We start from the raw sequence: 72,089 nt of genomic DNA on the forward strand, positions 1-72,089 counted from the left end.
CATTTAATTAATTTATATCATTTATAAGACGATAATAAAACAAATAAACTAATAATTTGTTCTCTCTCTAATATCCATTGTCGGAAAACGATAGATGCTAACAGTAGGTGAGAGAGTGGAATCATCAGCATAAATAATAAATAAAAAAAATAAAAAATAAAAAAAAAGGGGAGGAGGCAGAAGAAGACAACGAAGAGCCCTCGTGCAACGCAGAGGACCATTTTAATTGATTGATTGATGAGAGCCCCACGTACATTCCTTTTTCTATAAAAAAAAAAATTAAATTAATTTTAATTAATTAAGGGGGTTGTTTGAATGAATGCCATCACGTGGGGGTTGGCCTGCACCTCACTGCGCTGGACATTCTCCTCCTCGCCCGCTCGTGTTCATTATTTATTTTGAGTGGTCAAATGCCCAATAAGACCCTGGAATGTTGGAAAATTCCTACTTTTTTTTTTCTCTCCTTCTTTCTGAAATAATACTAATTTAAAATTTCTAAAAAGTATTATTCCTAAAATCTGGTAATTAATAATTTATATTACTTTCATAGTTAAATCTTCACCAAGCTGTCTATTTCATTGCATGATTAGAACGGACAACAAATTAAATAATTACAATTTTTTTTTATAATAAGAATATGATATTTATGAGCCACCAAAAAAGTAGCTTATCACTTTGCCAATTTCCTCATTGCTTATCCATTTCTCACACGTCTGTGCGATTCCGAAAGATCCAAACTATCATTTTCCAATCATCTTTACACTGTTGGAGATCGTATGAGAGATATGATAAAACTGCAAACCGAGGAAAGGAGGGGGAAAAAAAACTAAAACGAGCTTGAAAGAGTTTCTGTAAAATTTGAATAAATTGTGAATCAAATGAATCCAATCTAGCTAGCTATATATATTTTGGCACATACTTTACTGATTCATTAATGGTTTGCATATGAATGAAGAAAAGTGACACTGAGATGAGATCAAAACCCATTAATTAGTGAAAGAAACAAGTGGAAAGAGGGGTTGTGGTTGAGCATTCATGCCTCTTCTCTACAGCTCATGCTTCAATTATTCCAACCACTTTTTCTTCCTCATACCATCTCGTCTCATGCACACAACCCACAGAATCAGTATCAGTCTTCCTGCGCCTTCATCCATGGAAGAAACTAGAGAGAGATGAGATCAAATCATATATGAATCAAATTAGCACATAAATACTAGGAAAATAAAAACAAATATGCCAATTCATTTATTTGTCGACTTCTTTACATGTCTTCTCATTTTATCTCTGCCGACTGAGTCACCACCTCATGACAATTAAAGAGATTGTGCCATTATCCTATGAAGATTTCAGAAGGAAGAAAGGAAGAAAGCAAGAAAGAAGGGCAAAGGGGCAACTCCATCTTTGCTGTCAAATCAACATCCAAGGATCTTGTTGGGACCATGCCCTTTGTTCAGTACACTGTCCTACTCTTTTTTTTTTTTTAATCCCAACTTCACGACGAGCAATCCAAAGTCAAAAAGACACGAGATTTACCAGGCAATCTACGGTCTCTCCATCTCTCTCTCTCCCTCTGTCCCTGTGCTTATGTTTCACCACGAAGCAATTTGAGTTTGGTAGTCACTGCTCACCTCGTCTGTTTTATCTAGTGTGGTATTTCGATTTTAGAGATTAATTCGTACGATTTGTAGATTCACGTTGAGTTCTTGGGTGAGCTCGTCGTCGGTTGTAAGTTAATTCTCCAATGTGAAACACAATGAAGATGGCAAGTTCTCTCAAGCTTTATTGCCGTCCAAACGAGAACTATGTCAGCCTTATTTTACTGGGCATTTACTGCATGCCTCTCCCTCTCTGTCCGAGCATCCAAAGCTCAAAAAAGAAAGACGAAACTTAAACAAAGTAGCATCAGTATTGTTTACTGAAGCCAATTTTTGACAGCATACAGATTAAACAACAAAATCTGGAGAGGTTTAAAGCTTTTAAAATTTTGTTTTCTTGTGGTGCTGGAATATTTTGTAATGGCGCTATAAGCTTAGCAGATCTACTCCTTCAATTCACAGGCATGTGAGGACCTGGTTTTTTAGTTGTTCCAGTCGTGACTAGTGAATACCATGAGCTACCTTTTCCACCTTTGGTCCAATCTTGGTGGCCACCATGTGGCACCTAAATTGCTGGTAATTGCTGACAACATTTCTTTTTCCTCCCACATCTCAATGCCCCAACTCATAATTGCAATCCTGTGCCCATAAGTTTCCAAAATTCACCAAGTTTTTAGATCACAAACATTTGCAGATTCTCCCTCTACCTTCTCTGTTCGCCTTTAAGTTTTGTCGCACGAGTCTTTGATTTGGACAGATAAAGGTTGTGTTTTTTTTTTTTTTGATTTCTTTTTTTTTTCGAGAGCAGATGGGGTCTTGGCTTGGTCAAAGACTAGTAACCTTTAACCAGCTGTTTCGAGTTTTAACCTTGGAAGGCCTATATAAGGCCATGCAAGCAGGGGATGTGAGCTGCAGGGGCAGTGTCTTCTCCAGATATTTGCTTGCTTGTTTGCAAAGATGGTGGTGTTGGTCATGCTGCCACTGCTTTGCTTTCTGTTCATTTGTGGTGCCTTGTTGAGGTGGAATGAGGTGAGGTACAGGAAGAAGGGTCTTCCTCCAGGGACCATGGGGTGGCCTTTGTTTGGGGAGACCACTGAGTTCCTCAAGCAAGGCCCAAGCTTCATGAAGAACCAAAGGGTTAGGTGAGATGAGAGCTCCCTGGATATAAGATTTCTTCTTAGATGAAGAAAAGATAAATTTTTGGAAGCAAAGTTGACTCTTTTGCTGCCTTTTCTTTTGTGATTTTGCATGGGAAGATGATTTTTTCCCTCCTTAAACATGAACCACTTTAGGGAGTAAAAAGCTGGATTGTTTTTCTTGATTCAGTGTTGTTTTTTTTTTTTTTTACTGAAAGGCATCTCGGAGGAGGAAAAAAGCTGCAACTTGAGCCCCTTTTCTTTCTGTTTGTCTGCTAAACACTGGCTCCTCGAGTACTTGATATGTGATGTCACATTTTCTCTCCTGTTTTCTCTTCTCCTCGTTTCCTTTTTAAGCATCCATGCCCATAAGCTTGAAAAATCTTTTAAAAAAAAAATACTTCTTCCAAGAGTTTGATGTTTTTTTCCTCATTTTTTTAAGGTACGGGAGTGTGTTCAAGTCACACATTTTGGGGTGCCCTACGATGGTGTGCATGGATGCAGAGCTCAACAGGTTCATACTGATGAACGAAGGGAAAGGCTTTGTTCCTGGGTACCCACAGTCCATGCTTGATATCTTAGGGAGATCCAACATTGCGTCCGTTCACGGCGAGCTGCACAAGACGATGAGGAGTGCCATGCTTGGCCTTGTGAGCCCCCCAATGATCAGGGACCAGCTCTTGCCCAAGATCGATGAGTTCATGAGATCATACATTCATAATTGGGGTGGAAGAGTCATTGACATCCAAGAGAAAACCAAGGAGGTTAGCTAAAATTCTTAATTAATTTAACATCAAATTTCTGGCTCGATCTATTAGCCAAACATCTAACAGTAGTCGTAATCTTCATCCTGTTTAGATGGCATTGCTGTCTTCATTAAAGCAAATTGCTAGCATTGAGACAGGGCCTGTTTCTGAAGCCCTGAAATCAGAGATCTTCAAGCTTGTTCTTGGTACTCTTTCGTTGCCCATCAATATTCCTGGCACAAATTATCATCAGGGATTCAAGGTAGCTACCAAAAAACTTATTAATATATGTTATATATATATTTTAAGCAGTGCCATCAACACATGTGAATTCAACTACAGGCAAGGAAAAGACTTGTGGGTATGTTGAGGTGCCTAATAGAGGAAAGAAGAACCTCCTCATGCTCCTACAATGACATGCTCGATTCCCTCCTGAGAATGGACGGCAGTTCCAAAGTTAAACTCGACGACGATCAGATTGTTGACTTGATCATAGCCCTCGTCTATTCGGGCTATGAAACTGTTTCGACCACTTCGATGATGGCTGTGAAATACCTCCATGACCATCCTAGAGTTCTCGAAGAGCTCCGAGTAGGCATCACAGTTGATGTTTTGGTGATATCTTCTTTGTTCATATGTTTTGGTCACTCGTGATTCTTTTACCCTTCGCATGCAGAATGAACATTTCGAGATCCGAAAAGGAAAATCGCGGGAGGATGCAATTGATTGGAACGACTACAAGTCGATGAAATTTACGCGTGCGGTAAGAAGAAGTATTTCTAGCTAGTTGTATAACTGCATACTGAAAACAGTTGTGATGGTGCAGGTCATACTGGAGACACTAAGAATGGCCACAGTCGTAAATGGGGTGCTTAGGAAAACAACTCGAGATGTGTCGTTGAAAGGTGAGATAAATCTAATACAATTTTGTCAATTTCCTAATCATGCTCAGTCGAAGTAACTTTCTTATGTATGCATCAGGATTCACAATACCAAAAGGGTGGAGAATTTATGTGTACACTAGAGAGATTAACTATGATCCAGATGTGTATCAAGAGCCTTTAGCATTCAACCCATGGAGATGGTTGGTGAGTGATCTCGAATGAATTCTGTTTGTTAAGATCCGAGAGCTAAGTTTGTGTAACTTGATCAAACCCTCCCAGGATAAAAACTTAGAATCCAACCATCACTTCATGCTATTTGGAGGAGGAGGACGGATGTGCCCTGGGAAAGAACTGGGCACTGCTGAAATTGCCACATTCCTTCACTACTTTGTAACTAGATACAGGTTAATTCCAAGTTTAAGTACTTCACTTTGCAAGAAAGAAAGCAGGATTTGACTACAAACTAAAAGCTGACAGATTGTTGTTTCTAATTGCAGATGGGAAGAGGTTGGAGGAGATGAAATAGTAAAATTTCCTAGAGTTGAAGCTCCAAACGGCCTGCGCATCCACGTATGGGATGACTAGCTAGGAAGGAGTTAGAGTTGTACAGTTGAATAGGTAGACTAGTTCTCCAGCCAAAAGATGAGCCATGTTTTGTTGTGGAGTTAGAGCTTAGCATTACCTTTGACATCTTGATAGGAAGAATTTATCTGTTTATAGAAGACGTGTATCTGCTATTAGATGAATGAATAGAAATGTTTAAATATCGAATCGAGCTAACTGACGTAGAAATGTTTCTGGACCCAGCAGATTATCAAAACTATAAGGGTCAGATGTCAGCATGCTTATTTATCGACCACAAGCCACATGTTTGTTGTGGAATCAAGAAACACAAGGAATCTCAAATGAAGGATGATGTAAAAACGTGTACTGAACTAGAGCAAAACAATAGTAGTTCATTTTTTTTTTTTGATAATTTAATTTTTTAAACCAGTTAATTAATTTTAAAGGAGATTGATTTGGATCTCATAAAAATTTTTCACCGACCAATAAAGTAAATGGAAAAGCTTTTACGGAGGTCTATCAAAATGGTCAGCGTTCGAGTAAAATCCTTTTAGTATATCACAGAATTCAAATCATTTGGCAATTCTCGATAAATACAAGCATGACATCCTTCTTAATTGTCGCAATCCACGATAATCTGAAAACTAATCAAACTGAAAAATTAGTTGCAGTGAGCTGCCACTTATTTTATCTTAAATGGTGATGGTAAGAATCCTAGGAAAATACCACTGTGTTTATTCTCCTTGTTTGATCGATATATACACCGGTTGTCTCAATGCTCCATGCATGATGCAAGATTTTTGCGGTAGTGGTCAATTCCAGCAACCATGGAGCATCTGTTTCCATGTTTTAAGTGATTGAACTTTATGCTAATTGACTTCTCTTCTGACTAATTGATGAATTCCTGGATTCCCTGCTCCTGAATAGCAAGCAGGCCAATGTAATCAGTCATATTTAGAATTGATTCATATGTATATTTTCTCCTACCTCGGTGGTGCTGATGAACCAAAGGGAATTCGATGAAAATCTTAACAGATGATCTCTCGGCTTCTCTAAGATGTTGTACATTGCCATTCATGATTTTTAGGAGTTTTTGGCTGATGAAGAGACCAAGGCCTTCCCTGGAGACATCTTGGCTGCGATGGAACATCTCCTGCAGCAGAGCCTCTGGAATTCCAGGTGCAGGGTGGATGATCCTGCAAATAGAGCTAATATTTTGTTTGTTCACTGTTTGGTGATTTGATTCAAGTATGTGTTAAATCAAGCAAAGTTTATCCAAACGATCAACGTGCACATAATAGAGGGGGGAAAAAATACAACTTGATTTCCTTGATGACTATTAGAAACAAGTTTACCTGAATTCAAGATGGACAACATGCACTCTAGTACCTATACGTTCCTTTCTTGGAATGACTTTGAGTATGATTGATCCTTCAGCCTGTAGTGCAAACTGAAGGGCACTCAACAAGAAGTCTGCTAGAACTCACTGAAGCCTCAAATTATCCCCATACAAATACATAGATGTTACTTCTGCAGGCCAATCTTGAACAACTGCCAACTGACGGTCTCTGCTTAGAATCATTCCTTGGCTTACTACCGCATCCACAGCATCACCAAGGTTAAATTCGACTGAGTTCAGCTCCATATAACTGTTTGAAGTCATGTTAACACATGATTAGGCATCTTAAAGGTAAAAGAATTCTGGAATCTCATGTTGTATAACAAATAAAATGTGGGATTCTATGATAGTATTTTGGTGAGCATCCGTAGCTTGATACAACCATCAACATTCCACAAAGATAATAAACATTGGATCAAGAAGTCTTCATAAGGAATGAATGCAAACCTTGAATACAATTAGTAATTTTGTGTTTTGCCTTTTTTTGCTAGTTTTCAGTGGCAATAAAATTTTCAGATTATATTTGGAGTATTGTTTGTGCAGTATTATGCATCCATGCATGTTTATTTGGCCAAAAGTAGGCAACTTCTAGATGACTTGTGTCATGCAAATTATTGAGAAATTATTAATATGCTTATTAGTGGGATCTTGCAAACATGCATATACTAATTTTGTTTAGGCAATTCATCCTCACTAGATGCATAAGACTGTCTAGATTTCGAATTTCCAAATTTGTGTAAATTGGCAATCTAATTTTCTCAAGCATAATGACAGATGACAAAATAACCAAAAAAACAAAACAAAGAATGAGACCCATACCATGGTTCTATTCTTTCTAAATCCATGTCATCTAAGATATTTGCCAGTTGTCTTGACAGAGAGCCTTTCTCCTAGGCATTTGCTTCTGTTCCTCACTTAGTCAGTCCCATTTAGAGAAGTTCTTATTTCTTGATGGATGTAGGCTAGTTCTTACTGTTACCTGCAGCTTGTTCAGACATTTTCTGTACATGCAAAAGTATGTTGTAGCTCTAGACTGGTGACATGCAGAAAGCATAATGCCCCAGTGGGTTTCCCCTCAGAATTCCTCCTATTGTTTGCTGAAAGAAATGCTTCTGTATACTTTCTATTCATGTCCAAAAATCCAAATATAAATTTGTCAGCATCTTCACCTGCAATTAGCCCATTCAACACTATCCTTAGCTTTGTTAATGTATCATGGTCCTTGACTCGGCAACCAAGACCATTGAGGCAATTGCATCTTCCTTCTTTATGCCCGACAGATTTTCCATTGCTGAATTCCATTCACAACAGCAACCAGATTCGTTGACTATGACGATACGAGGGATCAGCTCACTGGGATTTCGCATTATTGCAACATAGTCACCCTGAATGCGACTGTACTTATCCATCAACATTTTCTTGCCTGTGTCACATCTTGTGCAACCAAGCAGACACCGACTATGTCATCCTTCACATAGACTACAGCAAGAATTGAAAACTAATTAGATTATAGGTCATTACTCTCTTGATGTTTGAATGACTTTAGTTTAATCTCAATATTTTTCTCTTCTTTACCTATAATTGAAGTAACAAGATATCACAAACATCAAATGTAAATGCAATTTGATTTTGGTGATTCAAAAGAGAGGCAACCTGTGAAAAAGAAATAGGAAATACCAGCCGAAACAAGGCAAAGCTTAGCACATTTCTTACCATGTCTATCAAAACATCCTCCACAAGATCAATTAGAGGCATCCCAATAACTTCTGCCACCGGTAATCCAGTCAAATCAGCTGCTTAGCTATTCCAGCCATTTATGTTAGCGAATGCATCAATAGCCCAAATTGTCACACTAGCTGTTTCAATAAGCCGAACCATCTCATTTGTAACAGCACGTAGTCCATCCACCCACTTGATCTCTTTCGTTGTGTGCAAACAGAACCAAAATATAAAGTCCCTGGAAGTAATTTTAACCACAGTCATGCCACAGACATCTTCCCCTAGTTCAGCGGCTCCTGGATAGCCTGCCTCTGTCAGACTGTCCATGATTAAGCCAGTGAAACCATCGTGGCACTCCTGAAGCCATGATACAATATCCCTTATCTATGCCTCAGTAGGTGTCATTCCAAGCACCCTAGCCTGGTTCTGATAGCACAGAGCTGCTCCATCGCACTCGACGAGATCCATTACATTTGGTGATTGGGTGAAGATACTAACTGGTGCATCACGGAGAAGCACATCACAAGAAGTGGTTGCGTTTGGAGAATATGCCTCTCCTTTGCTTGGGCTTCCAGCTCAACCTGCTTGTTTAGCTGAACCCCAAATACTTGCATAAGAAATTCAAGCATATCTGAGCGAGAACGGCACAAACCTTGGAATGGTGTGATGGCAGACAACTAAACACCAGAGAATATTCCTCCCTTTCTGTTGCTGAATACCACCAGTTTCATCTTCATTTTCACTTATAGTTACCGATATAGCGAGAGAAGCAATGGAACCTGCTCCCAGCGGTAGTCGGTGAAGATGGACCGCCGATGAGGTTGCTTGTTTGTTGACTGCAAGCAGACTTCGGGAGGGAGTTCGAAGCCGTGATGAGCCTACCAGGGAAGAAGGGACAAACAAGGCTAGTTCGGATCCTCTGTCCTGAATCCTCTCTGTCCCCATGTCCCACTGCCGATCGGACGGTTCAGATTACATCTCAAGACATCATGACATCTTTAAGATGTGTGCAGTATCCTTGTGATGTGCAAGACATCCTTGAGATGTAATCTGGACCGTCCGATCGGCAGTGGGACATGGGGACAGAGAGGGTTCGGGACAGAGGATCCGAACTAAAACAAGGCAGGGAAGGGTCCAATACAGTCCGCTCAAGTCAAATGAAGAGGGTCAACGATGATAAAAAAACAATGATGAAAAATAGCGAGGAGCAATAACAGAATTTACCTATGTGAAAAAAAGGGACCACAAATATATATGGTATTCTGTTCCCTTAGCACAAATAACGAGACATGTTATTAAAATAAGGTCAATCATACAAATAGTCTGTCGTCTTTCTCTAATTGTGCCAACTAATTCTTTGTTTGGAGGATGGGAACCTCCGCTATATAAGTTGCACAAAGCCTTTCCCAATGATTGTCTGGCGATGATTACACATAGCGTTAAAAAATTATTTGGTTGATGGGTTGTTGATTATTATTCCATAATGATGGACCTTCCGAGATTTACAGACCTTGATGCTCTAGTGATATCTCTGTGACAATCTTAACGATATTCGACTGGATCTTAGTCCCAAGCAGGTCCGATCGAACATACAAAGAGGGTGCTAAGTATTTGAGCGATTGAGTTAACCTTTGTTGCTTTAATCCATCTTCCTAACTATGAAGTCTAGTCAGACCTTGAAAAAGGATGTCAAATATATCAAACCTCTGAGCTAGCCAATGGAGCCAATTTACTCGGAACCATGCATGGGAAATGTCCGTCCAGAGTCTCTCAGGAGAACCAACCTGAGAGTCTTCGAATGACTTCTTACAATTGTGCTCAACTAGGATCCTAAGAATCTGCCCAACCGCTCAAGTTAACCACCTCGGGACCTTGATCGCCATGACTCTTGGGAGTCTGAGCGCCACGTCCCTTGGGACTTTGACTGCCACGTTCCTTGGGACTTTGATACATGTGTTGAGGGTCCCATCTTATCTGTTATATCACATGTCTCCCTTTCAAATCTAGTCGAAGAAGGATGCAAGTACGAATGACTAGACTGTGATGTATCAACGCCTTTCTTGCAACTCCGATCGGATGTTTTGCTCGGCCAATGACTTTTTATTATTTAGGTCATTAATCGTCACTGGTGTCTCAGTAGTAAGTGTGTCATATGCCTTAAATGTGCACAAATGGGTAGTGATATGCATATTATTTTTAACCTTGATGATGATTATCCTATCACATTCCTAATAAATGTCACTCATACTTTTTGTCACGTGGCAAACACCTTTGAAAAATATTTGGAATGATAAGTCATTATCATGGTTCGACATGACAGAAAACTATTGGACTTCAACAGTGACAATTTGATCTCTCTCTCTCTCCTTCTTTAAATGGTATGACTGGGACTCAAGGGTCCTAGGTTTTTAAGGTTTCAAACATTGGAAAAACCCCTTCATTGCTCCTCTTCCTTGACTCTCTAGTCTTTTTGACATCGACGGTTTCCTCTTTTTCTTTCGTTTATCCTCATAAGTCCTAGCCACCTCTCTTCCTTAACTCACTAGCACGTTTGCTTCTTCTTTTTCTTCATCTCCTATGGCACAAGAGACCCCTTCTCATGTCCTTGACCTCTAGTACACCTCCATAATCTCCGACATCAATGGCGGCAACCTAGATCAAATTAGATTAACCTTCGAAGTTCCTAAAAATCATAGGATAATCATCCCCAATAACCATGATCACCCCCATTTGCCTCCCCCTGTCTTTCTTTCCATTGTTCAAGGATCATTTTCTAGGTGGGCTTCGTTTTCCTCTTCACCCTTTCTTCTCTGAGATTTTCCATTACTTTAGGATTCCCTTTCAATAATTAGTGTCTAACTCCATTTGACTACTTTTTGGGGGTGATGATCCTCTTTTCGCTTATTTTGCCTCCCTCTTAATCAACGTGTTTTCCGCTACTTTTATTATCCTAAGAAAACAAAGTTGGGGGTTTTTATTTATCAGGCCCGAATGAATGTTGCTTTCTTCGATTAAATGTCTTCTTCAAACAAGGGTTGGAAATCTCATTACATCTTCATCATGCTAATTCCTCTGGTTTCTTGACGGACCGACTGGTTGATGGACTTGCCACCACTACAAGCGCTTAGAGATTTCCAAGTGGAGCCTACATTCGTAATGGCAGCTCGGACCCAGGCTGGTTTGACATTTAACATAAATATTTTACTTCAAGAGGGTGTTTTGTATCTATTCAGCTTGAGTTTGATTGAGACTAGCCTACTCCTTCGGTAAAAAATTTTCTATTTAAATTCATATTTTTTTTCTAACTTAGGTATCTGTACTTTCTTTACAGTCGAAACCATGTGGAAAGCCTCGCTCGTTGCTTCTATCAAGCTCACAGAAGAGGAGCTAAACGAACGGGTGGACATCGATCAAGAATTGTGCGGCTCGCATTCGACCGGTTCATCAACTGTGGTTGAGGGCTGTGACGTTGCCACCAACACTGAGAAATTGTCTCCTCCCCAACATTCTATGGTATCGGTACTCATGCTGTAGGATCGAAAGAGTGTGATAAAGGGGGGGGGAGAGGGGGTGAATATCGCACTTTAAAAAACTTTTCTTTTCGTGTTTTAAAGACAATCAGAATATGCAGCGAAAAGTAAAAGGCTCGTTTGGTTACTTGGTTCGGAGCTTAGGTCGACTCCTACTCTAAGACCCACGATTCTTGATCGTACCGATGGACAATTCACTAAAACTCTTCTTTCCGAAAACCTCGGAAAGAAGCAATGCGTACAAGTAGATGAATAAGATAGTAACAACCTACTATCTTACTTGAATTAAGTACTATTCAAGCAATATAAAATTATACCGATAGTATATAAAAGTTGAAGCTCGATCAACACTTCTTAAAGCAGTTGCTTGCTTATGAAGATGAGTAGTCGTAAAATGAACAGCAGCTTGAACAGAGATGAACTTTGAACAGATTTCTTGCTTCATTTTTGAGCCTCGGACCTCGAGCTCTTTTTATAAGATTTGCCAATGTTCAGTTGACCGATCCACGGGTTTGGTCGACTGAACTTGCTCTCTTTCTTCTTCGTTGAGATCCGATCCTCAGCATTAATGATGTTTAATGGTTCGGTCGACCAATCCCTTTGTTCGGTCGACAGATCAGAGAACTTCCCTGTTCGTCGAGATTCACACTTAATGCCCATTAATGTGATGATCTTTTGGTCGACCTATCCTCTAGTTCAGTCGACCGATCAGCTTGGCTTCCTTCTTTGCTTTAGCTCGATCTAATCTATGTTGAGTCATCAAGGTTCGATCGACCGATCAAACTTAGATCGGAACGTGCTTTACTTTGATCTGAACTGATCTCTAATCTGAGTCAAGCTAGTTCGGTCGACCGATCAGGCCGGATCTACAAAATAGAGTTAAACAGAATATTCCTGCAACACAAAGATTAGCACAGTAATATATATAATGCATAAGTAATATTAGACAGTAGAACTGTCTTGATCTCAACTTGGAAACTTTTTTGGTTTCTTCAGTTGGATCAGTGACCTTAGGTTGATCTTTTTAGGAACACGACCTCACTGTCACTCCTCCAATTATATACCTCAACTTACCTGCCAAACATTGCTCCTCGAAACTTGTTTGGACTTTCCCTGCTTAGTGTCTGATCGTCTGATCCACTAAGACTTTTCCTGCAATACTATATTAGCCAACAACAATAATAGTAATACAAAAATATTATGGTAAACCTAAACTTAGATTTATGAGATCTGCTAGTCCGATCGACCATCCGATCAACCTTGCTTGGAGTTCACTCCTCCAAGACTTCTCGTTACCTAAGGTTATCTCCCCCTATGATTTTTTCCATCTGGCTTCACTCACTAGAACCTAAGGTTATCACCCCTAGGGTTTTCTCCATCTGACTTCACTCACCAAGACTTAGTATCATATCCTCCAGACCTATCAAATCCACCTAGCTTCCATGATCTACCAAGATTTCCCTTACCTAACCTGCAACTAGGACTTCCTTTGCCTAGCCGCAGTTAGGACTAGTCACTCGGTTGACTTCCTACCATTGCCTAGCCACGACTAGGACTTCCCATGATCAAACTCCATTAAACTTACTTAAACATATTTATTAGATATTAAAATCTTGGAGGTCGATTACACCAACACATACCCTCGGGGTCACTAGAGGACATCGAGCCTCTCTCCATAAGAAAAAGGCATCATTTAGTGAGGCTTGGGGATCATGCTCCTTCATCTTCTTCAGGCCAATGCCCTCCTTCCATTCGTGAGGGCCCTTCCCTTCAAATACTTGACCCCTCACCGCTGACAGCAGACGAGACTACCAGCGAGCTTCCAACCGGTCAGTCACCGGCTCGTCTCTCACCCGCTGCCTTGACATCCCAACCATCTCCGTTCAGAGCTATGGCACATGACCACCTAGTCCCACCCCTCGAAACTTCCAAAGGACCTCTTTTAAGCACCCCTGGAGCCACCATAGTGTTTCTATCCAAGAGAGGAGCCACTTCCTCCAAAGTAGAATCTTCTGAAGCCCTACGTCTTTTGAAACTAAGGGGGTTCTATCGGGCAATCTTATTAGAGCGACATGAATCTCATGCACAAACAAACACCCCTTGGAGTAGTGGATTGTTTCTCTCAAGAGCTCACCAAGGTATATTGTTGATTTTGTTAGAAACTTATAACCACCTCTCTTAACTATTTCCTGGCCAGTGTTGAGTAGCTGGAATGGGCCTAAGTTACCACTTTGTCGAGATGACCTACGCCTGTAGCAAAGTCGAGGTGCAATTGGCGGCGTTGGAGGTGGCACAAGCAAACCCTCCTCCGGGCTTGGAGGAAAGCTGAGAAGAGGTGGCGTCCTTGAATTCCAACTTAGTGAAACAGAGCGAGCTCCTTGAACGTACTGCCCAACTTGTAGAGGAGAAGAAGAAAAAACATGCTGTTAACTCAACCACTTTAGAGAAGCTCCAACACCAGCTTGGTGTGGTAGAGTCCAAACTAAAATTTGAGAGTGCTCGGATGCAACGAACATTGTTTGATCTGGACAAGAAGACCGTGGAAGCCAAGGCACTGCTCGCTTAACTTAAAGAGCTCACATTGGCCCATGAGGCGGAGCTAGTAGGAAAAACATCCGAGCTGATCTCGAAGGACGCCGAGCTGTAAAATTATAAACCTGGGGAGGTAGACCGCTGCGAAGAAAAGAGAGTGGAATATCTCCGATCTCAGATCTTTGATGACCTCCTAAACCAGAGGACTATAAAGATGTTTAAGTTTGGGGTCGATGGTGCCCTTAAGCAACTGAGAGAGGTCGGCCACCTCACCACTGAACTCCATCCTAGGTTCATCAACCTTTAGAAGATCTTCGATGACATCCCCAACAACGTTTTCCCAAAATTTACATAATAGTGATATTTCCTTCGCTTTGTTCTTGGATCCTTAACTTTTGTAAGGATTGTAAATGAACCAAGCAAATATGATAGTTGTTTGTCTATGCTATAAATTTCAACTTCCTTTATGTTTTCCCCTTGACTTTCTTCCATTCTATATATTTGTTGGGTTGTGGTACCCACATGGAAAAACCCTTGGGTGCTCGCCAGGAGGAGCTACACCAGTGTTCCCCATTGTGTTCATCGAGCCCCCGAGAGCATAGGTTAAATAGATAGGCGACTTCTGCTACCGCCTTGGTAGGGGTTGTGAGTATCTGAGGACCAGGCTTACACTCCTGTGTTCTGAGGCCCCACTAGAGGCAAAACAACCATGTGTTGAATGGGAGATACTAGGAATCGAGCAAATAGTATTGTATGCTAGCGTTAAGAGTTTTCCTTTGAATGTTTTAGAAATGGTGTGAATATTGATCAAGCATCTTGGTACCTTTGGGCTTAGACAAGCAATTGCAAGGATACGCGTGATCTAGCCTGCCACTTAGCGGCCTTTGAGACTGACCTGACCATATTCGACCTTCCGTCCGCCAGTTTTATGATCTCTCGGGGCGCAGGCGCACCATGCTTATAACTTTAGCCATGCAACATAAGTGCCTGGGATGTATCATCTGATCGGACAAACAAGAAAGTCAAGCAAGTGGCGTAACAACCTTTTTATGAGTGTGCGGGGGACCCCATTTATAACCTAGTGTTAAGGCATAAGACTCTGGAGATTTACCTCTGACCAGATGATCGAAGGGCATGGAAAATCCTGCTTATAACTTGGTCGATGAGGGCACAAGAGTCTGGAAATTTACCTCCAATCGGACGATCGAAGGGCACGGGGAACCTTGCTTATAACTTGACATTAAGGCATAAGAGTATGGAAATTTACTTCTGACCGGATGATCGACGGGCAAGGGAAACCCCACTTAGAATTTAGCCACTAAGGGTTCAAGAGTTTGAAAATTTACCTTCGACCAGATGATCGAAAGACATGAGGTGTTAGGTTTTTAGGGATGTTCTAAGACTTTATGATTTTACTATTTATTTTATAAATATATATTCACTATTTGAGTACATATTATATGTTTAAATAGTCTTAAACTCATTTACTAAATGCCCGCGATATAATTTATAACATGAGAGAATTTGTGATTGGATCATAATTTGTGATTATCTCTACATGTACAATTATGAACATATTGAAATTTTCCTAGTCATCAAATTGATGCATTCAGACATTATCAATTATGTAAGACTAGTACCGGTTATACTCCTTGATTTAGCTAAATAGTTGTTTCTCATTAGCTGGAGACATTGGGATGTCAAGAGTTTCGTGGATGCTTGAGTCTGGAAATTTACCTCTGACCGGATAATCAAAGGGCACGGGTAACCCCGCATATAACTTGGTCGTTGATGGCTCAAGAGTATAGAAATTTGCTTCCCATTGGACGGTCGAAGGGCACAAAGAACTCCACTTATAACTTGGTGCTAAGGCACAAGAGTCTGAAACTTTACCTCTGATTGGGCGGTATGAGAGTATGGGAAACTCAGCTTATAACTTGGACCCGAGAGCACAAGAGTATGAAAATTTACCTCTAACCGAACGATCGAAGGACACAGGGAACCTCATTTATAACTTAGCACTAATGCACAAGAGTTTGGAGATTTACCTCCGACCAGACAGATGAAGGGAACGTGAAACCCTGCTTATAACTTGGTGGCTGAGGGCACAAGACTTTGGACATTTACCTCTGACCGGATGGTCGAAGGGCACAGGGAACCTCATTTATAACTTAGCACTAAGGCACAAGAGTCTGAAAATTTACCTCCGATTGGGTGATCGAAGGGTACGGGGAACCTACCTTATAATTTGGTCGTTGAGAGCTTAAGAGTTTGAAAATTTACTGTAGATCTCGTGCGACCGACAAGAGAAGATGAATTGTCCTGAAAATAAAAATACTTTTTCTCGATCTTTGGATTAAGTCAGACAAACACTTGTTAAGCAACAAAAAATTAAATGCATAAAATAAAGAAAGAGTTCAAAATATTTACTTGGTTTGTAATCAAAAGATTGCTAATCCAAGACAAATGTAGCTTATTAAAATCTCCTTCTCACAAAAACGGAGTAGTCTCTTACAAGATTGAAAGCTCAGAAATGTGAAGAACAGAACTCATTTACAAGTGTTATTTTAAACTACTTAGACCAAAGCTCTATTTATAACCTACTAGTTAAATTTAACCGTTTATTGACATGGCACGATCTGGGCGCCCAGATCCTATCCGAGCGCCCCTAGCTGGTTGTCCAGCTAGCCATCTCAGTCCGCTTCGCAACAGTAAAGAGATCAAAATTTATCCACTCCTAGGCGCCCAGACCTACTCCGGGCGCCTAAATTGCCGCCAAAGTTGATCCACTGCATCGAGGCACCCTTTCAGTACCAAAGTGGTCCGGGCGCCTAGATCGGTCAGCCATGTGCTGACCGTTTGGCGCCTTCTCCGGTCGTTTGGGTGATTTTATCTATCCAGAATTGAGCTCACCCGAACCTATCTTCCGGCCTTCTCCTTGAGCAATTTTCTGGTCCGACTTCTCATCTCTCAGAAACGTCGTATGCTTCCTTCTCGTCCGCCAGCGTAGTCTTCCATAGCATCTAGTTCCTCGGACGCACCGATCCCGTCGACTCTTTTTCGTGCCATCCTTTTAGCTGGCTATGTCTTTCGCTCGACTTCTTGTGCACCTAAGTTCTTACATACTTAGAAACAAGGATTAAATACATAGGACCTAACTTGACTTAGTTGATCATATCAAAGCTACCAAGGGTATTTACAATCTCCTCTCTTTTGATGTGAATATACCCAAGTTAAATTAGGGTAAAGAAAAAATAATAAAGTAAATGAATATGCAAATTAATACATTAAATATGTAAATTAAAATAATAAAAAAAATTATGCCTGCCCCTAGTCTTAAATTTTATTTCTCCCCATTTGATGTTATTAAAAATAGGGGTAAAATATCAAAAATAAATTTAAAAAATTTCTAAGGGTTACATCAACCGTGATTAATACTTAAATTATGAGATTTATTTTTTGAAAATCTAAATTTTTATAATTTAAACACTCATTTTTTGAAGAAAAAAAATAATTTTAATTTTAAAAAAAAATTATTTTTTTTGTCACTATTAAACATAATAATATACAATTGTGATAAAATTTTTACAAATAAATAAAATTAAAATAAGTAGTAATTAATTATTCTATATAGAGATATATATTTTTTTAAAATATTTTAAAATAGATTTGAGTTCGAAAATTTTATAAAATTTTTTGAGTATGTAAAATAAAAAGTATATTTAAAAAAAAAAAATTTAAAATTTGAATGTTTGAGAATTTTTAATATTAAAAATTAATATTTTGACAAAAAATTTATAGAAAATTAAATAATGGTAAAAAAATTTAAAAATATTTTCTTTGACAGAGATCAATATTTTATCATAAAAAAATAAATTTTTTTAAAAAACTTTACGATATAATTTTAATTTTAAAGATAATATTTTTATTTAAAAATCCATAACAAAAATATTACAATAAAAGAAATTAAAAATTTTCCTACATATAAGTAATAAATTTTTTTTACAAAACAATTGAGATGTAATTAATTTTGAATAGAATGGATTTGAAAAACTTTATTTAAAAAAGTTAGACAATTTTAAGCCTACAATAAAAATTGTAAAGCGAATAAAAATTAGAACATATGCATGAAAATATAACCTAAGAATAATTTTGAAACCCAATATATAGGTTTTACCTATTGGGTTAATCAGAAATTTTTTTATATATATTTTCTTATTACTTTTCTGATTTGATTTTTGTGAAATCTATAATACTAATTTAACCCTGAATAATTTCTTAAATTTGAAGTAATAAAATTTAACACGTAGAATTTTTTTTAAATTTTCTATTTGTTCTTTTAGCTTAGCATTTTGAATTTTTAATTTGTAAATCAATAAACAAAATTTTGTTAAGATTATTTTTATTTCTTAATTTTTTATTTTTTATTTTGAGTTTAGACATTGATTTTCAAATCACAAAAAGATCATTTTTTTTAATCAAGCGAACCAAAGGGAGAAAGAAAACAAAGCAAGAAATGAGAAAGAGGCCAAAGCAGGCAAGGAGAGGTTCCAGATTCTGATTGAAGCATCCAAGGCGGAACTAATTTTTCCCCTCAAATTATTCTTCAATTTGGTCATTAATTCCCCTAAAACCCCATCAAATCTGAGAAAGAGCGACGAAATCCAAACGCCACAAGGTCGATTATTAATAGAATGACAAGACAAGACCGAATTTTTATTTACTGGAATCAGTGAGGAACAAGTTGATTTGATCCATATATAAACTCAATTCACATCAAATAACTGTAAAATTTTCTTCCTCGCCAAATCCACTCTCCTAACTACGGCTGTACACGATCTTTAAATAAAAGAATTACAGAAAAGAACAGGAACAAGTTAAAGAGGAAGAAGAGATCGAGGGAACTGAAAGAAGAGCAAGATGAAGAGAAGAAAACAGAGTCAATGCATAAGGAAATCCCTAGAAGAAGAATGCTGCTCTTTGGCATGACTTAATATTAGTGAATTACTGCTCTCCGGTAGATCAGATAGAATACAGTTGGTTGCTCTTAGCTTTATGTGAGTATCTATTGAATATAGAGCTTCGCACGCATTCGAAATTCGTTCGAAATCAAAAGTCGTGCAACGGAAAAGTAAAGATAGAATAGACAGAGGCAAGGTAATTTTACTTGATTCGCAGTCCTATAACTATTATTCCAAGGCTCGCTGTTATTTTGACCGTTTTCGATTAACAATCACTATTAATTTTCTTCTTGAAAGAGAAGAAGGTTTGTTTCTTTTTGGATGATAGGGTTCTGTACCAATGATACTGACCTTTTGAACAATTCAGTAATAAAATAACCTATTGCACAAAAAGATATGCAACCAACGGAGCGTTATCAAATGCTAGGTTCGTTTGAGCTCATAATAGCGTCGCGGCGTTGTTACGTCATTGAAGCTTGAGAGCAGCTTTTCAGAGTCTAGAAAGCATAGAAGAGTTCTTAAATATCTGTGCTTGCGGCTATGGTTGAAGTCTCCTTTTATAGGTGACCTTGGGTATCTGGATCAACTTCAGGTGCCTCTAACTTGGCTCATCTGATCCGACCCCGTCGGTGAATTAGTTATCTCCAGGCCCCTGACCTATTGACATGCAATAACTGGACGAAGTTCTACCCGACCTCTTCCGCGTCGAATTTATCCCTTCTCGGGCGCTTGGTCGGCATGCCACCTCATCTAGACGGGGGTTCCAGTTTCGAGCTATCAGGGCGCTGGACCCACTCGAGACGCCTGGACCTTCGATCGATTGGAACGTCTCTGGGCGCCTGGAGTCTTTGATTTCGGCTATCTTCTTATTATTGATCCCTGCATCACAGTGTTAACACAAGCAAGTACAATTATTATGATTTTGGTTGGAAATTATTGGAGGTTGTTTGGTATTGATGGTGCATTGTTCTTAAGCCCGCTGGTTTATCTCAATTTCTGTTTATGGTATTCTCTTATGTTCCATGGGCTTTCATATTGTGTGGAACATTTGCTCGGATTCTCTTTATGTTACATGGGTTTTCTTTTGGAGTTGAAGACAAAGCTTGGCACGCTGAGGTCTTCTCAGATTTCAGGTTTTTCTTGGGAGGTTTGCTTTGTGTTTATAATGGCATTTTCTGCATGATTCAGGGGAAAAGCTTGAAGAGGGGAGGTTTTATGCTTGCTGGTGTGTTGATTTTGTTGGGGTTGGGTTTTCGGCAGAATTCTGTGCAACCGCAGTGTGCGTTTGAATGAGTGCTTACGTGCTATAATCAGTTCTTTGATTTTAGGTTTTCGAGAGTGTATCCTCACAACTCCACTAGGAAGAGTTTATCTGGTGCCAAACATTAGTTCACCTGATCTATTTGGACTTTTGCTCAACTTAATCTTGACCCTCAGGACTTTCTGCTAGACATTAGGTCCTCGATCCGTCTAGACTTCCTGCTTGATGTTTTCAACCTTTGGGTTTTCTTGCCGGGTGTCCTCGACCCGGGGCTTCATGCCCGATGTCATCGAAACAGCTAAGACTTCCTGCCCCGTCCCTCCGACTAGAGCTTTCTGCTCAACTAAAACTTTCCTACAAATTCGATAAACACATCAAAACTCAAAAGGACTTTAACTTTTAACCCTTTGTATCAAAATCTAGATTCGATATCTCCACACATTCACTTTGAGATGGAAAGACTCTGCCCTTTTTGCTTCACTAGAAATTATATTAAGAAGATGGCAGTAATTTCCATAATGTCTGTCTTCTGAATGTTGAGAATTCAGAGGTTCACAAAACTGGTAATTGTATTAGATAACTCGCTTCCTTGACATGGCAATGAAATAAGGAAACATTGGTGTATCAATTTACTAGGGAATATTAATGAAGATAATCTAAAATTTCCTTCATTCACATCTAAAACTAGTCTGCTATTGTTATGAACTCAAATAGCATTAAATGTCATCATTCTGAGAGAAATAGCATAAAATATCAACCCACGCGAAATTCCTTCTGTCAAACAACCAAACAACATTAAGATGCAATATTAAATGAACCAGGTTTGTATAACTTTGTACCAAATTCTAACTCAAATGTATGAAATTGAACTCACAGTAACTTGCAGCACACAACTTACCTGCATTTAATATCTGAGCTTGACAATAAATAGATTAATCGCATTCAGCTGAAAGACGTTGCAACATATCAAGTTTCTTTTGTGGAAAATGTTGAATAAGGATGCAATATGTTGAACTGATGCCAATTTACGAGTTATGTCCTTTTTATAAAAAGAAAAAGAAAAAAAAAAAGAAGGAAAATATTCAACTGAACCTCATTGAGTTGGCTAGTAGACATGCCTTCACAAGGATATGAACATTGCACTGCATTCCAGTTGAATGATATATTAATTGGCATTTTAAAGGATAACGGCATACCAAATGAACCAAACTTTGCAGACCAGAAGTGGAATAATATGCAATCTTCGCTGTTCTCTCATCTCATCTAGTGATGGAATTGAATATCAATACACCGAGTTTTCATAGATACCAGAACCAAAATACCATAGCCAGTGATAGAAACCTATCATCATATTCTATCCTCAATATTTATTATTTAGCCAAATACAAGCCTTAAATACCCATTTACTCTTAACAAAAAATTTGGAAACATCTAAAGTACAATAATACTGCATTTTCTAAATAAACTTGCTCAAGAAACAAATAATCCGTTTCAGCTAAAGATATGCATTAAAAATTTTCAATGGTACAGACAACAGTGTGTTGTACCTCATATACCGTGTACAAAAATCCGACAAGTAGGAAGACGACGTGATGCAGCTCTAACAACTTAGAAAATATCATGATGTTTGCACGAGATGATACATATAAGAAAAACTCAGACAAAGTTCTCGGTCCCTCTCATCACCCCAACCTCCCCAACCTTTAAAACCAGCTTGGTAACCTGTCTGCTTCTTGAAAGCATGCACTGGCCAATTGGACTTTATATTCAAAATTTTATCAATTTCATCAAACTGTATACTTGCTTCCCCGTTGTCAATGCATGCACTGCTCTTCCCTTGTCCCTGATGCAATCCGCATTTTCCAAAATGAGCTGCACTTCTCCTAGGACCTCTAAGAGTGTAAACAGGGGTCCCAAATGAAGGATAGACAGTAGCCCACATAGTTATGTCCCAGTTATATTCATCAAATGAGCAAAACTCCTTTGCTTTTGAGTGGATCTTCCTCCAAACTGTCCGGTTAAAGGCGTACCCTACATTGCCCATCTTCTCAGCAATCAACATATCCAAGCCTTCTCCTTTAGAATTCACATCTGATGGCGCCAGGTTGGCAGCATAACACTCTGGGCATTTCGAGGGTTTCAATCCTATGAGAAGTTGGAGGTTCCGGTAGGCATTTGGATATATATAATGATCCTCTTCAATGAAAAGAAGGTGACCAGAGAATCCCTTGGTCTCATCCATCCCATCCCACACAGTATTCATCATCCACCACCAATGATGCTTCAAAGACACAATGTTGGGTGACCGGTGGTTGCCATATTGGTCCGCTGTCCCATTACACTTCTTCATAACAGGGTCCTCCTTATTGCGGCAATCACCTGGTGAGATGCCCGGAAAGCTATCACGGAACAAGTGTGGAGAATATGGTGCAAAGATCTGCTTGACCTGGCAGTACCGGATGCTCTGGACAATGCTATCCATCTCAGGGAAGTATCCATCGTGGCTTACAATTAGCAATGTCTCCCCAATCCCCTCCACAGCCGCGAGGCTCTGGACGACCACCTTGAGGTATTTGGGGCGGTTATGAACATAAAGGACGATCTTAATGTGGTCTTTGGGCAGCTTAGGAAAGAGATTCAGATTCCTAGGGGGCAATTTGTTCCTCTGATCCAGAGAAATGGATAGCGAATTCTGATATGGTAACCTGAGCTCAGATTTGAGATGCCTCACTGCGGGGTGGTCAGTTTCCCAAGCATCGTCCTTTTCCAATTTTGCAAAGGAAGCATATGAAGTTACCGCTCCATGTTTCAGCACAAAGATTAGAAACATAACGGCGACTAGGATTGAGAGAAGGAGCGGAAGCACGCGCCGCCACGGGAGAGCCTCTTTCATAGCGCGTGACTTCCTGTTAAAGGCCATCGAACTTTTGATCCTAGGAACCCTAATCCTGCAAAAGCATATCAAATCTCAAATTTGTGGCTTATGAATGCAAGGCGAAAAACCAAGAAAATACCTTGCCCAGAAGCTACTTCATCGACGAATCACAATCTATGATACTACAGATGAAACAAAAAAGAGAGAGAGATGGAAATTGAAGAGATTCCGCATCAGCTATCATTAAGATCACGGAAATCCAAACCGGCAAATGAATTGGTTACCCGAAGAAAGCAATCGCTTCCCAGGAGCTAAGAGAATGAACGATAATCAACCTCGAAACATCTGCAAGAAAAGGAATGAGAGATCTGAACGCCGATCGAGCGAGGGCGGAGAGGCAAAAGGAGGCGGCGGCGACCGCAAGTGAAGTCGTCGACTGCTTGGTGGGCACGAAACTGGAAACCCACCACGCATGGGCATTGCAGGCATTGCAATGGCCACTGGGACCGACTGAAGAAGTAGACGTAGCTATCATTTACTCCATTGTCTACCTGGATGAAGTTTCGAGGAAGCTCAGTGGGACTCGCTCCTTTCATCTAGAGATCAAATAGACGGACGAGTAGCTGGGTTGAGTCCGTGCAGCGGGATCTCACCCCCCACATTGATTAAGCCCGCTGCAATTAATTATCAACCGAGGACTTTGGTCCTTTTATCAGAGAACACTTACATTTAATATATAACATAATATTAACGGTTCTCAAATCAAATATAGCATTTACATTAAAAAACTTACTTTATAAATTGTTTTGGTTCTTAAAAATTAAATATTAATAGATGCTGTTAGTATTTATTTGGTAAAATAATTATTTATGATTAATTATAAGGAAGTATAATATTTCTTAGTTAAAAATCTCATTTAAAGAAATATAAAATAATTATTTATGCTCGTTCGGCAATTAGATATAAATTAATTTTATATTTAAATATAAAAATATGTAACCTTATAAAATTTTTGCATTTTAAAATATTTCCCTAGCATTATTAAAACAGATCTACGTTTAGAAAGGGGATCTAGACTTTGCGTAAGAAGACTTTCCAAGTCTCCCACTTTTGTCCCTTTGTCCCGGACCATCTTCAGCCGGCCGGGGCCGGTCCATCCCTTCCTCACCCACCCACGTTTCAGTTACATCAACTGCCTTCCTTCCCCACCGGCCGGCGACGGAGTTGATCCAGCTGCATTATTCACGCAGGCCATCACCACCTGCAGCTAAAAGCTCGCTCGAAAGCCGCCTTCCTCCGTGATAAAGGACACGAGATGATACATTAATTGCTTGATTACTGATGAACTTGATTGGACTCACGTTTGCGCATACGAATTGAATTTTTAGCACTACAATATTCTGAGGATGGCATTGATCAGCCTGAAGATGTACTTATTATCAATCACTTCACACGCAAATTACGGGCATAAAAAGAGGAAAGCAAATTGATTACATGATGAAGCAACCGTAGGAAGGCTCGTCCTCGCAGACGATCTTGTAGCATGGGTAGCCGCCGTAGTACACGGGTTGCGATGGCGGGGGATCCGCCACAGGTTTGGATGGTGGCGAGGCGGAGGACACGTGGCCGCAGGAGCAGCAGCGGCAGCACCCCTGGTGCGGCTCGTAACAGGGGCAAGGCTGGTAGCAGCAGGGCCCCATCGGGACTGGGAAGGCCCACATCGGGAATCTCACAACCACCTCCGGCGGCGGCGCTGGCTCTATCTTGGGTGGTGGAGGCTTGGACGCGGGTGGTGGAGGCTTGGACGCAGGTGGTGGAGGCTTGGGAAGCGGTTGTGGAGGCTTTGGAAGGGAAGGTTTCGGAGGGAGAGGATCTGGTTTGGGCTCCTTCTTCGGTGGAGGTGGGGGTGGGTCTGGTTTTTTGATCTCGATGTCTTTGATCACTTTGTAGGCCATGCAGCAGAGCTTCTTGATAAAGCAGTCGGGGTTGAAAGGGCCAGATACAGTGACAGTGTTCTTCTTCTCATCGAAGACGATGGAATTGATCTCGAATCGCTCTAAAGATAAATTTACAGAATTTCTCAAAAAAGAGAAAATTTGCTTACTTAAGTACTCTGAAACTTAGGAAGCCAGTAATGCATATGCTTACTCTGGAGCTGGCAAAGTGTGCGCTTGATCTTCTTGGAGCAGCAGCAGCATTCGAGGTCGACCTTTATGATAACTGTGGCAATCTGTGACAATTCAGAGTAGATTACGCATCTATCGATCACAACATAAAGTGATCAGAATTAAGAGCTCCAAAGCAGAGGATCTAACTGGGGAATTGAATACCTTCGGCTCTTTCCCTGCCATCTCTTGCAAGATTTGGAATCTGAATTAAGACTGAAAGGATAGACCAGGATGAGAGCCGGCTGTCCCTTTATAGACAGCTAGCTTTGCTTCGTAGATAAAATAGTTTTCAGAGCATGATCGTAGAGCTTTACCTTCATTGTGGCTGCTTGTATTCAGCAGTAAACAGAGAGATTAAATTTTCAACCTGTAGCAAAAAGAGAAGTAAAAGAAAAATCAAAGTTGGACCAGCTGCTAGTGTATGTTAGTCAGAAAGAAATTAATGATTACATCTTGTTTAATTGATGATGATGAGATAATTAAGAATTATTGTGCTTTTGAGCTGAACAATCGGAGAGCTTTGCTTAGGATTTGACATCACCTTTGGCCTGTAGCTTGCATCATTGCGCACCAAACCTAAAGCACTAGCCTTGCCCAGCTCAATTTGAAATCCAATAGGAATTCTTATTTTGTTCCTCAATTTAAAACCTAATAATGAGTTTTTTTTATGTCATCTTTCTCTATTTGTATTTTAGGTAGGTTTTTAAGTCTTTTCAGCTGAGAGATAACTTCTCAACGATAATAATCATCCAAAATAATTTACTCAGAATCATACCTTTCAAGTGCATCTTGTGCACAATCATCGAAAGTTCTTGGACTTGATTGATCACGGTCTTAAAGTTAACTATCTTGTAATATAGGAATCAACCCATGATAAACTTTTTGCCCCCACATCCTCCATTTTTTACTTCATGTCCAAGAACTCTCATAATTTCTTAGTCGTTCTTTTCGTGTTATAAACAACATAGAATAAGTCGACAAGACAATTGAGGATATAGTTTCGGCATAGGAAATCGGTATGCCTCCATTGCATTAATGATTTGGACATTAGTATCATCCTTAACATGCTTGGGAGGATTCTTAGTCAAGAACTAAGCTAAATTGAGTGTAGTCAAATAGAAGAACATTTTCTGCTACCACATCTTGAAGTTCAATCTAGTGAACTTCTTTGGCCTTTCACCTTAGTTAATTGAAACATTTCCAATCAGGACGGAGAGGTTCATTACATATTAAGTCTATTGCACCTTAACACTTTTCGTGATTATCTTAACAAAAATAAATCTATTTTAACATTGTTGAACAATTTTACTGGAGATAGAGGGGAAATACTCTAAATTTACAAAACTAAATTAATACTTATCTATTGAGTGACTTGAACTAATAATTTTAGGCTACTAGTGGAACTGGTTCAATTGAGCTTCCAATGGTTCAAGCAAAGTAGGAAGTGGAGTACTGAGTCCGAGTCAGGGTGTCCCTTGACTGTTAATTAGCAACTTATATCCAAGTCACCAAGTGTCAAGATGGTTGACTGACGAGTGAGTCGTCAAGTCGTTGAATTGCTCGACTACCAAGTCAAGATGCGTAGAAGACTTGAATCAGCCGAGTGTTCCGAGGGCGAGCATAATGCTCCTGAGTGGACGTTGAGTTGGGATGCAAGTCGCCCGAGTCACCGAGTCAAGAAAGGAAGATGTTGAGTTGAGACACACGTCACTCGAATAGGTTGCCGAGTCAAGAAAGGAAGATGTGAGTATTCAGGAAGTAATCTTGAGTTCGAGTAGGTTTTTGAGTGCTCGGAAACTGAGACGTTGATGGCCTCATTCAATGTAGATTCATCCCACCTCTGGATGTGCTTCAAGGTTGTTGTGAGTTTACAATTTTCCAGTATTCAATGGTCAACTACGATTCCTACCAAACACCGATAGTCGCGGTGAACTGAGAGGTGCTCGAATACTATCACGAATATTCTACAGAGCCGAAGATGCACGATAGAGAGGATTAAAGTGACGAGGGATTATGGTGGAAGAATTCTATTTTTTTCTCCTTTTGCTCGCTCATGGCCTCGCCCTTATAAAGGAGCACAACCTATGGCGGTAGTAAATGACTGAATAAAGGTTATTCAATGTCTTTAATTAGATCGGCTGTTTCAATCGACGATTACATATTACATTAATCTCAATTAATCTATCCATTATAGTTTTGAATAGTAGCAAAACGTTGATTTATTTTCTTAGGTAAATTTTATCCTGGCTGATCCAATATTTGACGCGCTGTGAGTCATACTTGTGCACAAATCAATTTAGTTCAATGTAAATCCAGATCTTAGATTTACATTCCATACACACACACACGGAAGAAGAGAATCTTTCCCCTAGTAATTATCAATAACTACAATGCATGTATTACAATATAAATTAATAATAAAATCATAGGAATATGAAACTAAAAATTCATACCTTCCCTTTTCCACCTCAATTTTTTCCATTCAAATTTACAACGCTTAGTCCTTAATCATGCTACTTCGTAGAGAACCTCAGAACTCCTGCAAAAGCTCTTTAGTGCAAATGAACGAGTAACAGAGGTTCCTAGCATAACACATGTACGGTGAGGATTTATATATATATTTTATTTTAGTTTTAATAATTTTTATGAAAAAATGATATATTCATTGAAATATTTACGAATAGACATATAAAAAAAATATGAGCTCTATGAAAAATAAAATCATGAGTTATAAATTTATATATCTATCCGGGAATAATTCATTAATATTTTTTCTTAAATATATAATAATTCTGACAAGTGACATCAATATTTCGGTATCAGCATGACGTGTGATAAAATTTGGTAAACGGTCAAATTTCGTGATGGTCGTTGTCGGTACGGAGGTTGGCAGGGCTCCATTGGTGGTTGGGCCGTAGCAATGTAATTAAGGCGCTTCAATATAACATTACTTATCTCAAATTATACCGCTACAGATAATTATAAAATTAATTTACAGTCGATTATTAAATTGGGTAAGAGATAAGAGCGATTTTTTTTTTTCAAGATATGCGTCCGTTAAATATTAATATATTTTTTATTTTATTGTAATAAATTTGTCTCCTTTAATTAATTGAGCATCCTGGAAAGATAATTAAGACGAATCAAAACCATTATGAAGTGGCATAATTTAGACAATCATTTAGAGACAATCCTAAAATTATCTGATACATCTGCCTTCATCAGCTGATTTATTTCTCACATATATCGTGCTTTTAATTTTTTACAAGTCTTGTAGATTAAATGACAAAATAATTTCATCGATTCAATCTAAAAAATGCTATTGGTGACAGTAATTAATATAGTAAATTAGTAATTTGTTAAAATTTCCTAAAGTAAAGTAAAGTGATATCTCGCTTGCACTCTACTGGGATAAATAGCGTTTTTAGTTTTTTTTATGTTTTCGAAAAATATAGAATACACAACGAAAATAAAAAAAGTAACCAAAGGAAATAAAGAGATAATACAAGTTGATTTTATTTAGTTCGGAATCTATAACAACTTCTACTCCAAGGTTAGTAATTGTCGATCATTTTTGTTGAACAATCCACTAGAAGTTCGAATAAGGATACAATATTTAAGTATAAAAACTACAATAATTTAGATATTGTAAACTAAATTATATCGGCAATAACATATATAAAGATTCTCACTTTCAATCATTTGAGCATCATTACACCGTTGTCGAGGGTTTTTCTGATCAGCGCGTAAGAGCGAAAGTTGTTTGAATTGATGTTTTGAAGTTACTGGTCGAATCCTCTTTTATAGCCCCATCCGGGCGCCTAGATCCCTCCCTGGGCATCTGGAGTGTGCTTACGTGGAGTGCTCTCGTCGAAACTTCATCCAAAAGTTTATCTATGTTCGGGTGCCCGAACCATTGACGTGGGTCGGCTAGTCGTCGTGTTCCAACTCAGAATGAAAATGACTTTCGCTAGACCGTCCGAGTGCCTAGCCAGGCATCCACCCAGGGTGCTCCCTCGTCGTCACTTACTCGAGCGTCTGAAATAACTCCGGGTGTCTGGACAAGCTCCGGGCACCTGGAGTCTTGTTTTCCAACCACCAACTTTCAGCATCACAAGGTTAACACAAGGACAAATAATGTGTAAAGTAATGTAATTTTTGACAATTTTTAGACTATCCGATCCTGACTTTGAGTTTCTCTGAAATTCTAGGTCGGATCGACGCCTATTGTTTCCGTTATGAGGAACGCGCCCTCACCTACTCCTCTCAGGAGAGTTTACCTTTTGTCAGATCAGTCCTCCAGACTGTCTGGACTTTTGCTCAGCATCCGAGACTTCAGGACTTTCACCTAGTGTCCTTGACCCTAGAATTTTTCGCTTGGTGTTTGCAGCTCCCAGGACTTTTACCTATTGTACTCGACCCTATTGTAGGTGCAGCGGAGGCCGGCAAGAGGGGGGTGAATTGCCTGCAAATAAAAATTATACCCTCCTCGTGCTTTCAACTCAAATAGTGCAATAGTAAATAAACTGATAAAAGCAATAAAGAAATAAGAAGTCAGGAATTTAACCTGAGTGCAACCAAGAGGGTTGTTAATCCAGGGCAGTAAGAAAAGCGCAGTAGAAAGATCTCCTTTGCTGAAGGCGGAGAAGCCTTTTACACACTAACAGCTCAGAACTATTACTAGGAAGTTGTTACAGAGTTGAATGAATAATCGATATTGAATTCGTAGCTCCAGGGGCCTTTAAATAGCTTCTGGAAATCTGATCTCGAGGGTCCAGGGCGCCTCCAACAGGGGTTCAAGGCATCTCCATCAAGTGGATGGATAAAACTTTATCCAAAAGCTCAACGTTCAATTCTGCCGGGTCTGAGGCGCCTTCAACAGGGGTTGAAGGCGCCCTTAAGCTGGAGGCGCCTCCAAGCCTGATGGAGGCGTCTCCAAGCTGGCTGGCAGCTTTTCCAGCTTGGTTGCTTCTTTGCTTCGTCTTCTGAAGTCTCGTTCTTTTTGTTGATCCCGGCCAACCGAAATAGGGCTCACCCGAACCAAATTTTCGGCCTTCTCCTCGAGCAGGCTTCAGTCCGGCTTCTCGTCCCTCGAACACTGCGCACGTTCTTCTCATCCACCGGAGTACTCTTCCGCAGCTATCTCGTCCTTCGGACGCATCGAGCCCGTCGACTCCCTTCCCGTGCCGTCATTCTCGCTAGTTGCGTCTTCCGCTCGACTTCCTGCACTCCTAAGCTCCTGCACACTCAAACACAGGGATCAAACACAAAGCAGAACCTAACCAACTTGGTTGATCACATCAAAACACCCACGGGGACCAACAATCTCCCATTTTTGATGTGCATCAACCCAAGTTCAAGTTATGGTAAAAATAGACAGAAAAGTAATATAAAATATCACTTAAACTAACATGTTAAGCATAATTTTGCAATAAATAAAATTGCAACTACTTAATTAAGAGTTAACAAAAAAACATTTTGTAATTTTTAAAAAATACTCTCAAAAAAATACTCTCCCCCTGAACTTGTACTTCTCTCTCTCCCTTTGATCACAGCAAAAACGGGATAACGGAAAACATTTTAGCAAAAAAATTTTAAAAAAATTCTAAGTAAAATGAATTTTTTTAAAAAAAATTCTAAGTGATAAAAGAATTCTAACTAAAATGATTGATTTGAATTTTTTAAGATAATTCTAAGTAAAAAAAATAATTTTGAAGATAACTTCCAAAACAAATTGTAAAGAATTTCTAAGGCAATGTTTAAAAACTTTTCAAGGCATTATTTAATTCCAATTTTAATGCTTTTATCAGAAAGTTAATTAAACATTTTTATTTTGATATTTCGGCTTCCAGGTCGTGGCGAGGCACTAGGCCTTCTTGGTTATTGGAGCAACAACCACTTCCTTAGACAAAGCTTCCATAAAGAAACTCAAAGTTTAATTTTTCTCACTGTAAGCTTTTAACTAAAAGAGCAAATTAAACTAGCAAAGATTTTGGAACCCAATAAAGGTTCCTTCCTACAGGGTTGGTTAAAAATCTAGGGGGTATATTAGTTTTAGGAATTTTCCTAAGTTGATCTTGATGCTTTCTAATATACCAGTTTAATTTCCCATAAATTCTAACTTTTGATTTTGGAAATCTGTTTAGGCATGCATCATTATCTTTCAATTTCTTAATTTCAACTTTTAAATTTTCATTTTCTAATTTTAGATTATCATACATTTCTAGTGGACATGCTTTTGCTAGGTTTAATTTCAATTCAGCATTTTTTTTTCTAATTTGAATAAATCTCTAGAAAGACATTTAATAAATTGAAAGGACTGAGTCGGGGTTAGGTTACGTACCTTACTTACTTGACTCGGTGATTCTCCCCCTTCATCGTCGCTTTCTTCTTCTGATGATCCTCCCCCTTCATCTATGCTCATCTCTGAACTTGAGTCATCTTCAAGAAGATGGTTGGCTGCCAGCGCTAATCCGGAGAAGACTTCGATGTCTGATTCGGAAGAAGACGAATCTGACCAGGTGGCCTTCAGATTCTTGTGCTTGGAGGATTCTGGTTTCTTGTACTTTGTCTTTTCCTTCTCTTTCCCCTTTTTCTTCAAGTCCGGGCAGTCATCTTTAATGTGCCCTTCTTCGTTGCAGTTGTAGCAACGGACCGTCCTTTTTCTTTGCTGATGCCTTTTTGTCTGCGATCTAAATTTATTAGATTTAAAAAATTTATTGAAGCGTCTTACCAGTAGTGCTGCTTCGGATTCGTCGACCGAGGCTTCGGAGTCAGAACCATTTATTCTTGCCTTTAAGACAATGTTCTGACTAGTCTTTTCTACTCCATTGGGCTCTGCAACTCGAGATTCGTGAAATCAAAAGTAGAAAACAGTTGTTCTAGAGTACTTACCTCGAAATCCTTAGAGATGTAATACACATCTACTAAGGAGGCCCACTCTGGAGTTCTGGGAAGGCGTTGAGCGCGTACCGGATCGAGTCCCGGTTCTTCTTCTCCAAGGTTGCTTAATTGCGTGATCATCTCTTTAATCCTCACTTGGAGTTGCGCTACCTTCTCGCCTTGGTTCATCCAGAGGTTCGTCAACTGGGTCCGGAGGATGTCGCGCCTCGCTAGCTTCTCTTCGGAGGTACCTTCGTGAAGCTCCAGAAATTTCTCCCAGAGATCTTTCGCGGAGTCGTAGTTTCCTATCCGATTTACCTCCTGAGGCGGCAAAACGCTGAGTAGGTGGAACTCAACCTTTCCGTTGGCGACAAAATCTGCTTGCTCCTTTTTCGTCCAAGTGTGCTCTTCTTTATCTTTCGGTGCTGCATATCCATATTTCATTATTAAGGGTATATCAAATTCAGTTTTAAAAAATACCTCCATTTTTCGCTTCCATGTAGCGAAATCTCCGTCGAACTTTGGAGAATGAATATTTGCTCCGGCCATCGTCTTGATCGTTGTGCTTCAGTCGGCGGTTAGTCCTTCTGAGGCGGTCTGACTTTGATACCAATTGTAGGTGCAACGGAGGCCAGCAAGAGGGGGGGTGAATTGCTTGCAAATAAAAATTATACCCTCCTCGTGGTTTCAACTCAAATAGTGTAATAGTAAATAAACTGATAAAAGCAATAAAGAAATAAGAAGACAGGAATTTAACCTGGTTACAACCAAGAGGGTTGTTAATCCAGGGCAGTAAGAAAAGCGCAGTAGAAATATCTCCTTTGCTGAAGGCGGAGAAGCCTTTTACACACTAACAGCTCAGAACTATTGCTAGGAAGTTGTTACAGAGTTGAATAAATAATCGATATTGAATTCCTAGCTCCAGGGGCCTTTAAATAGCCTTTGGAAATCTGATCTCGAGGGTCCAGGGCGCCTCCAACAGGGGTCCAAGGCACCTCTATCGAGTGGGTGGATAAAAGTTTATCCAAAAGCTCAACGTTCAATTCTGCCGGGTCCGAGGCGCCTTCAACAGGGGTTGAAGGCGCCCTCAAGCTAGAGGCGCCTCCAAGCCTGATGGAGGCGCCTCCAAGCTGGCTAGCAGCTTTTCCAGCTTGGTTGCTTCGTCTTCCGAAGTCTCATTCTTTTGGGTGATCCCGGCCAACCGAAATAGGGCTCGCCCGAACCCAATTTCTGGCCTTCTCCTCGAGCAGGCTTTACTCTGGCTTCTCTTCCCTCGAACGCCGCGCACGTTTTTCTCGTCCACCGGAGTACTCTTCCGCAGTTGTCTCGTCCTTCGGACGCACCGAGCCCGTCGACTCCCTTCCCGTGCCGTCCGTCTCGCTAGCTGCGTCTTCCGCTCGACTTCCTGCGCTCCTAAGCTCCTGCACACTCAGACACAGGGATCAAACACAAAGCAGGACCTAACCAACTTGGTTGATCATATCAAAACACCCACGGGGACCAACACCTAGGATTTCACTCGACGTCCTCGACCTGCCAAGATTTTGCCCAGTACCATGGATCAGGATTTCATTGTCTAGTCGCAGCTAGAACTTTCCACATGTCTAGTGTTCAGTATGACTTCTTTGCCTAGTCTCAACTAGAACTTTCACCTTTCCTAAGATCACTTAGGACTTTCCTGCACGCCCAGCTAGACTTGTTAGATCACAACACAACTTAACTTTGAACCTTTGTCAAATATCAAAACACAAGTTTGACTAGTTGGTGCTTCCAGCATCAACAATCTCCCCCTTTTTGATTTATGACAATTTAGTTCAAAATTAAGAAAAAATATTTAAAATAAAGTAAGATTTGTAGAACAATCAACAAAGTTTTCAAGTAACATTTTTCAAAGCAAAAAGAAATAAATTTAAATGTTACTTGCTCCCCATTAAATGTTTAAATTTGTAAAATTAACTTTTAATCTTTTTTTTTTAATTTTAACTTTAAGATCCCTTTTAAGTATCACTTAACTTTCTTTTTTTTTTTAAAAAAAATACTTAGATAAATACTTAGTTTTAAAAAAGATTTATTTGCTTAGCTTTAAAAAAGATTTCTTAAAAAAAAATACTTAACTTAAAATTTTGACAAAAATACTTGATTTCACTTTTTAAAACAACACTTTAATTTTGAAATTAATGTTTTTTTTCTAAAAAAATCAATATAATATTTTAAAAAAAATTAATACAATACTTTTAAAAATACTCAACCTTTAACTTCCGATTCCCTTCGATTAATGTCAAAAAAAAAATTACTTTAAAGAATTGAACAAGTAATTGTTTTAAGTTTATAACTTTAAAATTAGAACAAATTAATGGCCCTAGAGTGCAATCATGATTAAAATACTTAATTTTCCTAGCATCTTACCAATTTTAGATTTTCAACATCCTAGCCTTATGTGTTTTGAGATATACATAATTTGTAAAATTATATAGGATTCAAATTGAGTAAATTATTCTTAGTAATTTATCAAATAGGATTTGAACTGAAGGATTTGAGTTAGTTGTTAATAAAATCATATTTGATTTAGAGTATATCAAATATGGTTCTCATCTATTTGACTTGATTTGATTTAGAGTTTAATTTAAATCATTTTAAGAAAATAATTAAGTTTGAAATTGATTTAAATTTGAAAAATAATTAAGCTAAGTTTGAATTTGAAGAATAATTAAGATTGAATTTTAGGAAAATAATTAAGTTTGAAAATTAATTAAGTTTGAAAATTAATTAGATTTTTTACAATAATTAGGTTTTGATTGGTTTGATTTAAGTTTGAGTTTGATTAGGTTTGGTTAAGTGAAGTTTAAGTTAATTTGGCTTAAGGATGATTCTCAATTTTAACATAAATCTATCTCACCCTTTTCTAGATTTTTAAATAAGGAATTTTATGGGTTTTGTGAGATGGTTAACTTTTATCTTAAATTTAAATTAAAATCTAAGGATTGATTTATATTTAGTTAGACTTAGGTTTAACAGTTAGTCGATTAAATATCTATTTTGATAATTGACTTCCAGGCTATGACGAGGCACTAGGTCTTCTTAGGTATTGGAGCAACAACCACTTCTAGACAAAATCTTTTAAGAAAATTGAATATTTAACTTTCTTCCTGAAAATTTTAGATCTAAATAATCAAGTGTACGTAGATCAAATCTAAGTCCTTATATAACCATTCTAGATTAAGTAATTAGTAAACATGAATGACATGATATTTATCAATTAATTAAGCATATGCATATTCATGGCAATTATGTATGGATAAACCAAGTCAAACAATTATTAGTTAATTTGTTCCATACTTATAAGATATATTATAGTTAATTTTAAGTTTCAAGTTTAAGTTAACTTTTTAAGTCGAGTTTTAAGTTTAAGGTAAATTTTAATTTGAGTTTTAAGTTTTAAATTTTTAAGTTAAATTTTAAATTTATTGATTAGTTTCATAATTAAAATGTACTTAATTATATCTTGGTTTGTAGAGTTTAAGTTTTAATAATGATTAGCTAAGTTACCGATATGTGTTACAAAAATTAGATTTTCATGTAATATAAATTTACCAACTTTGATTTCTCCCCTTGGATTCTTGGATATTCTTTTTAGTCATTGATTTTTGTAGTGATTCATTCGTTTGCACTTGAAGCATTCAATGTGCTCCTTCCCTTTCCAGACTTCTGGCATCGATTTCTCCTTCGCCTCCGATCGTGTCGTCCGAATCTTACGAGTAGAGCACTGGTTTCTATGGTGCCCTCTCTCCCTACACTTAAAATAAATTATGTGAAATTTAAATTTGAATTTACCATTTTACCTTTTAAATCAATGATATAATTCTCCCCCTTGACTATTGTTATCTTGAATTTGGACTCAGATTAAGCTATCTATTCCTTGGCTATTAGTGCTATGAAATTGGTTTGATTTGATTCTTCTAAGTCTGGTTCAGAGGTTGACTCTGGGGATTCATACTGAGATTCAAACTTAGGTTCAACTTGGTCTTCTAGCTTTGACAGAATCTCAGGAAGCTGGATTGATTTTTCCCAAAGTTCCTTAGCGTTGTTGAACTTTCCAACTTGATCAAGTTCTTCACTTGTTAGTCTGCATAGGAGAGTACATGTCACTTTTGCATCTGCCTCGATCTTCCTCCTTGTTGGTACATCCCACTTGTCGTAGGCAATGGGTATACCGTCTTTGGTGGAGAGTATGAATCCGGTCTGGATCATGATCCACATCTCCACCTAGGTCTTCAGTTGGTACTCCATCTAATCTTTCTAGTACCCGAAATCCTCAGCAGAGAAGATAAGTGGGTGGATGGTACTGTATCCTTCTTGATAGGTCATAAAAGAATTTGGCACAACAAAAATAAAAAGCAAAGAGTACCAAAACTTGGTCTTCGATTAGTAGTGCGGGAGTAGAAAAGGTAAAAAAAAAATGTTCGAGTGTTGTTGCACTAATTTCAAAAAAATTAAAAGAATCGACAAATTTCTCAGGAGAGATCATTAGACCAATTCTGACTTATGACAAAAATTTGAAAAATGGAAAAAAGGCATATGAATATTTTTTGCCAAAAAATGGATGAAAAAGCAACGAAAAAGATTGCTCGAACAGTAATTATACCAGTTCATAGTGCCCACGCTCTAATACTAATTATAGGATCATTGTGCTAGAGGAAGTTGAATAGCGCTTGTGATTTTTCACTTTTTCGGAAAACACAAAATATGCAGTGGAAATAAAGAAGTAAACAAACAAAACAAAGAGATGACACAAGTTGGTTTTATTTGGTTTAGAACATGTGACAACATCTACTCCAAGGCCTGCGATCGTCGATTGCTTTAATTGGATAATCCAATTGAAGTTCGAATAAAGATACAATATTTAAGTGCAATAACTACAATAATTTAAATGTGGTAATTAAATTATACTGACAACAACATATATAAAGATTCTCACTTTTGATCATCATAGCATCATTACAGCATCGGCGAGGGCTTTTCTGATCAGCGCAAGAGCAAAACTTGTTTGGATTAATGTTTTGAAGTTGTTGGTCAAACCCTCTTTTTATAACCACATCCGGGTGCCTGAATCCCTCCCTGAGCGCTTGGAGTGTGCTGGCGTGGAGTGCTCTTGTCGAAACGTCATCCAAAAAGTTTATCCATGTCCGGGCACCCGAACCCCCTCCGGGCGCCTGAACCGCTAACGTGGGTCAGCCAATCGTCACACTCCAACTTAGAATGAAGATGACTTTTCACTGGTTTGGGTGTCTGGCCAAGCACCCACCTGGGGTGCTCCCTCATCATCACTTACCTAGGCGCCTAGAGCCTTATTTTCCAACTACTAATTTTCTGTATCACAAGATTAGCAGAAGCACACATAATATGTAAAGTAATGAAATTTTTGACAGTCTTCGGACTATCCAGTCCTGACTTTGAATTTCACTGAAACTTTAGGCTAGACCGACGCCTACTATTTTCTCTACGAGGAATGCGCCCTCACCTACTCCTCTCAGGATAATTTACCTTTTGTCAGACAAGTTCTTCAAACTATCTAGATTTTTGCTCAATATCCAAGACTTCAAGACTTTCACTTAGTGTCCTCGACCCTAGGATTTTTCGCTTGGTATTCGCGACCCCAGGACTTTCATCTAATGTCCTCGACCCTTGGATTTCACTCGACATCCTCGACTTGCCAAGACTTTGCCCAGTACCACAGATCAAGACTTCATTGCCTAGTCGCAGCTAGGACTTTCCACCTGTCTACTGTCCACTAAGACTTCTTTGTCTAGCCTCAACTAAGACTTTCACCTTGCCTAATATCACTTAGGATTTTCCTGCACACTCAGCTAGACTTGTTAGATCACAACATAATATAACTTTGAACCTTTACTAAATATCAAAACACAAATTTAATTAGCTGGTGCTTCTAGCACCAATACATCTAAGTTTATTTTCTAAATAAAAACCTAATTCCTTTATTCGCCGGGGACTTATAATTCTATGAAGGTTTAATTAATTAAAAATATCTTAAATTTTAAGTTTTTATCTAAATTTTTCCACTTACTTTAAATTATTCCAACTTTGTCCTTGATTATAAACTTTCATTTGTTAAAACTCTTCTAGACAAAATGGCCAAACTAATTAGAGTTATTTTTTTTCTCTAAACCACTCTCTCAAGCCAAAAAAAGAACTCAACACGTAATAATAATGTTTAGTTTTTGTTTAAAAAAATTATCTTTGATCATTGCATATAAAAGAATTGATTGTTAGGCTAAAGTTGCCAACACTACTACAAATTGAGGCTAAGACATCACCCCTAAAGTATTGTTTTTAGCTATATAAATGTTGCATTATATCTAAGGTAACGTTTTTCATTCTATCTTATCAGGTCCTGTCATGTTTGATATAACACAATGCTTTTGCCATTTTATGCAATACTTTTTTGAACTGTCACGATATATAGCAAAGACAACGCTTCTTTATATGCAACACTTTTTTCTTTCACCAGCAACACTTATTCTTTTGTTACTCTTAAAAAATTGCAACACTTTTAACTATTAATAGCAACACTTTTTTACAATTTTTTTTAACCCAATAATACAAAACATTTTCCAATAAATGCATCACTTTTTATTAAAATTTTCACCTAACACTTTTACCCATTAATAGTAATACTTATTTTTTCACCAATATATTATTGATAATGCAATTTTATTATCCAATCAAACACATTTGTATAAAAATAGATTATTCAAAATATAATCATTATATTGCAAAAATTGTACCACATTATATTCTGCTTAAGAATTTTATAAAAATCCAACAATTGACATCTACAATATATCACCAACTAAAGCACTATACAAAAGCCACCAATTAATACCTTCATGAATCTCCCCAAAAAGGCAACCATACATTTACAAAAAGCCAACTATACAAACTCTTTGCTTGCCTTAAAAAAATACATAGGTATCCAAAATGTAACACTCATTCTCATTCCCAACTATAACAGCTGCTTAGCTATCCAAAATGCTTGCTGCCTACAATAAAAGCATCACAATATGGACAATAAAAGTAAGAATAGAGATTTGATCATGTAGCAAAAGTAATAACCTTTGTATCAACTGACAATATATCTAAATACACTTTATCCAACCACCATCCTTCAGCTGGAAAATAACATCTACTAAATTTAGTATGAGAATACTCAAATTTGGCGATACACACTGCAATGAGAGTTAAAAATGATAGCATATCAAAATAAGCAACTGCAAAGAAGTACCAAACCTCATAGCACAACTAGGAACCAACCATATAAAGAATGATAAACTAAGTACTATTAAATGAGAAAAATGCATGCAAAAGCACATTGGTCTTAGAAATTCTGGAAAAAAAAAGGAAATAGTAGTGAAATGGGTGTTAGCGAAGAGCAAGAGGTAAAACATATACAAACACAATGAAAAACTCACATGTTACTAATCCAAGTAATCTCTCATGCTACAAATTTGCAATTGGATGATAAACTTAGCATAATTCAGAGCAAAAAATTATATAATTGAACATCAAACTTGCAAAGTCAATTATATAATTGAGCATCAAACTTGCAAAGTCAATAGCAATAATAAATAGCTATCAACAAAACCACATCAGGAAGAACTAAACCTCAAGCATCAAATTGTAGCAAGTGGGTAAGTTCCATAGTCAAAATGAAATGCTTTTCTATGATTAATGGAAATAAGGACCGGGGATTTAGTTAATTTAAACTTACATGGCAAACATTCACAACCACTTCCAAGTGAACATGCAAAGTTCAAAGTGTCTTTTCAAATAATTTTATTGCTCATGTAATTCATACATAAATAAACATAAGTTAATTTAAACTTACATGGCAAACATTCAACCACTTCCAACCATTAAGAGTTCAACCAGTGAAAAAAAATAAAAATAAGTCTTATACATAACAGGTGGATAGAAGAAAGGGATAGTTCAAAATTTTAGAGCTACTCATATTGTTGAAGGATAAAATTTAGTTCATAGATGGATTGAAAAGTAGCAGGTGATGACAATTCCAAGAGAACATTAGTTAAAGCTACCTTCAAGCAACTAAATCATAGCATTCTTTCATGATGAAAACATACCGAATTCATCAACATAGCCACTGCTATCCAAACAATCACCTCAAATCAGTAATGTATCCATATCCATACATCCGAGAAATAAGAATTCCCTGAATCAAATACTAAGCACAACCTAACCACATTCATAATCAAATAACCAATCTCATATAGAGATGAGAAACAACCTCTGTTCGTTACATCCACGCCAAGGCACAAAGCTTCGTTCTGCCCAGCTGCCCTCACCATCATAGGGAATCGTTGGCCAGCAAAGAGTGGACAGGACCCAATACAGAATGGGAATTCATCGCAATTATTAATCTGCTATCCAGAACACATAGCTCTGGTTACAATATGCCAGTGATCGGACAAGTAAAGAAACACCCTTAAACGTTACCACCTACCTTCTTGTGGTCGGAACCATGCTGTTCGGCCATTATAGGGCAGTTGGGGGATCTTGGCCGGGAGCTTCATGACGGCAGCAAGGGGAGAGGAAGGGCTCGACACTGGACGGTGGTCGGAGAGGGTGGCGGCGTCAGGTGGTGGTGCGCGGCTTGGGAGGGAAGAGGAGATCGGGGCGGCGATGAGAAGGTGGCGATCGCACTAGGGTAGAGGCACGCGGAGGCTGGTGTTGCTCCTTCCTTCCGGCGACGGCTGCACTGGGCGACGACTGTACTCGGTGACGGCGGAGACCACAGAGGAAGAGGGTTGGCGATGAAGAGATTGGGAGAGCTAGTCAGTTGGCATCGCGTGGGAGGAGACGGTGCTACAGCTCCGAGGTCACAAGAACATTACCGGCTGAGGACTTCACCGGCGACGATCGGGTGGGGAGATAGAGGTCGGCGGCCGCGCGAAGAGGAGAGGGGAGGAGCGGCGTCGGGTTAGGGCAAGGGAGAAACGAAGGAAAAGAAAAAAAGAAAGGAAATAAAACATACGAGCGGCGTCGGGTTAGGGCAAAGGAAATTAATCATTTCCATGTTTAAATATGATAGTTTAAATAGACTTTTCCATATCCCAATAATTAATCTTCTTAATCTACATCATATATGAGCTTTGTTTAAATCTTAGAAAATTTCTAAAATTTCTTAAAAGTTCATTATTTCTCAAATAATTTTATTATTTAATTATTATTTGAGCACTGCATCTTACATAATTATTATCAAAACAAGATTTCTCTCCTTGTAATTGAAACATATCTTATGAACTTTATTTAAATCTCTAAAAATTTCTATAAAATTTTAAAAAATTCTATAAGTTTATTTCTTTAATAACACTTATTATTTAATTATTATATAGTGTTGGCAAAAGTGTTGTGGGCAATTTACGAAAAATAAACATGTCATTTTTTCCGATTGCAACAAATATTACTACTACCGCAACACATTTAAAAAGTGTCACATATTCCTACACTATTACAACACTTTTACAAAAGTGTTACCTTTTCTAATATCAACTGCAACACTTCTAAAAAATGTGTTGCATTTTAGTTATAATGCAACACTTATTTGAAAGTGTTGCGTGTTTTTTCCAAAACTTGATATATGACAACAATTTACTAAAGTGTTGCTCCCAAAGTGATATCTTAGGCTCATTTTGTAGTAGTGCAAGATATAATGGTGATGAAACAACACCAGTTCTATCGAGGAACTTGAGTTGGCGAGGAAATGTTTGTATTTAAGAATTGAATCTAAGTCGTGTAAATAATTTTCTTAAAGAATTTAATACTTTCATTATTTTGGTAGACTAAATTATAATGGGCAATCTCTTCTAGGATACAATAAATTTTCAAATAACAAAACAACAAGTTCTTTGATTATCTGTATTAGAATATAGAATGATTATAGTTAGTTTAATTTTATCCAACCAAGAACACTTATTTACAGAATTCTTAGGCTTAACATCAAACAATCATGTTAGTTTACAAAGAAATACAACTGTTTGGTCATAAAACAGTGCAACACTTGGCTTTAACGCTGAAAATGTTGCAATGTTTCAAAGTTGATTCCAATTTGACCTTTGCTGGCCAGCCTTAGTAACATTGCAGCATTGTTCTTAACAATGTAGCGTTGCAACATTCAAACTTCTTTTGATGCCTTTTTAATTGTTACAATGCAAACTAAACACCAACATTCCTCTACTTAGTTTGCAATGTAACTTCAAACTAACACTTATTAATGTCACATATAAAAGAAAGTGATTTTCCTCGTAAACTCTCTTATAATGTAAATAAGTCATAAGTCCATGACAAATAATTGGTGACTCATTGCTTAAACCAATATTTAATCATGTCTTAAACTTATCACACATATGAGCCTTCAATGACATTATCTGATTCACACACTTTTAAGCTCGCTTTTTGGCCATGTGTCCATCTTAGTTTCATAACCATTTATAAGCTCTCAGGGCGTAGCACAGATAATGGGCGCATAACATATCTGGCGTAATGATCAGGGGTCGATTTCGAGAAACTGACGACTTGTGGTCACCCCACTATGCATCTAACACCTGTGTACCTACATTTACCTCTCTCTATATTCATGAAGTCGATATTAGGGAGTCGTTAAGGTCGCAGATCTACCTTTTATTTTTCATAACTATTTACAAAAGATTTACCCAAACTTTTATCAGAAGTGAGTCACTTCTTATAATTACATAGGTGGATTCATTATCTCAAGTTTATTGATTGACCTAATAAAACACTTATGAGATAATTTCATTAAAAACTTAAGTTCAACCTACTCACTTAAGAGTAACAAAGTATGCACCTTGAACTTGAAATGGTACGTACGAACTAGATGCTCACAATCATTTAATAACTTATTTTATCCTTTAAACCTCTCAGTCTAGGATGTACTAAAAGGAGGTTGTGTTTCCATCATTAAATAACTTTAGATTAGGTTTCAATCCCATTCTAATTTCTAGATGTTATCAAACTCATCAAATCTCTTGCTAGAGGTTTGGTAAATGAATCTGCTATATTCTTATGTGTTCTAACAAATACGATAGAGACAACATCATTATTAAACATTTCTCTAATAAATGCATGCCTCAAACTAATATGTCTAGATTTTTTTATTGTACACTTTGTTCAATGCTCTAGACATAATAGCTTCACTGTCACAATAAATGGTTATAGGAGGCATTGGCCTAAGCCAAAAATCTATATAAAGTAATAGACCTCTCAGCCACTCGGCTTCTTTACAAGCTGAGGCTAACATCATAAACTCATATTCCATCGTGGAATGAGTTATTAGTATTTTTTTTCTTTGAGGCCCAAGAAACAGTTCCACCACCAGGTAAAAAAGATAAAACCATTGGTAGATTTTTGATCACTTATACTAGAGATCCAACTAGCATCCATAAATCCCTCTAGAACACAAGGAAAATTATTGTAGAAATGACTTAAATCCCTTGTCCTTTTGAGATAACCAAGCACTCTGGTCATTGCTTTCCAATGATCTTTACTTGGATTCTTTATATATCTGGATAGGCTACACACAACATAAGATATTGTTGGAACCCCAAAGTTGTTTTGGTGTGATCAACAAGTTAAGTTAGATCCTGCATATTTCTAACCTTATGTCTAAGTGTGCAGGAGCTTAGGAGCACAGGTAGTCGAGCGGAAGACGCAGCTAGCGAGAAGAACGACACACGGTGTGTCCGAGGGACGAGGCGCTGTGGAAGAGTACACCGTCGGACGAGAAGGAAGCATGTAGTGGTTCAGAGGGACGAAAAGCCGGAGCGGAAGAATGCTCGAGGAGCAAGAAATGCAGCTAGAGAGAAGGTCGGCACGGGGTGCGACCGAGGGATGAAGACTGCGGATGAGTACGCTGGCGGACGAGAAGGAAGCACGCGGTGATTCCGAGGGACGAGAAGCCTGAGCATAAGCCTACTCGAGAAGACCGGAAGTTGGGTTCTGGTGAGCCCTATTACGGATGGCAGAGATCACCCAATTGAGCGGAAGACTCAGTCTGAGGTAAATGGAGCCGGAGCATAAGACCCGGGGCGGGAAAAAGTCAACGGGGTTGACTTTTCCCTCCGTGGCGCCTGGAGCTGTCCGAGGCGCCCGGAACCCTTCCGGGCGCCCGGAGTTGACTTTTTCACAGGATCAAATTTTGACTTGATCTAACATTGGGGGATAAAGTTTATTTCCCCCAGGGCGCCCAGAACCCTTAGTGCGCCCCGACCAAGGCTATAAATATAGCCTTGGTGCAGAAGCTTTTCAACAACTCAAGCAATTCATTCTTTCTGCACTTGTACGCTTTCTCTGTAGTTAAGTTTTTGTTTTCTGCGCTTCATCGTTGTAAGAGGCTTCTCTGCCTGAAGGAGTTCTTAGTACGATTATTTTCCTTGGATTAACAACCTCCCCGGTTGTAACCAAGTCAAATCTTATGAGCCTCGTCTTTTTTGTTTGTTTAGTTAATTATTTATGCAAGTGTTAGTTTAAGAGTTCGAGAAGGGTTTGATTTTTATTTCAGGCTATTCAACCCCTCTTCTAGCCGGCCGCCGTGATCCAACAGATATATCATGTCTTGTACAACCCATAGCATACATGAGACTTTTAATAACACTAGAATACTCAAGTTGTGCTACTGGATCACCATGATTATCACAAAGTTTGAGGTTTGGATCAAAAGGTGTACTCGCTTCTTACACATTCAAATGTTGATGATATTTAAAATTTTATTAACATAGTGAGTTTGAGAAAGAGTAAAACCCCCATTATGTCTCTCAACTTTTATCCGTAAGATAATATCAACTTCACCAAAATCTTTCATTTTAAACTTAGAAGATAAATACTTCATAGTTTTAACTATGTCTTTTGTGGTATCACTTACAATTAGCATGTCATCGACATAAAAACAAGTTACAATTCTACTTTAACTATTGAATTTAGAGTAAATGCACTTATCCACATTATCATATCTAAAACTATTAGAATGTAGAAAATCCTCAAACTTTTAATGCCATTACTTTGGGGCTTATTTTATACCACACAGAGACTTTACTAGTTTACACACTTTAACCTTCTTTTCGGAGAGCACAAAGCCTTCTGGTTGATCCATATACACCTCTTCATCCAAATCACCATTTAGAAAAGTTATTTTCACATCCATTTGGTAAACATGAATGTTTAAAATGGAAGCCAAAGCTAAAATTACTCTTATTTAAGTTATTCTAGCTACGAGTGCATATGTATCAAAGTAATCAATTTCTTCCTTTTTGTCCAAATCCTTTGGCTACTAACCTAACTTTGCATATGAGAATGGTTCTATTAATAGCTAATGTCTTTTGAAACACCCACTTGCAACCAATAGACTTAGAGCCTTGTGATAGATTAACTAGAACACAAGTACCATTAGATAGTATTAAGTCCAGTTCATCATTTATAGCCTCTTTTCGAAAAGCAGCATCCCTAGAGTCCATGGCTTCTTTATAGGTCTTAGGGTCTTCTTCTATACTAAGCAAAATTTTATTTAGTAGAGAATCCCTAGTACCTTCCACAAACTACACATTGTTTTGTGACCATATGAAATCTAAAGAAAGATGTTCATTCTTTCTTTGTCTTTGACTTCTTCTAGGTTCACTAGAAGTGTCAACTTCATTGGTTATTGACTCACGAGAAGTCTTTTCATGGAGGGGACTTAATGTTGGGTTGCAAGGTTGCAAACATAGTCCCACATTGAAAACACATGGAAAAGATCATGGATTTATAAGAGAAAGATATCTCCATTGGCATGAGGCCTTTTGGGTAGAGCCCAAGAGCAAAACCATGAGGGCTTAGGCCCAAAGTGGATAATATCATGCTATTGTGGAGATATCTAAATTCTTTTCGATCCTACAATTGGTATCAGAGCCCGGACTGCCAGAAGGTTTAACCACTGACTGAGAGCTATGATCTGATTGAACCATGTGAGTACAATATTGACCTCGAACAAAGAAAGTGGGGGCTCCTATGTTCGGATCAAGAGGACCAGACACCAGGCAGGAAGTCCTAGTAGGGGACCGAGGGGCAGGAAGTCCTAGTTGCGGCTAGGCAAGGAAGTCCTAGTAGGTCAGGTAGACCGAGGGGCAGAAAGACCTGTGGGTTGAGGATCGGACGTGGAAAGCCCGTGGTCCTTTGTTTGAGGGGAGGATTGTTGGGGTTGCAAGGTTGCAAACATAGTCCCACATTGAAAACACATGGAAAAGATCATGGATTTATAAGAGAAAGATATCTCCATTGGCATGAGGCCTTTTGGGTAGAGCCCAAGAGCAAAACCATGAGGGCTTAGGCCCAAAGTGGATAATATCATGCTATTGTGGAGATATCTAAATTCTTTTCGATCCTACACTTAATACACTAACTGGAGTCATTCCCACTTTTAAGTCCTTAAGAAATTGACTTTATGAAAATTGCGCATATCTTGATTCCACTATGGCATTGTTCTCAATGTCAACTAATCTATATGTCTTCGAATTTTTAGCATAGCCTACTAACACACTTTTAAGTGCTCTAGGTCCTAATTTTACTCTTTTATTATCTAAAACTCTATAGTAAGCCACACATCCCCAAACCCTTAAGTATGATAGGTTTGGTTTTCTTCATTTTCATAACTCATAATGACACATTTTAATCCTTAAGGAAGGAACTTTACTTTGGACATGACAAGCAACCAACAATACCTCACCCCACAAATTAGTTAGCAATCTTGAACTTAATAACATGGTATTAACCATATCATTTAAAGTTTTTATTTTTTCTTTCAACCAAATCATTTTGTTGTGACATGTATGGTGTACTAGTTTGGTGCACTATACCACTTTCTTCACAAAATTTTGAGAATTCATTTGAGAGATATTCACCTCCTCTATCACTTCTTAAAATTATAATTTTTTTTGGCTCATTTGGTTTTCTACAAGAGCTTTATATGCCTTAAAAATGTTAAATGTTTCATCCTTTGATTTCATCAAGTACACATAAGTAAATCTTGAAAAATCATTTGTGAATGTGATGAAGTATTTATTACCCCCTTTTGTTAGTAGACCATTAAGTTCACACACATTCAAATAAATTAACTCAAGAACTTGATTTGTTCTTTCAACTTTAGGGAAAGACAATCTAGTTTTTTTTGCTTGTATGCATGTTTCACATTTATTTAGTTCATTATGATCACTATAGTTGATTAGTCCATTTTTAGACATAAATTTTAACACTTTAAGACTAACATATCCTAATCTACCATGCCATAAACAATAAGAAGAGTCAAGCATATAAATAGAAATATTATTTTTTTCATTGATACTCAACTTAAACATATCATTACAAGCATATGTCTTTCCTTAAAAAAAATGCAATTCTTAAACAAGATTTCATTATTGAACTCTATTACAGGCTTTAATCCTTTCTTATTAAGGATATCCCCAGAGATTCTTGATTACACTAGGGACATGAAACACATTGATAAAAACCAATTTCTTGTCGGATTGAATTGAAGATGCACATCACCCTTGTCAAGCACCTTGGCTCTTACACCATTTGCTATAATCACTCCATGTCTTCAAGCACTTCATATGTCTTGAATTGATCTTTCTTATGGCACACATGTATGGTTGCACCTGAGTCATACCACCAATTCTTTGATGAGGAAGATGTTGCCATGTGGAGTTTGGTTGACACACCAAGTGTAACCATTGCTACAATTTCTGCACTTTCAATAGCATTAGCACTAGGAGCATTACTAATTTTTTATTTCTTTTTTGCCTTACATTTAGCCTTGTAATGTCCCTTTTTGCCACAATTGTAACAAACTCTACTCTTCTTCTTCTTCTTCTTCTTGTCACTAGAAAAGACATTTTCAAGGTTTTTTTTTTTTTATTAAATCTATTCTCCTCAACCAAATTCACTCTAGGATCATTTTTATTGTCTTTCTTATGCACGATCCTAGCACCTTCTTCAATTCTAAGGTGTTTCAACACACTAGATATGGTCAAAATTTCATAAGTATGAATTAATTTCTTTTGATAATTATTTCATGAAGATGACAACTTAGCAAGTATAGCACCTACTTGTATAGATTCTGAAATTTCTATCCTATAGTCTTTAAGTTTTGAAACTATCACTTGTAAATTATGAATTTGATCTATTAGAGGAGAATTATCATCTATCTTAAACTCAAAATACTTTTTAACAAGAAATTTATCTGATCTTTATTTTTGGGTAGCATATTCATGCTCCAAAGTTGTCCAGATCTCTCTTGGACTCTTCACTATCGCAAACATATCATAGAGTGTGTTCAAAAGTGTGTTGAGGATATGCCCCCTACACAACACTTCATCGTCCTGCCGCTTAGCCTGTTGCTTCCTTAATTCTTCCGAATCATCATCAGTAGCTAGTTGATCATAGGAAGATCAAGGTTGAGTATATAAGCGACCTTCAATGTGGTGAGAAAGAACATCAACTTGTCTTTCCACCGTTGAAGTTTGTTCCTGTCCCATCAAGTCTATCTAGTTTGACAAAGTCTTGATTCATAACCTTGATGGTAGATTCTTGAGTGGGCTCTACGGTTATAAATAGATAAACTCTTTAAGATTGTTGAGAAACTTGGGTTGGTGAGGGAATGCTTGTATTCAAGAATTGAATCTAAGACGTGTAAACACTTTTATTAAAGAGTTTACTGCCCCCACTATCTTGCTAGGCCAGATTATAATGGGCAATCTCTTCTAAGATACAATAAAACAAAATAGTAAATTCTTTTATTATTTGTATAAGAATATAAAATGATTATGGTTTGTTTTATTTGACAAAAATATTTATTTATAGAGTTCTTAGGTTTAACATCAAACAATGACATTGGTTCATAAAGAAACACAACTATTTGGTCAAACTGGAATTTATTATATTTTTTCAAAAAACAATTTAACGCTTAGCTTTAACTCTGAAAACATTGTACTGAAAACGTTGCACCTATTCTTTGAAACGTTGCAACGTAACATTTCAAAGTTTATTCTAATTTGACCGTTGTTGGCCAGCCTTGTAACGTTGCAGCTAGCATTATTGTTTTTAATGCTGCAGCGTTGCAATTTTCAAACTTGTTTTGATGCCTTTTTAATTGTTACAATGTAAACTAGACATCAACAAGTTCTAACTAAAATATTTCCCAATTATTCTTTTTTTTTTTTTAATAAAAAAATCGTCTATTCGCTAATGAAGGGAGGGTGGAAGGAAGACATTAATTATATAACTATAATATCTTAAAATCGCCGGGGGCTATCTGCTTAAAAAGCTAGGGGCTACAGTTGGGCCGTTGTAGCCTTATCCGCTTAGTTCCAGTATGGATAGAGGGCGGATCATCCATGGCAACTCCTCCTGCAACTCATAGAAATGGCTATTGCAGCTCATCTCTACAACTCCACTCATGCCAGTGCCTTTTTTTTTATTTTTTTTATTTTAAGTATTTTGATCTCCAATATTGGAGTTTGTGATGAACACCTGTGCCGGCGTTCTTGGTTTGTAAAAGTATATATTGTTATTGTATATTTCGGCCTTTCTTGTTGAAAGCAGAAGCACACATGTTTTCTGATCTTACGTTGGGGTGATAGCAAAGAGTAAGGACAAATAGAATTTTTTTCAATATTAGTAGTGTTACTTGGACCACTTTGATTGCCAAATTTGTCTCAATAATTCATCTAATTTGTTTGGTGTATATACATATATACTTTATTTGCTCGATTCATTTGGTAGTATATATTAACTTGCTCGATCCCCTTCACCTTCCAGTTAACTCTACTCCTTTCATCCTCCTACCTAGTACACAACTCCTCATAGTCTTCTAAACTTATCTAGTGACTTGTTTATTTGATATACTCTATTAATTTGCTCAATACATTTAGTCTTCTCTCACCTTCTAGCTAGTTGACTCCTTACTCTTCATTCACTTATCTTGTACATACTCATGATCACTAGTCTCATATATGGCTTGGACATTTGAGTTACTTTTATTTTCACTTGTATCCTCTTTTTACACGTCTTAAATGGTGACAAGTTTACTTGTGATCATGTTTTCCAAATCACCAAACCAATATATTCAGGTTATAACAGCATTCATATATAATAGGTAATATTTAGATGAAATATTTTTTAAAATATCCTCAATCTCAAATATTCCCTATTGGAAGAAGATATTATGTAGGAGATTTGAAATCATCAACCATAGTCATAGAGTTATGCCGATAATTCTCTCTCTCTCCTTGGTTGTTAATAAAAAAATAAAAAATATATATTTAATGGTGGAATTTGGAATATTTGATAGGTGAACCTATTATGTAGGATATTTGATTATGAGTTTTGGGATATTTAAGGAATAAAATATTTAATTGATGATGTGAATGCGAGGTCACAAATATTTAAAAGAAATATTATGTCTTATTATGAATGCTCAAGAGTTAATTAAACGGTAGAAATATATGGAGTTATTTTTTAAAATATCCTCATTCTTAATAAATCTCCTAAGAATATTGTTTTGATTATAAAATTTAAAATATTTGAATAGTAATATTTAATTGATGATTTGAATACGAGAATTATAACTATTTAAGAAAAATATTCTATTTTTTTAATTGGTCCGTGGATGCTTTTGTAATCGTTAACTCAATTATCTGCTGGCCGCGCATGTGCTTACATAACTCAACCCCGGGCCATTGATAGGCAATTGGATTTGGAATCTCCCTTAAATCGAGGTGGATGCCGTGGGATATAAATAATAATGTCTGCAGTCATCCATGCATGTACGTACATGTCCTCTAGGATATGGCGTCACGTACGTACACTGCACGCACAGGATCAAGACATGCATGCATTCATGCGCGCACAGTGATGTTGGATATGGCACTACGTGCGTACACTGCATGCACATGAGCAAAACATGCATGCGTGCACGTACTGAGGGACCCTGTGGGCGAGACACTGACCCATCCCATCAATATCCATCAGACCGTGTGCTGCTAATTCTATATAGGGATGACAATGGGATGGGATGGGAGCGGGTTTATCATTCCCATCCCTGTCCCGTTTTCATTTTTTCGGGTTCGGGGATTCCCCGAACCCGAACCCATGGGTTCGGGGATTTCCATCCCCGCCCCATCTCCATGATCTATCGGCAGTAACAATGTCAACCTGGAAATAATTTTTGTATGTCTCAAAGAAAAGGTAAGGCTTAAACAGTGCATTCCAGCTAGTCTTATTCAGCTCGATTTCCTGTAAGGATGGCAAACAGGGAAATACAGAAGACATAGTTCCGAATAATAGCTCAGGTAAATCATGAAGTACATACAGACCTCACAGATCTTGTTGCCTATTTGAAGCCAATAGATTAATATTAACATTATTATTAATATTTTTTAAAAAAAATATATTATTATTTATTAATAATAATAATATTCGGGGCGGGTTCGGGGATGGGGATAGTATTCTCATACCTGTCCCAAACCCGCCCCATCCCCGAAAAATCGGGGATCCCCATCCCCATTTCGGGTTTTCCCCGCGGGGCCCCAAACCCGCGGGGAAAATTGCCATCCCTAATTCTCTGAACATACATGGGTGACTTGCCCTTGCGTCCCCGCGAGCTTCACCCGATCACACCTATATGCATTATGAAATGATGAATAAAAGATGAGCTAAAATGATAGAAAAAATTAAAGAGGGATCAATACAGAGGAGTCATCTAATCGAATTCTTGATTCAGTTGACGTCCGAGCTTCTTAGTATAGATGGAGCCCCAAGCTAAGTCAGTATCATTCAGAGTAGAATTTTCTTCGTCACTCAATATAGTCTGAGCTATTGTCCCGGCTGGATGATCTAATTGATTGGATCATACATCCAATCAGATACACTGGGTACTTGATCTTACTAAATTCATTGATCAAATTGGGAGGTCATGTAAAGACTGAGTCTCTAATGGTGTTCCTTAAATCTAGTCGATCGGACTGTCGAAGGGAACTCGATCGATTTGCCAACTAAACATACTAAAGGTCTCTCAATTCAACGATCTCATATTCCTTCTTGTCATTTTGTATAACAGTTATCAGAGAATTAAGAAAATATTCCCTATGCCAATTGTACTGCAGAAGCTTCTATGTAGAAATTACAGGCTCATTTTGAGAAATATGTCAGAGTATCTTTATGGTCTATTCTTTTTTGGAAATGATTTGAGATTCATACACATACAAATAGTAACACTATAAAAGGATATCTCCATCTACAAGTGCAGGTACGCGAGGCTGCACAACTTTACGCATCCATAATCACTATTCGTTCAATTGTTCATAGCTTTCATCTAATAACTGACTTGAGCATCGGAGTGACTGCGCCGGGACGCATCCCTGGCCCAGTTACCGATGTTCCTTTTGACACATAGGGTCGCTTGGATTCATTTTTTCCAACTAGGAATCTTCACCCAGTCAATATTAGAGTCATCTGCCTAGTGTGCAATCTTCCTCACTTTTAGACAGAATCAAATTTGGTATCGTTTATGAAAATCTTTGCCTACATTCTGAAACGTGAAGATAGACAAGACTAAACGACTCACTATAGTGACTTTGTCACAAGGAGATTTGGAACTGTTAATAGTTGCCCGAGCAGCTAGATTGGTGGAACAACAACAAGCTGCGATCAGTGTCCTCTTCCCAAAGACTCGGTTATATCTATAACCGATCCTCAGGCCGAGCGTGCAATGCGAGTGGAAGGTCCGACCAGGTTCCAACCGATCCATCGTCCCCTGACCGCCTTCCCGCAAGCACCTGCACATTCGACTAGCCTCCTGCTCGTGTCTCGATCGCTGATAGCATATCACTGGGCGATGTTTCGTACGCTCCTTGATGATATGGGCCGAGCGGAAAGACCCCAAGGATCGTCTTCTAAGAATGCACCTGCCCGTGACCTTTGAAAAGGTAAAGCTCCTATGGCCAGTGGCTCCCCTGAGCGGGCGAGCGTGTTGTTCTCCCAAAAAAATCTTGGAAGATAAATTGCTAAGTCATTTCCAACCTCTGTCGATCCAAGAATATGGAGGAGCGGCCAACCTTAAGGATCGCCTGCTCAAATTTGAAATTACAGCTATCGCCCATTAGTACACGGATGGAGTCAAGTGCTAAGTGTTCCTCACCACCCTCTTTGTCTCGGCACAGGGATGGTTTAACCGATTCCAGCCGAGTCCAACTACTGCTTCAAGGATTTCCGCAAGACATTCTTTCATCACTTCGCTAGCAATTGTCACTACCATAAGATGATGCTAAGCTTGTTTTCCCTCAAGCAAGGGTCCAAGTGTTAGAACCGAAATGTAGCTAGAGAGGGGGGGGGGGGTGAATAGCTCATCGCTAGACCCGACCCCGGGCCCACTATGTGAAAAATGACTTTTTACTTCGTTGATTACCTGAAGTAAAAGATCTGTTTTTACCGAAGTAGACACGCGTGAAGTAAAACGATTCATTTTACTTCGGATAAACTCCGAAGTCGTAGGCCCAAAAAAATGAAGTCGTATTGGGTGTCGGGTTCGGACATATTACAAAGTAAAAAGTGCATTTAACTTCGTCGGTTTTTAAAAACACCGAAGTAATTAATCCTTTTCGACTTCATCGTTTAGTATTTGTTGTGAAGTAATATACCTACTTTAACTTCGGTTAAAAATGAAGTAATGGATTATTTTTACTTCGACATATATCGTTAATTCCTGAAGTAATTATCGATTAAATTACATTTAGCTTCGTTCTGGATCGAAGTAATAGATAGATACTACTTCGGAATTTTTTGTAATAACCGAAGTAGTTGATACTATTTTACAGCAACAAATTGTATTGCTTCGAAGTTATAAGTAGATTTTACTTCGGATTTTATGAATAAAGTGAAGCATTTTTTCTCTTTTTACTTCATTATTTTTAGACTTCAGTAATTTTAAGCATCACAAAAGGTAACTTCATAAGCCTTGATTTCAGCATATGTTTATACAAAACAAATCTCCCTAAATATGGTCAAAATAAGCCATAAAAAATCAAAAACATGTACTGGTTCATTCACACAACCTGCAATTCACTCCAAGAACGAATACACAAATTCACTCCATTCAATTCTTACTTCATCATATTGTGTCTGCGTATAGTACTGGTTCTTCACACAACCTACAAACTGCAATTTAGAAAGAACCATCATGTTATGTTTTGTAACTGAAAACTTTAAATCAAAACACAGTAAGTTGACAAAAAAATCATGAATTAAATTAACAAAAGCATGATAGGACAAATAAATATGTATTTTTATATGCACTCTTATAGTAACAATTTTGTTCGAATTATAATATGTGGGTCACTGAAGCCTAAATAAATTTGGGCCTTACATGCTCATTATTTTACTGGACTAAAAGTTGAGGCATTGTCTATCACAAAAGAATATTTTAAAAAAAAATCTACCTGAAGTAAGCTCAGGTTGTGTGAAGTCCAACAACACTTGAAGTAAGCTAACTGGAGACCAATAATACTTGAAGTAAGCTAACTAAAGTAAGCATTATCTATCACAAAAGATAATTTTTGGAATCCTAAAAAAATATGCCTAAAGTAAGCTCAAGTTGTGTGAAGCTCAGGTTGCTTAACATATCTGTAGCTAACTTTTGCAAAAAATCTGTTATGTTTTATAGGCAATTTCTGGAATCCTAAAAATCAAAGAGAAGTATAACCCAGCAACTTGGATGCTTGAAGTAAGCTCAGTGGCTACAGAAGCCCGATTTGGAATGGATTTTGCAGAACACCCCCCCCCCCCCCCCCCCCCCACACACACACACACAAAATATTACTAAGCACACACACACACCCACCCCATTACTAAGCACATACACACTTTGTATAGACAAATAACTAAAAAAAACGTACCCCTATTCACCTTTCCCCTCTTCCCACAGGAAAGTACGCATGTTAGCCCCAAATCAGTTACTAATTTCCCCCAGCTACTAATAGAACTATGCATAACACAGTTTTGTATAAAACCATAAATAGGGTGTCATCTAAGGGCGAGGAAAAAAAAGAATGAAAGAAGCCATATCAAAGCATGAGAAGAAAGCAGTAGCAGGGCGTGAACGATTTGATTCAGTGTGCAACACTATATCAATTTGATTCAGTATGTGCATTCCTATTCAAAATGGAAGAAATTCACACACCTTCCTCTCCAACTGTAGATCCTCACATTCAACAATCTCTTTCATGTACCGCATGACACAATATCCACATTCAACACAACCTTGTTGTTTTAGATTACCCTAATGAATCAAAGTTAATGCAAAGTGAAAAACCAAATATATAAGAACCAGAAATGCATGTTTTCAATAAGACATACCGTCAACTATTTGAAAGTTGGTCGTTTTGGATTACCCCTCATACAAAGGTACGTCCTCACTCCACTACATTGTAAAAATAGAACTTATTTCATTTCATATTTGCTAATCAATCTATTCACAATCTACATAATCTAAAACATACTTGCACATTGTAGTTTTCCAAGCGTTATCTCGGTTCCTATTACCCATTGAGTCCAACAAATAAATTGTATCTTTGTTCTCGTTTATAACGGTCAAGATCCAGTGGTACCTGCACGATTGTCAATATATAGCTAAGCTACTATTGTTGGAATGTATACTGAAAGCCTAAGCTTTGTAAACATTTATTATGAATAAAGAATCACATTTGGTCTAATTGTCTACATTTGTTTGTAGTTGTTCATTTAATTTATATTGTAGATAACATAGTATGTGGTGTCACATACAGAAGATGATGTTATCAGTACCTTATAAATTATAAACAGTAGCTCACGACCAAAATGGAAAAGGAACAAATCATTAGAAGGTCGTAGTGTAATTAGGTATTAGTTTATCTTGACTATATAATTACACTAGTACACTCAGAGTGTATTGAGTAGGACCATTTGAGGTCGTTTCTTTTATACTGACTTTATAAAGAAACAAAGACCTCAGTTATTATGGAAGTGTGTGCTCTTAATCCTAATATAATAACAAGCACATATATTTGATATTTATTTCTTTAATTTATCAATGGGTGAGATTTAGTTCGTTGAATCAATAAACCCGATAAGTTGGGAAATGGTATCACTTATAGTGTGTGTTGTTGATTATAGAAGGAAACTGTGTCCTAGAGATACTAGGTTGATAATGTCCTCAAGAGGAGCTCATAAGGATTGTCATGTTAAACCCTGCAGGTGGACTTAGTCCGACATGACAATAAGGTTGAGTGGTACTACTCTTGGACTTAGATATTAATTAAATGAGTTGTCAGTAACTCACTTAATTAGTGGACATTCGATATCTTAAACACGGAGACTAACACACTCATAATAAGAAGGAGTCCAAAAATGTAATTTGGGATTGGTGCGGTAGTTCAATGATAGTTCTCTAGTGGAATGAATTATCATTGATAAAATTAAGTTGCGTGTTCGGGGCGAACACGGGATGCTTAATTTTATCGGGAGACCAAAACCAATTCCTCCTCTCGGTCCCTATCGTAGCCTCTTATTTATAGAGTTCTATACCCACCTATACCCACCTTCTATACCCACCAATAAGGGGCCGGCCAAGCTAGCTTGGGAACCAAGCTAGGGCCGGCCTAGGTATAGGCCGGCCCTAGCTTGAACCCAAGCTAGTGGGGGCCGGCCAAATTAAATTAAAAAGGGATTTTAATTTTAATTTTTATTATTATGTGGAAGATATAATTTAAAGAGAATTAAAATTAAAATATCTCTCTTGTAAAAGATCTATAAAAGATTAAAGAAAGAGATTAGATCTCTTTCCTTATTTATAGATTGGAGAGATATTTTATTTTTCTTTAAAATTATTCACATGTTGATAAAATTAAAATTATAGAAATTTCCTTTTATCAACCATGAAGAGATTTTAAAGAGAAATTTTATTTTTTAAAATTTCCGGAAACAAATTAGGAAGTTTTAATTGTTGATTAAAACTTGTCCAATTTGTTCTCCAATGATGTGGCCGGCCATTGAAGATTGATTTGGAAAATTTATTTTATTTTTCTAAATTAAATCATGTCAAGGAAATTGAGGAAATTTTATTGTAATTAAATTTCCTAATTTGCCTAAGCCAAGGAATATAAAAGAAGGGGTGAGGGTGCCTTCATGAGACACAACATCTATTATTTCTCTCCCTCTTTTGTTCCTTGGTGTGGCCGGCCAACCTCTCCCTCTCTTCCTCTTATAGTGGCCGAACCCTACTCTTCCATTGGAGCTCTTGTGGTGGCCGGATACTACTCGGAGAAGAAGAAGAAGAAGGAGAGAAAGCTAGCATCTCTTGGAGCTTGGTTAGTATTTTGATTTTCTTCCTTGGTGAAGCTTCCTCTTTGTTGGCCGAACCTAGCTAGGAGGAGAAGAAGGTGATTGGTGGTTTCTCGTCTCGGAAGATCGTTGCCCACACAACGTCCGAGGTTAGAAGAGGAATACGGTAGAAGATCAAGAGGTTTTTCTACAAGGTATAACTAGTAATTTTTATTTCCGCATCATGCTAGTTATTTATGGAAATAATACCAAATACAAGAGGCTTACGATTCTAGTATTTAGAATATGTTTTTCGATGTTGTGTTCTTTTGTTTTCTTTCTTTTCCTTGTGATTTGATTGTTCTCTTTGGTTAACCTAAAGTTATTTTAGGAAATTAAATATTAGCTTTCTATTAAAGGTTTTGTCTAGTCGGTGGTGGTTGCTCCCATATCCAAGAAGGCCATGTGCCTCGCCACGTCAGTACTGGGAACCTTTTATGGAAATTAATATTTAATGGAATTAATAACTTAAGAAGACTTGGGTCGAACGTGTTAAGTTCCGCAGGAGATCCAAGTCAAAACCTAAAAGAACAAATAGATTAAGTTTTGGATCAAACGTGTTAAGTTCCACAGGCGATCCAAAATTTAATTTAAAAGAACACATGGTAGCTAGGAAAAGGTTCAGACCTTTGTACAAAATTTTTGTACAGTGGAACCTCTAGGTTTTCCGAGTAGCAACCAACAATTGGTATCAGAGCTAGGGTTTTGCCTCTGTGTATTTGGTATTTAGTTTAATTATGCGCATGTCATACATAATTTAGGCAGGATAATAGTAGGATGTGCTAACTTTGTGGATGCAGAATCCAACTATTATGGCTTTTAGTTAATTATGTGTGTGATTGGACCCTTGGACATGTCAAGGGCAATTTATATGTGTGTGCATGATTGTATTAAAATACAGCAGGAGCTGTATTTAGTTTTATTAGGATTTTATTTTTGATCTAGATACATGTACATTCCTTTTATGGAATATAGGATCAAAAATGTAAAATTCTATTTATGTCGCGGATCGAATCTTGCAAAGCGTGGAACCTTCTAAGGACCAGAGGCGCAGTGGAACTAGGAGCAAGATGGATGCGACAGCTAGACCCGGAGGCGGTGGCCAAATATGGCAGCAGCTTGGGATGACAACACACGGAGGACAATTTAGAGATAAAAGCCATAATAGTTGAAAATTAAATTTTCTATTTATTGCTTTTATATTGTGCTGTGTGTGCATGTTAGTTTACAAGTTTAGTAGGCTAGCATAGTTAAAATTCCTCATTTATAAATAACTAAGTGGGATAGGGCCTTTTACATAAATCCCATGGTCTCCATTACTGGTTTGCAAGGGATGCAAACAAGCTTGCGTTGGCTCGAGTGCCTTCCTCCATAACGGATGAGCTTGTTTGTGGATCACTAGAACAGACTTCCATTTTGGATGACTATAGGAAATTAATTAAGAGCGTGTGATCTTCCCCAACGGAAGGGCATAATCTTATTAATGGACTTAGTGTCAAGTAATGGTATACACTTAGACACATCTAATAGTATCCTCCCCAACGGAGTCACTATTATTATTTGTGTGACCAAATAATACCAACTATTAATTTTATTTGTCAAAAAGTTAGGTTGACAAGATAATAAAATTAATGGGTTAAAACCCTCCTTTTACAAATGTTGAATTGGTATACGTCCACACTAACGTGGCATACAAAATTCACGGTGTGATGAGGTGTTGGTTAATTTAAAATAGTATTGTTTGAGGAATCAATATTATTCTAAATTTAGAGTTCTGACCAAAAGTTATTTGTGATTCTTAGGATGACTTTCAACCCACTGTCCATCATACTTCAACAAAATAGACTTACTGGACCTAATTACATAGATTGGAAAAGGAACCTGGACATTGTTCTGACTGCTGAAAGCTCTAAATTTGTACTGACTGAACCTTGTCCCGATGCACCCACTGGTGAATCTACCCAAGAGGAGATTGAATATCATAAGAGATGGGTAAAGGCAGATGAGATGGCGCGGTGTTACATTTTGGCTTCAATATCAAATGTATTGCAACATCAGCATCAAGATTTACCAACAGCTTATGATATTATGAACAATCTCAAGGAGCTCTTTGGTCATCAGGATAGGGCTTCTAGACAAGAAGCTATGAGAAAGATAATGACAGCCACCATGCAAGAGGGTACTCCTGAAGGGATCATATCCTAAAGATGATGGCTTATCCGAACGAGATACGGATCCTTGGAGGAGAAATTGACGGGAAACCCAGATCGATATGATCCTCCAAACGCTACCTAGAAGTTTTGAGCGGCGACTGAACTATAATATGAATAAAAGGATTTATTCATTAGGGGAACCACTGACAGAACTAGAAGGATTATTTTGTCACAATTCTCAAATTCACTTTCTTGAAAATGGTTCTACTTCTAAACCGAAAGGAAAGAAGAAGAAGAAACAAGTCGGCTCAGCAAAGAAAGTGAATAAATCTCGAGTACGGGATTTAAAGTTGGAGTGAAGAAGCCAAGGGCAAGTGCTTCATCTGCAAGGAGATGGAAGGCGGATTGTCCTCGTAGGAACCAAAACAAAGGTATATCTCATGCTCGGTTGTTGAAACATGTTTAGCGGTGTTATCTACCAAGACCTGGTGTGTAGATACAGGAGCCACTGATCATGTCTGCAATTCCTTGCAGGGGTTCCAGGAAACCCGACGACTATCTGAAGGGGAGATTACCGTCTACATGGGCAATGCTACTAAGGTGGCAGCTGTTGCAGTGGGAGACGTCTACTTGTCTTTTAGTAGAAATAGAAATTTGGTTTTAAGAAATTGTCTTTATGTACCCAGTTTTAGAAAGAATTTAATTTCAGTGTCTAAACTGTTTATAGATGGATATTCAGTTTCTTTCAGTAACGATGTAGTTATTAAAAGAAATAAAGTGATTATCTGTTCTGGTGCATTAGTTGGTAATTTGTATATTTTAAATCCAATTTCTTCCACAAAGCAAAACATGGAAATTTATAACTCATCTTCTAATTCTAATAAGAGAAAAGAACCTTCAGAAATGAACCAAGCATATCTTTGGCATCTAAGACTTGGTCATATTAATTTAAGTAGGATTCAGAGGCTTATAGCTGATGGACTTTTGAGTTCATTAGAGTTTGAAAATTTTTCAACTTGTGAATCTTGCTTAGAAGGTAAAATGACCAAGAGGCCGTTCAAGGCCAAGGGGTATAGAGCCAAAGAAGTGTTAGAGTTGGTTCACTCTGATTTGTGTGGTCCTATGTCCGGGCAAGAGGAGGTTTTGAATATTTTGTCTCTTTCATGACGATTATTCAAGATATGGATACATTTACCTAATGCGCAAGTCCGAGTGCTTTGACAAGTTCAAAGAATACAAGGTGATGTGGAGAAACGATTAGGTAAAAGTATCAAGACGCTACGATCCGATCGTGGTGGCGAATACCTCTTAGGAGAGTTTAGGAATTACTTATCGGTCGATTCAATCCCAATTGTCGCACTGAACACCCCAATGTAATGGTGTAGCGAGCGAAGGAATAGGACTCTTATGGAAATGGTTAGATCGATGATGAGTTATTCGAATTACCAAATTCGTTTGGGGATATGCTCTGAAAACGAGTGTATCGTTCCGAACTTAGTACCTTCTAAATCAGTTTCTTCTACTCCCATAGAATTGTGGAATGGGTGAAAACCCAGTCTAAGACATATTCGGATTTGGGGTAGTCCAGCACATGTGCTGAAACCAGATGCTGATAAGTTAGAATCTCGTACAGAAGTTCGCGTGTTTGTAGGATATCCCAAAGGAACTAAAGGTGGTTTATTTTATAGTCCTAAAGACCAGAAGGTCATTGTTAGCACCAATGCACAGTTTTTAGAAGAAGACTATATAATGGATCACAAGCCCAGTAGTAAAGTTGTTTTAGAAGAACTTAGAGAGGACATATCTACTTCAGTACCAACAGTACAAGATGAAGTACCACAAGAGACTGCAACACGTGTCACACATGATACACAACCACAGACAGTGCCTCGTCGTAGTGGGAGGGTTGTGAGGCAGCCTGAAAGATTCATGTTTTTGGGAGAGTCTTCGGACTTGATCCCGGGTAAACATGAACCTGATCCCCGGTCATATGATGAAGCACTCCAAGATATAGATGCAGCATCTTGGCAAAAGGCAATGAATTCTGAAATAGAGTCCATGTACTCTAATAAGGTTTGGGAGCTTGTAGAACCACCTGATGGTGTAAAAGCCGTTGGATGCAAGTGGATCTACAAAAGGAAAAGAGGGTCAGACGGGAAGGTAGAAACCTTCAAAGCTAGGCTTGTTGCAAAAGGGTACACTCAAAAAGAAGGACTAGAGATTATATGCTAGTTTACCGAGCAGACGATCTGCTCCCTGTGGGTTACACGGATTCAGATTTCCAATCAGATAGGGATAACAGTAAGTCTACATCAGGCTATGTGTTTACTTTAGGAGGTGGAGCCATTTCATGGAGGAGTATTAAGCAGAAATGCGTTTCGGACTCAACCATGGAAGCTGAATATGTAGCAGCCTCTGAGGCAGCTAAAGAAGCAGTATGACTCAGGAACTTTCTAATGGACTTAGATGTGATTCCTGGTTTGCTCAAAATCATCACAATTTATTGTGATAATAGTGGTGCAGTTGCAAACTCGAAGGAACCACGAGCTCATAAGGCAAGTAAACATATAGAGCGCAAGTACCACCTGATACGAGATATTGTGAAGCGAGGAGAAGTTGTCATCGCCAAGATTGCATCATCGGATAACTGGCGATCCTTTCACTAAGGCCCTTCCGACGAAAGCTTCGATCGGCATGTGGAGGAATGAGAATCGGATGTATGGTAGAAGATATGGCACTTAGTCATTAGTATAAGTGGGAGATTGTTGAATGTATACTGAAAGCCTAAGCTTTGTAAACATTTATTATGAATAAAGAATCACATTTGGTCTAATTGTCTACATTTGTTTGTAGTTGTTCATTTAATTTATATTGTAGATAACATAGTATGTGGTGTCACATACAGAAGATGATGTTATCAGTACCTTATAAATTATAAACAGTAGCTCACGACCAAAATGGAAAAGGAACAAACCATTAGAAGGTCGTAGTGTAATTAGGTATTAGTTTATCTTGACTATATAATTACACTAGTACACTCAGAGTGTATTGAGTAGGACCATTTGAGGTCGTTTCTTTTATACTGACTTTATAAAGGAACAAAGACCTCAGTTATTATGGAAGTGTGCTCTTAATCCTAATATAATAACAAGCACATATATTTGATATTTATTTCTTTAATTTATCAATGGGTGAGATTTAGTTCGTTGAATCAATAAATCCGATAAGTTGGGAAATGGTATCACTTATAGTGTGTGTTGTTGATTATAGAAGGAAACTGTGTCCTAGAGATACTAGGTTGATAATGTCCTCAAGAGGAGCTCATAAAGATTGTCATGTTAAACTCTGCAGGTGGACTTAGTCCGACATGACAATAAGGTTGAGTGGTACTACTCTTGGACTTAGATATTAATTAAATGAGTTGTCAGTAACTCACTTAATTAGTGGACATTCGATATCTTAAACACAGGGAGACTAACACACTCATAATAAGAAGGAGCCCAAAAATGTAATTTGGGATTGGTGCGGTAGTTCAATGATAGTTCTCTAGTGGAATGAATTATCATTGATAAAATTAAGTTGTGTGTTCGGGGCGAACACGGGATGCTTAATTTTATCGGGAGGCCAAAATCAATTCCTCCTCTCGGTCCCTATCGTAGCCTCTTATTTATAGAGTTCTATACCCACCTATACTCACCTTCTATACCCACTAATAAGGGGCCGGCCAAGCTAGCTTGGGAACCAAGCTAGGGCCGGCCTAGGTATATTATTGGGTGGCCCCTAGCTTGAACCCAAGCTAGTGGGGCCGGCCAAATTAAATTAAAAGAGATTTTAATTTTAATTTTTATTATTATGTGGAAGATATAATTTAAAGAGAATTAAAATTAAAATATCTCTCTTGTAAAAGATCTATAAAAGATTAAAGAAAGAGATTAGATCTCTTTCCTTATTTGTAGATTGGAGAGATGTTTTATTTTTTCTTTAAAAATTATTCACATGTTGATAAAATTAAAATTATAGAAATTTCCTTTTATCAACCATGAAGAGATTTTAAAGAGAAATTTTATTTTTTAAAATTTCCAGAAACAAATTAGGAAGTTTTAATTGTTGATTAAAATTTGTCCAATTTGTTCTCCAATGATGTGGCCGGCCATTGAAGATTGATTTGGAAAATTTATTTTATTTTTCTAAATTAAATCATGTCAAGGAAATTGAGGAAATTTTATTATAATTAAATTTCCTAATTTGCCTAGGCCAAGGAATATAAAAGAAGGGGTGAGGGTGCCTTCATGAGACACAACATCTATTATTTCTCTCCCTCTTTTGTTCCTTGGTGTGGCCGGCCAACCTCTCCCTCTCTTCCTCTTGTGGTGGTCGAACCCTACTCTTCCATTGGAGCTCTTGTGGTGGCCGGATACTACTCGGAGAAGAAGAAGAAGAAGGAGAGAAAGCTAGCATCTCTTGGAGCTTGGTTAGTATTTTGATTTTCTTCCTTGGTGAAGCTTCCTCTTTGTTGGCCGAACCTAGCTAGGAGGAGAAGAAGGTGATTGGTGGTTTCTCGTCTCGGAAGATCGTTGCCCACACAACGTCCGAGGTTAGAAGAGGAATACGGTAGAAGATCAAGAGGTTTTTCTACAAGGTATAACTAGTAATTTTTATTTCCGCATCATGCTAGTTATTTATGGAAATAATACCAAATACAAGAGGCTTACGATCTAGTATTTCGAATATGTTTTTCGATGTTGTGTTCTTTTGTTTTCTTTCTTTTCCTTGTGATTTGATTGTTCTCTTTGGTTAACCTAAAGTTATTTTAGGAAATTAAATATTAGCTTTCTATTAAAGGTTTTGTCTAGTCGATGGTGGTTGCTCCCATATCCAAGAAGGCCATGTGCCTCGCCACGTCAGTACTGGGAACCTTTTATGGAAATTAATATTTAATGGAATTAATAACTTAAGAAGACTTGGGTCGAACGTGTTAAGTTCCGCAGGAGATACAAGTCAAAACCTAAAAGAACAAATAGATTAAGTTTTGGATCAAACGTGTTAAGTTCCACAGGCGATCCAAAATTTAATTTAAAAGAACACATGGTAGCTAGGAAAAGGTTCAGACCTTTGTACAAAATTTTTGTACAGTGGAACCTCTAGGTTTTCCGAGTAGCAACCAACAACTATGTATTAGGAATTGAGCAGGGATTAAAAATATACCCAGTGTTGTATGGGATAAGGCATATGCTGTCTCCGTTTGATGCTTTCAACTGATTAGCAATGTGTTGTGAAGAGGTACTGCCATCTTGAGTGGCTGGTATTTTGTTGGGATCCACAAACGACACATACTCAGCCCTGTTTGTTTCCTTCAAGTACTTGTACAAGTAACTGCATTCAAGTAATAAAAAACATGGTTACTTAAGACATGAACTCATGCAAAGAGAAGAATTGTATATAAGACATAACTTACCCCATGTAAATCAAAATTTGCCTGGACCCTATCTCTCTCATTTCCATACAGCGCATGACATCCTCTCTCAACAACGATGTACTCACATTACGTCCAAACATGGCTTCATCAAATTCGATAGGAATGGTCTCCTCCTCAGTCATCAGTCTAACAACATAAGAATACAAAAACTTGCATGGCATTAGTAGAACACTTTCAACTTCCTTGAATTTATTTTCTCATCAGGAACCTCCAAAATAGCAAATGGTGGTGCAGGTTTCTCCTTTTTCTGTAATTTTAAATAATTGTAGCAAAATATATAACTATAGTAATAGAAAAGTGAACTGAAAATACCTTTGTCGTCGGAAATATCACCAACTCTTTTGGCCAGCCAACCACAGTTCCAATAGCATTTACCATTACTGTTGGTCCCGACTTAAGTGGAATTGGAAGCTCCGCTTCCTCCTGTAAAACAACATCAACAGACACCTTTAAGTTGCCTTCCCCAAGTGGAGCATTGTGCAGCATAACATTTGGGCCTCCATCGAATACTATCGTGCCATATGCCACCACATTCCCCTTATTCTTTAGAGCCAAATGACATTTTTTCCCTTGAACAATAAGATATTATCTTTTAATATCTGAAGCTAGGAAACAAATTTAATGTACCAAATATAATACAAAACCTCATTGAATGAATTGTCGCATTCAAAAACTTCCACATCATCTTCCAATCTTTGAACTGCCATGTGCGATGACTTGTTAGATGCTACACGTTCAGAAACTCGATCACTTGTTTCTGGCATAAATCGAGCAAGAAGAGCCTTGAGTTTTTCAACTTCAGCTTTCAAACTCTTTGTTTCCTCCACTTGCTCTTTGAAGTTTTCAACCAAAGCCTTTGACACCAACTCCCTCTTCTTCCTTGGAGTTTTGAAGTAGACTTGGGGCTTCACAAATCCCCCTACACCTCTAACCCTTCCGTAATGTTCTTGGCTCCCTAATGCAGTAGTTAATACGTCATTGCTTCCAGAAGATATGAACTCTCCCCTCTTTTTCTTGTCCAACAAATCGTCCTAAAAATATGGAGGTAACATTAAATATCCAATGAAGACACTTTTTTCACTTATTATGAATGAACTTGAAATAAAACTAAAATAATACAATTTTTTCAGCAACTTCAGCAGTCTCTGTATTTATGATGTTTCCGGATTTGTCCTCGCGGGCCTTACGCCAAAGGAATGACCTATCAACTTCCTCATCCTCCCTGAATATTTTTCTCTGCCTCTACAATTCCAAAAAATGATCATTTAAAACATGACGTACTACATGAAAAGGATAATATAATGTTCCATGGATTACCAATTCAGTCTCCAATCCAATGTAACCCTTGCGAGACATTTTGTGATGATACTTGCAATTGCTCGCCCGTTCCTTTTGTTTTTCATGAGCGACCTATGTCACGTAAAAAAAAAAGTAAATTTATAGAAGAATGTCTAGAATTTAAAAACAATAGGATGGAGTATGATGAACTTATTATATATATTCCTGCTGTACATGAACTTATTATATATATTCCTGCTGTACAGAACTTCATTTTGTTAATTAAATGCCCTAAATGTTTTAAATCTTGGTGCATATAATAATTTAAATATAACATAATAATATCATCAAGTACCTCCCAAGATGGATGTAGTCTCTCATCGACAAAAGCTTTCCAAATTGCAAATGGGATCTGATACTGCTCCGGTGGTGACCTCAGTTTTTCAAGATTATCTCTATATGGCCAGACAAACCTACTGTTGAGTTTGTTTTTGAAGTCTCTCCATTTCTGGCTTGCTAAACTCATCACTGCCGCCTCGCTTTAAGGTGCTAAGTCGAAGACATTCTATAACACACAACAGTAATTGCTATCAGTTTGTATATTGAAAAAATCACAATGAAAAAAAAACATAAGCAATCTCATAAGGAAGTGTATTATTGGATTATACTCACCGATATTTCTTCTCACACTTTCTGTTTCATGTTCTCTGGAACAGTGGGTCATGACTTTATGTTAATTGGCACCATGGATCTAACAACAGAGCCTATGAAAGATTGTAGTGCCTTCCCATTTTCATTGTACACAGGTCGTCCCATGTCATCATATTCAATCGTCGACTTTTTTCTCCATCTTGCAGTAGCAATAAGTCTGCACATTGATGTAGGCCCCTGAGTCTTCTTCTGCCCAGTAATAGAAGGTTCTTCTATTTCAGTCTCTCCTCGTAGCTCTGCAGCGGCTAACCCATTAGCATCTTGGTGTAGTTCGGTGTCCTCAACTACACGTGACTTATCATATTTTGCTATTTTTCGCTATTTTTTAGGACGCATTTTTCTTTTCCCTGCATATAGGAAAATAAATGATGAGATAACGGTATATAAAGTCTGCAGTGACAATATAATAAAAGAAGACGTGATACAAATAATAACATTAACACATACAAACAAGTAAAAATAATACTAGTAAAAACAATAAATATTAATGCAGATGACATAAAAGTGGAAAACATCATTTTTTCTTGTTTGTTACAAAGAACCCCTCTTTAGAAGAAATCCAGGATTTATCTATTATAGTACAACAGAATCCCAAGAAACTTCTTCAGAATTATCGTGCTAAAATTATTTACCGCTAGCTCAATGTGTTCTTTGATCAAAACCTGAAGATACTACATATATGTTACACAAAAGTTAGAGTAAGACTGCAAAAAGGTAGTCAAATTCATATAGAGCAAAGTTCCGTATTTTATACTCATTCCAACAACTGTCAATATTTTCTACTCATCATGAAGAAAAATAATGCGTATTTTGTACAATATGTGGATATATAAAGAACGAAAGCAAGGGATGATTCATAAATCTCATGAAGTATAGTCAGTGCTCAATAAAAATCTATATTTGTGCAGCTGAAATGCATTCTTCTACATAAAAAACCAACAATTTTAATTGGTATAAACTTTCACAACAGAAATCAATCCCATAATACACGTTTCACAACAACAAACCAAATAAAGAGCAATCGAAAACAGAAGTATCTACTCCAAGAAAGCATCATGAATCATCCCTTTAGGTAATGACCTCGTAAACATAAAGACTGAAAAAAAAAGTAAAAAAAATTTCCAAACACTTGTCTTTGTTGGAAGAATAACACCAAACCTACAACAAATTGGAGACCGTCTAAAACATGATTTTGCAAAATAAAGGAGGAGAAAAAGAAGAAGAATAAGAAAAATAAATCGAAGAAAAGAAATCTGGACCTCAGCCTTCCGCCAGCTCTGTCAAATTGAAAACATACGGTATATCTCAAACACTTGCAACCTAAACCTTGCGTAAGAAAGTTCAAGTTGCCAAACCTTATTTTTAGTTGACTGCTGCAAACCTTCGTCTCTGTTGCCTAAGACTCCAAATCGGAAGCCCTAACGAGGGGGAACGGAGAGGACTGAAATGAAGGGGAAGGAAGAGGAGGTCCAACAACTCAATTTCAGAAGAGAAGCATCGGAAGCCCTAACCCAAGAAAACGAAAGGAAGTGGGGGGAAATAAAAGTGGTCAGAGTATCTTTGTAAAAATAAAAGTTAACTCTTTGTACTATTACTTCGGAGTAAACACTAAAAAATGTATTCATGATGTTACTACTTTGGTATTTAACAAATTTCCGAAGTAATAGCTTATTTCAGTTTAAAGCGAAGCCTATGTTTTTAAATCTGTGAAGTCTATATTTGTATATACTTCGTCGGTTTTTGCAGCGAAGTTGCTTATACACTTTTACTTCGTATATTTAAATTGAAGAAGTAAATTGTGGCGAAGTAAAAAGTCATTTTTCACATAGTGGCCGGGTCTGGCCCGGACCCGGCCCGGGCCCGTTGACCCGGTTCGCCGGGTCGAACCGGAACCGGCCCGGCAAGTTGTCGGGCCGGTTCCGGTTCATTAGTTGTAAAATCGGCGAACTGCCGGTTAACCGGCGGGTTGAACCGACGGTTCAGCCGCAATTTTTTTTTTTTTTTTTAAAACGGCTTGAACCGCCGGTTAACCGGTGGTTCGTAGCCGTTGGGAGGGTTTTTTGGATATTTTTTTTCAACGGTTAGGATCATTTGACCATTTTTTGATCAATGACTATGATTTAGTGTCCGTTACTATCAAAACTCTATAAATAGAGAGCTCATTTCATCATTTTTCACACACTTCTTCGCTACTCTTAATCTCATTTTTGTATTCTCTAATCTCTACACGCTTTCGTTTTCAATTTTCAATTACAATGGAAGGAGGCCGCGGAGGTGCATCATCTCGAGCTCGGAAGGGAAAGCAAATAATGAATCCGCGGGAGGAGGACCCCAACATTCAATCCACCGATGATGAGATCGAGCATCTTCCGAATCCGACACCCGAAACACAAGGAAGTACCGATGCAATTACTTCTAAGGTTCGGGAACTTCCTCCTCTAAAGTCTTCTATTTTTACTAAACATTTTGAGAAGGTCACTCTTCCGTCGGGAGAAATGCGTGCAAAATGTAAGCACTGCAATACTTCCTATAAATTCCAAGTCGGCGGTGGCTATGGGTCATTGAAACGACATGTAGAAACGAAGCACCCGACGGAATATGGACTCGACCGTTCTCAAACATAATTATCAAGATTTTCTTCAACTAGCAGTAGTACCGATTCCGGTTTATTTTTATATTCGGATAATAAATTAAGAGAATCATTAGTTAAATTTGTTTCCGTAGAACATCTTTCTTTTAGTTTTGGATCTAAATGCACATTTGAAGATTTTTGTAAAGAATCTCTTAATCCATGTGCTAAACGTGTTGCTAGGACTACACTTACTCGTACAATTAAAAAATTAGTAAAACAAGGAAAAAAGAATTTAATTTATGAATTTAGTAAATTAGATAATAAAGTTTCTTTATGTTCCGATATTTGGAGTGATCATTGGCAAACACATTCGTATATGGGTGTGACTTGCCATTGGATCGATAACTCTTGGAACCTCCAAAAAAGATTATTAGCTTATAGAGTTTTTGATGAATCACATAATGCTCATAATATCGCACAATTATTATGTTTAATTTTAGAAGAATATGGTTTAACTCATAAAATATTTTCAATATCATTAGATAATGCTAGTTCTAATACCGCTTGTATAGATGATCTAAAATTTGTTTGTCAACCTATTATTGGAGGTTTATTTTTTCATATTCGTTGTGTATGCCATGTTTTAAATTTATGTGTTCAAGATGGTTTAAAAATTTTAGAAAGTTATATTAAACCAATTAGAATTGCAATTTCTTATTTATGGTCTCATCCATCTATAATGAAACAATGGGGTAGGTTTTGTAAAATTAATGGAATGAGACCTAAAAAATTTCCACGTGATGTACCAACACGTTGGAATTCAACATACCAATTATTACAAGATTCATTTCAATATAAAGAATTATTATGTTCATTTTTTGCACAAAACACTAATACTAATATATATTTATTTTCACAACAATGGAATATTTGTAGTAATATTTGTGAAATTTTAAAAGTATTTAATGATGCAACCGAACAACTTTTCGGTGTTTATTATCCCACTCCTCAATTAGTTTTAGAAAATTTTTCTAATATAGTATTAGTTTTAAATGAACATATTAATAATGAATCTTTATCTCCTTGCATCTTAGCTATGAAAACTAAATGGGAAAAATATTTTTATTTAATTCCTGAAATTTATTTAATTGCATTTGCTTTAGATCCTAAATTTAAATTAGAAGTTTCACAAGAAATGTTAACTTTATATTATGACGCTTTAATTCTAATTAAAGATTCTCCTTCCCCTGATCCAGTTAATATTATATATAATGTTAGAATTTATTTATATGATATTTATAATCAATATATTATGTAAAATATGGAACACAAATTAATATTTCTGAAATTCAACAAACTACTAGTAGTAATTTAAAACTTACAAAAGCACAACTCTTATTAAAATAACGGACAAAACGTCCACGAGGATCCTTAAGTTCCACACAGGAACTTGAGAATTATTTTACGACTTCTTTTTATTTTAATGAATCAGATAGCGAAAACTTCGATATCTTAAAGTGGTGGTCACAGAAGGCTCAAAGCTTTCCCGTTCTCTCCGTGATCGCAAAAGAAATTTTAGCTTGTCCAGTGTCAACTGTTGCTGTGGAGCAGACGTTCAGTGCCGGCGGCAACATATTAGATGAAGGACGATCAATTTTGTCTCCCGACTCATTGGAAGCCCAAGAATTACCGGACGATTGGACCAGAGCGAAGAAAAGAATCCAAGGAATGCAACTTTCAGATGACGAAGTTGAAGATTTTGATACTGAAGGAACAAATACGACAGGAACAGGAAATGGAAGTGAATGAAAATGTAAAAGAACTACGTGGGCTTTGATTCCCCTAAAGAGATACGTAGGCAACTTAAATAAGTGCAAGCCCTTTTTTCAATAAATTTTAATTTCTAATTTTTAATGTTTAATTTTTAATTTTTAATTTTTTTTAACATATTAATTTTGAACCGTGGCAAACCATGACGAACCGTGAACCGAACCGTGAACCGGCGGTTCTGAACCGTGAACTGTAACCGTCTTGGGCGGTTAAGGTTAAGGGTCGACCTGCCTGGAACCATCGAACCGACTGTTCCGAACCGTCGAACCGTGGCTTCCGAACCGTGGTCAGGTCTACTCATCGCGATCTCGTGCTTGTCGTTGCTTTCTTCT

General features: G+C 37.7%; 3 protein-coding genes and 1 pseudogene across 4 annotated transcripts; 1 reads left to right on the plus strand and 3 right to left on the minus strand.

Moving 5' to 3' along the window:
- Nucleotides 1-2,482: 2,482 nt before the first annotated feature.
- On the plus strand, nucleotides 2,483-5,127 carry LOC122012212 (cytochrome P450 85A1-like). Its single transcript, XM_042568675.1, has 9 exons — nucleotides 2,483-2,737; nucleotides 3,174-3,495; nucleotides 3,590-3,739; nucleotides 3,820-4,068; nucleotides 4,154-4,240; nucleotides 4,304-4,382; nucleotides 4,459-4,565; nucleotides 4,641-4,765; nucleotides 4,859-5,127. The coding sequence occupies exons 1-9, from the start codon at nucleotides 2,553-2,555 to the stop codon at nucleotides 4,944-4,946; spliced, it is 1,392 nt and encodes a 463-aa protein (XP_042424609.1). The 5' UTR covers nucleotides 2,483-2,552; the 3' UTR covers nucleotides 4,947-5,127.
- A 687-nt stretch (nucleotides 5,128-5,814) lies between these two features.
- On the minus strand, nucleotides 5,815-8,988 carry LOC122009384 (annotated as a pseudogene).
- A 12,828-nt stretch (nucleotides 8,989-21,816) lies between these two features.
- On the minus strand, nucleotides 21,817-23,840 carry LOC122011760 (alpha-1,6-mannosyl-glycoprotein 2-beta-N-acetylglucosaminyltransferase-like). Of its 2 annotated transcripts, XM_042568138.1 has the most exons (3): nucleotides 23,487-23,676; nucleotides 23,342-23,384; nucleotides 21,817-23,275 (listed from the first exon to the last, which is right to left on the minus strand). In XM_042568138.1, the coding sequence occupies exon 3, from the start codon at nucleotides 23,245-23,247 to the stop codon at nucleotides 21,946-21,948; it is 1,302 nt and encodes a 433-aa protein (XP_042424072.1). In that variant the 5' UTR covers nucleotides 23,248-23,275; nucleotides 23,342-23,384; nucleotides 23,487-23,676; the 3' UTR covers nucleotides 21,817-21,945. The 2 variants fall into 2 exon arrangements, with proteins under 2 accessions (XP_042424072.1, XP_042424070.1); XM_042568136.1 differs by lacking the exon at nucleotides 23,342-23,384 and having other exon boundaries at nucleotides 23,538-23,840.
- Nucleotides 23,841-24,600: 760 nt separating this feature from the next.
- On the minus strand, nucleotides 24,601-25,697 carry LOC122011761 (protein PYRICULARIA ORYZAE RESISTANCE 21-like). The gene is made up of 3 exons (XM_042568139.1): nucleotides 25,533-25,697; nucleotides 25,351-25,432; nucleotides 24,601-25,258 (listed from the first exon to the last, which is right to left on the minus strand). Exons 1-3 carry the CDS (start codon nucleotides 25,551-25,553, stop codon nucleotides 24,693-24,695), a joined length of 669 nt encoding a protein of 222 aa, XP_042424073.1. The 5' UTR covers nucleotides 25,554-25,697; the 3' UTR covers nucleotides 24,601-24,692.
- Between the last annotated feature and the right edge of the window lie 46,392 nt (nucleotides 25,698-72,089).

Source organism: Zingiber officinale, chromosome 8A (assembly GCF_018446385.1).
Source record: "Zingiber officinale cultivar Zhangliang chromosome 8A, Zo_v1.1, whole genome shotgun sequence".
NCBI classification, from domain to species: Eukaryota; Viridiplantae; Streptophyta; class Magnoliopsida; order Zingiberales; family Zingiberaceae; genus Zingiber; species Zingiber officinale.

Excerpts from the sequence above, each read along its gene's own strand:
- LOC122012212 (XM_042568675.1), top strand. The coding sequence starts at position 2,553 with ATGGTGGTGTTGGTCATGCTGCCACTGCTTTGCTTTCTGTTCATTTGT. Across the intron at positions 3,740-3,819 it reads ATTATCATCAGGGATTCAAG|GCAAGGAAAAGACTTGTGGG; the intron begins GTAGCTACCAAA and ends ATTCAACTACAG. Across the intron at positions 4,383-4,458 it reads TCGAGATGTGTCGTTGAAAG|GATTCACAATACCAAAAGGG; the intron begins GTGAGATAAATC and ends TGTATGCATCAG.
- LOC122011760 (XM_042568136.1), bottom strand. The coding sequence starts at position 23,737 with ATGATAGCTACGTCTACTTCTTCAGTCGGTCCCAGTGGCCATTGCAAT. Across the intron at positions 23,276-23,537 it reads TTTCTTGCAGATGTTTCGAG|GATTAGGGTTCCTAGGATCA; the intron begins GTTGATTATCGT and ends ATGCTTTTGCAG.
- LOC122011761 (XM_042568139.1), bottom strand. The coding sequence starts at position 25,553 with ATGGCAGGGAAAGAGCCGAAG. Across the intron at positions 25,433-25,532 it reads TGGCAGGGAAAGAGCCGAAG|ATTGCCACAGTTATCATAAA; the intron begins GTATTCAATTCC and ends GAATTGTCACAG. Across the intron at positions 25,259-25,350 it reads CACACTTTGCCAGCTCCAGA|AGCGATTCGAGATCAATTCC; the intron begins GTAAGCATATGC and ends ATTTATCTTTAG.